At 32.9% G+C, this 72,089-nt stretch overlaps 5 protein-coding genes across 7 annotated transcripts in view; 4 read left to right on the forward strand and 1 right to left on the reverse strand.

Annotated features, from left to right (window-relative positions):
* The window catches only part of LOC111623746, an 18,930-nt gene extending 10,322 nt beyond the window's left edge, over positions 1–8,608 (forward strand). For both annotated transcript variants that reach the window (XM_023366444.1, XM_023366443.1), the window contains 4 exons: positions 1,201–1,340; positions 7,117–7,278; positions 7,908–8,126; positions 8,192–8,608. In XM_023366444.1, the coding sequence (XP_023222212.1) occupies positions 1,221–1,340; positions 7,117–7,278; positions 7,908–8,126; positions 8,192–8,374 (684 nt within the window). In that variant the 5' untranslated portion in view covers positions 1,201–1,220 and the 3' untranslated portion in view covers positions 8,375–8,608. The remainder of the gene's footprint in view (positions 1–1,200; positions 1,341–7,116; positions 7,279–7,907; positions 8,127–8,191) is intronic.
* A 2,929-nt stretch (positions 8,609–11,537) lies between these two features.
* LOC111623734 (stress-70 protein, mitochondrial-like) lies at positions 11,538–40,005 on the reverse strand. The gene is made up of 17 exons (XM_023366415.1): positions 39,824–40,005; positions 36,035–36,084; positions 26,972–27,241; positions 26,473–26,597; positions 26,323–26,396; positions 24,050–24,156; positions 21,598–21,760; positions 21,432–21,524; positions 21,150–21,359; positions 20,971–21,060; positions 20,762–20,899; positions 20,584–20,688; positions 20,390–20,507; positions 12,498–12,592; positions 12,169–12,261; positions 11,962–12,102; positions 11,538–11,893 (listed from the first exon to the last, which is right to left on the reverse strand). Exons 1-17 carry the CDS (start codon positions 39,911–39,913, stop codon positions 11,795–11,797), a joined length of 2,061 nt encoding a protein of 686 aa, XP_023222183.1. The 5' UTR covers positions 39,914–40,005; the 3' UTR covers positions 11,538–11,794.
* A 1,976-nt stretch (positions 40,006–41,981) lies between these two features.
* On the forward strand, positions 41,982–44,512 carry LOC111623754 (E3 ubiquitin-protein ligase MARCH3-like). The gene is made up of 5 exons (XM_023366451.1): positions 41,982–42,167; positions 42,234–42,340; positions 43,836–44,059; positions 44,130–44,246; positions 44,323–44,512. The coding sequence occupies exons 1-5, from the start codon at positions 42,011–42,013 to the stop codon at positions 44,468–44,470; spliced, it is 753 nt and encodes a 250-aa protein (XP_023222219.1). The 5' UTR covers positions 41,982–42,010; the 3' UTR covers positions 44,471–44,512.
* A 1,468-nt stretch (positions 44,513–45,980) lies between these two features.
* On the forward strand, positions 45,981–52,483 carry LOC111623747 (disintegrin and metalloproteinase domain-containing protein 10-like). The gene is made up of 5 exons (XM_023366445.1): positions 45,981–46,845; positions 49,118–49,467; positions 51,253–51,564; positions 51,646–52,207; positions 52,277–52,483. The coding sequence occupies exons 1-5, from the start codon at positions 46,226–46,228 to the stop codon at positions 52,458–52,460; spliced, it is 2,028 nt and encodes a 675-aa protein (XP_023222213.1). The 5' UTR covers positions 45,981–46,225; the 3' UTR covers positions 52,461–52,483.
* A 2,049-nt stretch (positions 52,484–54,532) lies between these two features.
* Positions 54,533–72,089, forward strand: part of LOC111623735 (centrosomal protein of 135 kDa-like) — a 46,625-nt gene continuing 29,068 nt past the window's right edge. For both annotated transcript variants that reach the window (XM_023366417.1, XM_023366418.1), the window contains exons 1-2: positions 54,533–55,048; positions 72,046–72,089. The exon at positions 72,046–72,089 is cut by the window's right edge and continues 106 nt beyond it. In XM_023366417.1, the coding sequence (XP_023222185.1) occupies positions 54,815–55,048; positions 72,046–72,089 (278 nt within the window). In that variant the 5' untranslated portion in view covers positions 54,533–54,814. The remainder of the gene's footprint in view (positions 55,049–72,045) is intronic.

Below are 72,089 nucleotides of genomic sequence, written 5' to 3' on the forward strand. Positions count from 1 at the left end.
ATCTTCTAACTCGATAAAGCATTTATATACTTCAATATTTAATTTTAATAAATTTATAGCATATAATTAAATGCTTAAACAAGTCAGCAAGACCTCAAAACGCATACTGTATAGGGAAGCGATTAAGGTTCTATTGTTATCAGTATCGTCCCATTAATTGTATTAATAACAATAGCAGTAAACCTTACAGTAAGGAGGTAGGAGTAATTGCGCATTTAATAGCTTCTCAAATCGATACATAAAAGTAATTCCATCTTTAAATATTCCTATAGGAACAAGCTAAAGAGATAACAATACCATTTTTTTAGTTATTTTTTTGTTAAGAGCAATAATATCTCTTGTTACCAACCTCCCGTCTCCTACTCATTGATCAAACTTTCAACACCAGCAGCAGCAGAGGGAACTAATTACCTACTTCAATTCTGAATTGTTTTAATAACTTGAAGGGTTCTCTATATCCGTTTAGGTTTATCGTTACACGCAATAGGATCAATTTATTCTGTCACCGTGCATTCTACTTATTAGAAATTAAATTAATGAACTCTGTTAACGGTTTTAACACTTCCTGGCCGTGTTTGAGATTATCAGAAATGGAACATTTCCTATTTCGGGTTGGAAAATTTCTATTACTTTCTTCTCTTTGATGTTTATTCCCCTTCGGGCTTTATATAAATCTGTTAAAAATAGAATTAATATTATAGAAAGTTACCACCACGTGACGACATTCACAAATCTCCTCAGTTTACATGCGAATGAAAGGTATTAAAATATAGAAGCAAGATGTTTTGCTTCTCTTATGATAAATAGAGATGTATAAGAGCTATTGTATCGTTACTTTATGTTTTATTTATCTTCTAAATCATTCCGGTAAGTGAATGGAGATTTAAGAGTTCTGCGAAAGGTAACGTTGTTTAGAATTTATCTATATTCAGATGCAATAAATAATTGAATGAAATTCCCCAGAGACATATTTCAACGCGAAGTTATGGTCGTTTTACACGATCGAATAAAATAATCCCTTTTTTGCGACTATTGTTTACATTGTTTCCGGTTGCACAACTAAAATGTCCTCATAAATTTCACTGTTTAAACTGACACCATATGAAAAACGTTATGAGATTACAACAAACTGTCCGCCTTCTTACTTTATTTTTAAGTTTAAAATGAAGAAATAACGATTCTATTTATTATGTTTTCCAGAATTACATTAGAGATCCATCATGTGTACAACTAATGGTGCGGTCACGTGTTCACCTAGTACTATCTTTTGGGTGTTGGCAATTGCTTTGACTTTTAGTTCCTCTGCGGCTAGAACAAGAGAAGGTGAAAGAGAATTTAAGGTAATTTTTTTTTCCTCGCTTTTTTATAATAATTTATGTTTAATATACAAGTTTACACATCAGAGCACATTCCAAATTTTAAATTATAAAACATTGTTGTTATACTTTAGAGAAAACTACCGTAACAGTTAGGCAACCGTGACAATACATTTTTTCTATTACGTGCTTCAGATTTGTGATGCAGTTTAACGAGTACCCGGGTTTTTCTTTAAAAAAAATGTATTCTCGCTTTCTACTTTTGTTACGACTAAAGAGTGCCAGCTGTTTGAATTTGTAAGAAGGATAGTTTTCGTAAATCTTATTTTTCCGCCTTCTGAGCTTGTCATATTGAGTACTAGTGCATCTGTTTTGTAGTCAATAACTGTAGACGTTCTGTTGCATGTTCGGAATAATGAAAACGAATACGAATTTAATTGCCGACTTTCGAATTTAGATAAATAATTGATAATATCGACTATTAAAATGTAATCAGCAAAAACTGCGTAGGACATTTACCAAACAAACTACACGTTAATCAGTCCCAGATGAGTAATTTGAATCTTACATGCTCGTGCAGTTTGTTTTGAAACTATTATAAGATATTCTCTGAGCAATACAGATGCTATTTATAAATTTAAAGACGAATCGCCATAAACGTGCACAAAAGACAATGAATAATATTTGTGAAAAAGAGAAATTAAATTATTCCGACCACACTCGAAATTGGAATTACCATCACGAATCGGTTGAGAAATGTTGGCAAAACAATCAAGAGAAAGATCATTTTACATTCTTGTAAACGGCATGACTTTTTCGTGCGACTTTTACACGAAATATTTCTGTTGGCCGAACATATTATCGTGACAGATTTATATTACGAATCATTAATTGTCCTCGTGTGGGAATTATACGAGTAATTATCGTAATTAATTGTCGTTAACAAGGATAATAAGGACCAGAGTGAGTTTTGAAAGAGTAGAAATTATTATAAATTGATTAATCATTAAATAGATAAGCTAAAGACACGTAATATGATATTTTGATGGGTTTGTCTCTGTATTTATTAAATTTCTAGCTATTTAGCGATAACAACACATTAAAACACGCACTCTCGAGTCGCTTTCCTTTAATAATTTGCCTTCTTTACAAAATTCCCATAAAGGTTAACGTTGTCTCTTCGTATGGTATTAATTAATAACTCATCAGATCTTTAAAAATTCAATTACTTTAAGCTTTTTTAAAAACGTCTCTCTTATTTTTTCTTTAAGATTTTATTAAACATCCCATATTTACCTCGTATTGCAGATTTAATTTCATGAAAAATTCAATAGTTAGTTTTAGCTCTGATAATCAAAGTTTAATGAGTTTAAATTTTTAAGCAATTTAATTTTTCTCTAATATAGAATCCTTTACAAAATTTTGGGATAACCGTTTGTATCGTTTTAAATTTTTCTTGTTGAAAATATATTATGCATTCTCATTTTCTTAAAACGTTTTTCTTCAGATCCCACAGCTGTTGAACTCTCTTCTTTAGCAAAAATTGTCAGAACTCCATGTTCTTCTTTCTTTCTGCTTATCTTTATAAGAATATTAAGCAATATCAAATTAATTAATGCACTTTTCTGACAGATATTTTTCATTTCTTATATATTCTAGGTTAAAAAAAATATATACATATATATAAATGGGGAATATCGTGCTTCTGACAATCGCTGCGAGTGTGTGGGCTAAATTTGGAGAATCCGTGCTTCTCGCGTGGACAACTGTAAGTGGCCGGCTCATGCGTCAGAAAACCTTCCAATTTATTCGTGTACGCACCAGACGGAGAAACAAAAAATATCGTATATCCACGAGCACTCCAATAAATAAATAGAATTGAAACAACACTTTGAAATGTTTTCCCGATGAAAACGAATAATAATAATAAGTTTCAATAAAAATGATAAAATGAAAATNTATTCTAGGTTAAAAAAAATATATACATATATAATTTTCTTGATTTGTATTGTATTGTTACAAGATATCGAACAGATATTTCTATTGCAGATACAAACTTCATATTATTTTTCTTCCGCTGGACCGCTGGAAATTGCAGTAGATATTTTTCATATATTTTTATGTAGTATAAGGAAAATTTATGTTTTCTTTCTAGCTTTCTTTTTGTTTTTCGCTTACATTTTTCTTTCGAACAATACGGAAAAAAATTGAAAACTATTTCTTTTGTAAATAGGGAACATTATATGATTGCAGGGCCATCCCTAGAAGGTCTATGTAATTCAATCTATGAGGGACATTTTATTATAATCATATACAAATATAATAAAGTTAATAAAAAACAAATTCTTAAGATGTCAATTTTTCAGATAGATTTACAGTTCTGTAGTACAACTAATAGGACATCGTCATTTTTTACGTATTATGTGTCAAGAAAAGAAACTTGTTTTAATAAAGAGACGCATTAAATAACTCCGGACCATTAAAATATCATTATTATCCATGAAAAATATTACATAAGGTTTATATAAAGTTCCGAGTCCAGTTGTTCTCACTTTATAAGGAGATAGACCTGATTATAAGTTTTGTAAGTTATCAGGCCTGTCCTTTACAAAATGCCTATAGGATTTATGTAAAAGATATTGCTAAGTCACTACATTATTTACGAACTTTTTAATTCTAGAAAGAAAATATAATATTCATTTATAAACCCGGGCGAAGACAAATTTCGTTTGAAGTTTTTCTATTTTTAATAATGAAAAACTTATGATTTTTGTACAGATGCATTTTTTCAACTGGTTAGAATTATAATTTGTTTTAAAATCGCCATTGTATAGTTTAATGATCAGAAATTTTTTCCTTCTTCTTGGATGTCTGACAAAGAAAAGAACAAGCTGCGGAAAAATTTATGTTTCAGTTAAGTGAATGGAACGAAAGAAGCCTTTTGATGAATATTATTCTTGATAAGATGAATGAAGTTTGTTCCTTTTGTGAGACACGTGAGAGTTAAAGATGCTTTTCAATTGTTGTCAAAAAAAGAAAAAGTTTGTTCTTTTTTTCTATTATCTTCATCTACGAATTGTGTAAATCTTTATTAACGACTTTCTGAATTTTAAGCAGCTATCACGTGATGGATATTAAACCTTATGCTCTAATTTACTTTAAGAGCCACTTCCCATTCCTGCCATGATAATGATTTATTATCCCTTTTTCTAACATTGTTTTTTCTCTTTTAGACTCGATAACTTCCATACAAATACATTGCGTTGAGGGAATTAAAAATTGGAAGGAATGAAATTATATATATTTAGAAATGCAATTTTTTTCTAAGTTATTAAATTATCGAAAGAATAAACGCGATACAACAAAGAAAAATTGTTAATTATGTTATAAAGTTTGTAATCTTCTATCGAAACAAGAATGAACTCTTCTTTATAAAGAAACGCTAGGGATTATCGAGCAATTTAGAATTAACAAAAGGATTAAAAGCGAATTCTTGTTTGTCCCTATTCTCTAAAGATAGTTTAATTGTCTTTTATAAATTGAAGTTAATAAAATAAAGAGATGATAAAAGGCAATCGAAGTTTCAAATATAGCAAAAGCTCTTAATTTACGTCAACCATTTTAAGAGGATTTAATATATTACGAATTTTTATACGAAATGGATGGATATTGATCACGTGTACGGTTTCCATTCGTACAAAAGTAGCTTTAAAACCGGTATTTTTCTATTTTCCTATTAAAATACTTTAACTTTCCTAGTATCAATAAAACTGGGGATCACGTCGCTGCCGGGTTTCTAACATAAAAACGACGATCGTCAGTCACAGTTTTTATGGTATTATCTGCTGTAATACAACATAAATTCAATATTTGCTCCGTAGTATTCACTCTATTCACTACCCGACCAACTCTAAACGATCGTTTCTACAGTTTTTGTGTGTAGTTCGGGATCTGTGATTCCGTGAATGAACTTTTTACGATGCATAATTCGCGCATTACTCCATCGACTGGAATCCGGCAGAGTCGTGTGTGATGCGCATGATGAGCTTTCACTATTCGTACATTTTCAATTGTTGATTAAACTAGCGAGTGACATTGTGTAGTTTGTCGAGTAAGATTTACACGAATTTATATTATGTAATTAACGGAACACATTAACAGTACCGAACGAGATGCGTAAATAATGCAGCTCGCTTCCCGAATACACTTTAATTTCGAAATAACATCTGCGCTGCAGCAACCGAAGATATGTAAACTGGAACTATTACAAACATTAATTAACCCCATTCAGAATACTTTGGTAATGTTTCGAATACTCTATTGATGTTTCGAGAGACCGTCAATTTGTACTGTCCAACGTATAATCTCGGATATCAGGAAATTTCATATCCTACTTTAATTACATTTGTAAGATTGTTTAGGTAATGACAGTTACACTTAAACGCGTTTTAACAAAGAAAAATCAAGCAGAAAGACTAAACTTCTTCGTTAAAGCGCACACTTTTTTCATTTAAGCTAGGATTTCACGGAGTGTTGGATATAATTGGTAGAAATTAAGTATAAATACGTGTTCTTTTCGGAAAATCTTATCAATTGTTACCTCTCGTTAAAGTCCAAAAACGTGATTTCGCTGTATTCCAGTTTTAAACGAACACAGCAAAACTTTTACTGCATAGATAAAGTTTTCCATTTTGGCTTTTACGATACTTTAACACAAAATGAAACTCGTTTTACGATCCATTTCGTCCACTTCTGTATAATTCTCAATTTAAAAATAAAAAAAAATTTAAACCAAAATTACATAAGTGAGCGCTCTAAATACGAAAACATCGAGAAAGAAAACACAATTTAAAGTAAATAAGAGCAAAAGTGCCACTCGTCTGCAGTGTAAATTAATTAAATAACAACTGTATAAGGAACGGTTTTGTTTTAATAAAATTCTATCCATTAAAAAATCGATACGAGGTTGCAAAAGTAAAGCGTTAACAGAAGCTGTTTTCTCGTACGTTTGTCACTTCTCATAAATGCTAACTCAAACTATATATAGACTATATATATACATACATATATATATATTTTCGTATAAAAAGGATTGTAGCAGTTGAGTGCAAAGTTCTCTGTGTATTTTTGACGCGATAAAAAGGAGCTGCGAGGGTATCGATCATAAATTCCCAGATGTTAGCCAAAGCACCGAACAAAATAAAATATTCGATCGATACCGAAAAAGCGAGTATAAACTTTTCTTTTTTAAAGAAAAACTTCACTTCGATCCCAAACGACAAAAGCCAAACGCGGAACCCCGAAATTAGAATATTAACATCGATACAGACAGACAAACTGCGATATCTTCAACTTTTTTTTTATATCTGTAAAATTGATTTTCGTATCCAGCAGAGGAGCGCCGTTTCATCATCTGTCGTAGATTTTTTTTATATTTTGGTAAAGAAGGATAACTTTATCAATTATCTTTATTACCCGTGTTATTCCTGCGTATAACTGGAGTTTGTTTTTCAGATATCAACAGAAACACACCAGGCAAAATGATAATTAATGGTTTATCGAGTAAAGAATATTTTAAGGTTGCGAAATAAACAACGTCTTCGGAACATTAATTTTTATTAAATCAATCATAATAATTAAAACGTAAAGGGTGGAGTGTGTTAATTAATGACGTTCCACTTCTCTATTCTACTCTTGGGATGATATTCATCCATTACGGTTACTTTTATCGCGATAATTATTCACCTCAATCTTCATTAAAAGTTTATACCCTCTCTTCTACATTTCTCTTCAATTTTAGGACCTTCCTCTGTGCGAACGTAACACAGTCTGCGGTTACGTGCAACTCAACAGAAGAGGGGTGAGTAGTATCGAGCTCTGTCGCTGTCCCGATGAAAGTTGCCCCCTCATCTGGGATCTAATGGACGGAAGGACAATAGCGCACGGTAACGATCAATATAAGGTAAGCACGGATTATAATTTGGCAAAACATTCGGCATAAGATCAACACTAGGTGTTTTCCTTCACTCGATTGATTAACTCTTCGAGTGCTCGATTAATCCATATTTCAATAAGATTACTCCTTAACGCCAGCGAATGGCAGAAATATAAGTGATTGAAGTGCAGCAACGCTTCATGGGGTTAGAATAATCGCTTTATTTTCATTCGAATCCGTAACTAGGAACTAACGCGATTATCTTCGTTAGAGAAGTACTGACCGCGAAAGTGCAAAATATTTCGCAGCTCACTCCAGGAAGATTTCTATAAAATTTTCCTTCTTTTAATTGATTTGTTTTTTCTTACTCCACTCTCGTTCACCGTTAATCAAATTGAATTTTTTATACAATACTTCGTCAGATGCTAACGAAAAGTACGTTTTATGAGATATAAAGAATTGGACACGATTCTTTACTCCCGTTTTAATGTCACAATGGAAAAAACACTAACAATCGTCGTTACTTTTAACAAATTGTGTGCAGAATTTTCTTCGTATTAATTCCTGAAAATTAAAAATTGTGCCGGATACCGTCATACGGGTGTTTCATTTTCGTTGTTTTTGACAACTTTAAAACAATCGTTTTTCTCTTTTAGTATTGCAGTAGTTCGCCTCAACTGGAATTATGTAACACACACGATACAGTTTACAGTTCGTACGTAGAAATGTCAGCTTTGACCGGACAGACTCTAATCAGCAACATCTACGTGCACTGCGTGTGCCCGCCTACTTACCTGTTCACTCCCAACAACACAGTCTTCCATCAGTACCAAAACGGAATTATGGCCATCAGGACGAGTTATCTCTGCAAGCCGGTAAGTCCGAATTACTCACTTCCATCTCTGCGGTTAACGAAGCTAAAATTTACTTAACATTGCAGCCTCCCCTATGCGGCCTGGGCGACACGTGCATGGCCATCACGGAAACTTACAGTGACGAGAACAGTTTCGTCACGCGCAAATGTGCTTGCCCACTCGGATATTTTTGTCCCAATGACATACGTTTATCTTGGCAGAGAGAAGTAATGGATAAGGGCGTGTTCTATAAGATGCAGTGTCTGTAACAGTGAACGTTTCAAATCCCCCCATCGACGTGACTGTAGAATAAAACTGGGATTCTTGTTTATCCAATTTACAGGCAACCACAGGTGAATGTTTATTCCAAAAGCACCTTACGTTTCCCTGGAAGAGTTGCGTTTATTATTATTAATATTATTAAAAGAAAATCCGATAAACATTTGTTTTTCAAGCCAAATTAACCATGTATTTTGTTTAGCCAAAATTCACCAGAAAATAAAAACATTAAAAAATATTCATTTGATTTTACTGTCGACAGAAATTTCTTTTTGCTATTCATTATATTTATGTAAACAAAGAGAAAAACCAATAGAAAAATATTACTTCTAATGTATTGTTTTTTCTTAATCGTGTTTAAATTTAATTATATTGTTATTTTAAACTTTTAGAAATTTCCAAGTTCAAACAGTACTGTTTCACAAAATCTGTCACACATGTTGATATATCGGGTTGTTTTTTTCTTTTACTCTTTCCGCCCTGTGGTTACTAAGAGGGCCTGTCTTTTGCAAGCCCATTATGGGTACAACCAGGCCCACAATGGGGCGGCCGGGTGGTGAGGGACGGGGCCCGACATATCCGGACGGAACAACCCCCGAAAAATTCCTGGGGATTATTCGACCCGACCGGTTTCGATCCCGGGTCCCCCAGAGCGGTAGGCTGTCACCTTGGCCGCTCGGCCATCCGGACGTCAAATATATCGGGTGGTTATAAAACAAGTATCCCTCTTTGGAGGTGTCGGTACCTTGAAGGAATAACCCAATGAAACCAAAATTGGTACACCTACTATTTAAGAAGGGAAAAGAAGAATGGAACAAGGGAAAAAATTGGTTAAAAATTGCCGATACAGGGCGCTGTAAAGTTTGAATATAATGTGTAATATAAGAAGAAAGAATTAAGTTGTAAAAACTGACGGCATACCGGTACTTATTGAAAAATGTTATGACATTGACGATCCAGTTCAGGTTCCATAATATTGTGGAATCTGAACTGGATCGTCAACGTCGTGCGACAGCGTAACCGCATTAACTGACATTTTCCAATACCGGTATGCCATCAGTTTTTGTACCTTAATTCTTTCTTGTATTACGCATTATGTTCAAACTTTACAGCGCCTTCTATCGGCAATTTTTCCCTTGTTCCATTTGCTTTCCCCTTCTTAAATACTATGTGTACCAAGTTTAGTTTCATTTGAGTTATTTCTTCAAGCTACGAACAGCTCCAAATAGATATACAGTCGACCCCCTATAACACGGTAGGTATATTAATATTCCGTTTTTTATGAAATTGATGTTTTAGGAGACCTTGCCAATCACAGCCCGATACGTGTGAAGTTTACGGACTACGGCTGTTTGAAAGGTTTTCTTCCATAAAATTAATCGATTCTAGACTAATTCCACTCAACATTTCCAAAACACGTATAATTTTTTGGGAATAATCGGTATAAACTATGCTATAAACAAAAAATTGTAGGATTACTTACCGAGTGTGCACCGTTCGACGTCGCCATTGCTTAAGCTTGTTTTCGTCGCGGAGCGGCGCACCAAACGTGCCGGAGCGATTTCTGATAAGTTATTTTTCTGCGAAAACTTCGTTGAACTTTGGAGACACCATTAATATAAATAATTTTTATGGCCGTTGAATAAGAAATGTTTCTTTCACAAGAAACGTATAAAATTAGTGCTGTATTAGACTTTCGGTACCTAATTTATATACTGTACAGACGATAGTAAACTCAACTTACTCGCCTAAACTCTCCGTAGCGTGGCGCTGGACGGCGGAAAGTATATATATAATTATAATAAAGTTACAATAAATTAAGTTAATATAAAATTATATATACAGTACCTAATTTATATATAATTTGTATATAATACTGTACAGACGATAGTAAAATCAATTTACCCGCCTAAACTTTCCGTAGCGTGGCGCTCGCCGTCATATAGGAATCCGAACTATAGGAACCCGTGTTATGGGGGGTCGACTGTACTTGTTTTATAACCATCTTCCTGATGAACCTGTTGAGTCATCATTACTTACGCGATACCTGTAGATACTACAGGTACCTAAAGGTATCGCGTAAGTACTTTGTTGATAATATCAGCATTACTTACGCGATACCTGTAGTATCTACAGGTATCGCGTAAGTAATGCTGATATTATCAACAAAGATAACGCCTATAAGATGTTGAGTGATGCCTAACACGTAATCTCCAGAGTTGTCTCGAGTAATTCAAACGCGTCTTGCACTTTGTATTGCAATTAAATACGTTATATCGAGAGGCAGTATCAGTCTACATCTTTATTATTCGTGTTTTTAAATTAAACTCAAAAGCACTTTCAGCTTTTGTTCTAAAGCGAATAAATCTTTCATTTTGCAGTTTAAGATTGTTGTTACAAAAATCACTACAGTACGTTCGCGCTAATCCCAACTAATTAAGACGGGAGTTCGAATTAACGGGAGTTATATTAATGACATACAAAGAATAAGCATTTTCAGTATATTTTACTAATGTGTGTTCTATGTTTAACGTTTAAGGAAATTTAAAGATACAGTACAAAAATGTCTCGACAACAGGGTTTATGCAGTACAATTAACTCAAAACTGAATTTACTGTTCGTAAAGCTTCAAAGATTTTTATTGTAAATGATGCAGCAAAAGTTCTGGGAGGGTACTACTATTGTTTTCGGTTTGTTATAAGTTACGGCAACGCAACACTTAGGCATCCCCTCATCAGATCGCCCGTTTAAGAGTAACTGGCCCCTTTTCAGATGTTACAGACGTGGAAAACTCGTGACCAGCCCGTCCTGGCGAGACTCGAACCACGATTGAACTCCCTGTGTCCGGGAACGGAACAGCTTGGCCTAGTTTTCGACCCATCGCAGTAGTTTTGTTGCACAACTAGCTGCGAAACAGAACTGTTATTAAGTCACATAGGGTCACAGAAGAAATGAGCATCCTCGCTTAAAACACGTAACATGTTTTATGTATGAGCTGCAAGTGTATACTTGACAAGTTTATTTTAGTTAAAGGAATGGTAGCTGTTCGGATAATCAGCGATTCGGATTAGGCGCGCGGCATCGTACTAATATTACCTGGCTCAATTTCAGTCTCGTATTATACCAAAAATAACTGGACGATGACTACGGAAATTTCAAATTTTCTCTTTATTTTATTAAATATAAATACAATGGCAATTGTGGAATGTGCTTCCATCGGAACAAACGAACTATAAACTGAAAACAAGAGAATAAAATTTTACATAACTACAAATGAGGAGGCATCCAATGATTATGTTTACAGCATGATAGGTCCTGAAAAGTAAAAGTCTGAACCGACAATAATGAAAGAATAAACAATTTATGACTCTAGTTTTTATTACTGTTACTCTACAATTTCATTTTTCTCTTTAATTCTTATCTTCCTTCTTGGCTTTTTCGGGTTCTTCTGTCGATTCGCTGGAAGATGTTTGTTCAGACGACGACGTCGATTCTCGTTCCGATGCCATCTGTAATTGATATCTCGTCATATAGTGCGGTATTTAAATTTCGTCATAAAAAAAGTTGAGGTGTTTACCTTTTTGTAGGCCATTTCGAAGAGTTTAAGTGACGCCTGTTGAAGTTCCTGTTTGGCATTTCTGATATCTTCCATACTTTCGTTTGCTTGATTAGCTATTTTCTCTCTCAATTTGGCTATTTGTTCCTTTAACTTCTCACACTTTTAAGAGAATATTTATATAAATTGAAGCATTCGTCATTTTAAATTTTTAATTTGTAAACTCACCTCTTCGGCAGGAAGCTGGCTCTTGAATTCTTCCATTTTGCTTTCCGTATCGTGGATGATGCTTTCTGCTTGGTTGATGATTTCGACCATTTCCTATTATAGATACAAATGAATAATGTACATTTTCTGAATTCTGCAACAATCCTCGCGCGTATTTAATGATGCAACTTCCGTTTTTTTTCAAATTTTACTTAAAAATTATAGATTCAGATCATTTTATCCGCACAAACATTAGGAGACGAAAAAAAGTCATCATTTTTTTTCACTTTAAAAGTGTAAGACAATAAAAAAACATTGCTTCTTAATTAATAACAAAACGTAACGTTTACCTTTTTCTTCTTATCCTGTTCTGCAAACATCTCCGCATTTTTAACCATATTTTCTATCTCGTCTTTACTTAATCCTCCCGATGATTGAATAACGACTATAAAAAAGGAGAAAATTAATTTTAATAATTAAATCAAAAATTTGTTTTAAATTTGATTAAATTAACGATTAATTTCTTACACTAAAAACAGTAAACTTTTAACACAATTATTTAAGAAAATTGAATTTATCGAAAAATTTTCCCCAGTCTCAAGCAGTGGGTGACTTTGAACACCAATTTTGTCGTTACGTTCTCATAAATTATATTACAAATAATGCAATTCATATTTTAAAAAATCATTTCCAATTTCTCTCTGATAAATTTCATTCACAAACTGAAACACGAACGTATTTATACAAGAAAATACGGGGACTATCTAACAGTTTCGAACAATGGTTTAAGTAGATTGAGTAGAGAATTTCGAAAGGAACCGTTAACGAAGTATTAGGATTCTAACATTTAAAGTATTAAAGGTTTCGTATTCAACAGCAATTTAAGGCTCACGTGACATCAGTCATACTAGGCGTTAGATTCAGTGGCGGCCTTAGGGGGTGGCGAGCAGGGCAATGGCCCGGGGCCTCGCGCAACAACCAAGTAGAAAAAAGTTGATATTTAAAACTTTTTATTTTATCCTTGGCTATTAGTTATAACAATAAAATAAATTTAATTTATAGTACAGTATATATTAATATTAATAAGTGCCTACTATTTCAATTCACATACTTTGCACAAAGGACAAGGGCCTCGCAAAGATCTGCCGCCCAGAGCCTCGCAATGGATAAGGCCGCCGCTGGTTAGATTCATCTCTCGAGCGTTTACGCGTGGTTCAACCATAAGCCTTCCATGGCTATTGGATACCAACCTTCAGTATTATCGAAAATAGTTACGACTCGGGTGTCCGATCACCACGGAGCGGTAGGTTAACGCCCGAACCAACATAATATGCAAATAAAACTGTCACATCTGACAAAGGACAAGAACGCAAACATCTGCTAACTAGACCAAATGGATCAATTTCATCGAATTTTAGTACAGACTTTCGGGTAAACATCGGAATCACACTCGAAAGCTCTAATCAATTTTCGAAGTTCCTTGTAAGACGTATTTAAAGAGCAGCTCGTGCCTCGATTACAGTTATTTGAACAGGGTTAGTTAAAATGAAATTTCTACGAGATTTTAAGATCAAATATTAAGAAATAATGCTCACGAACTACACACAACAAACGTGCGTGAGTTGTGTATAATCCAAACGCGGGTGACTAGTTTTTACGACGAAATGTCAAACAAGTACCAAGTACCGCAAATGGCGTAAGGCAGAAGACATTTCTCTGGCATCTGCGAAAGCCAGCGACGAGCTCAGAGATTGGGTGCGAAACGCGAAATGAAGGGAGTAACGCTTTTCGTTCACTTTCTTTGAAAATCTCAGAATAATAGCGGAATTCTCGACAGTTAACACTAAACACTTTTCTTTAAATATTCTCTAAATATACCTCATTTCAACTTTAAGGGAGGGCCTACATTCCTAGATATTGACTCATCGTCTTCCCCTCGATTTACATTTTATAAATTGCCACTCGCGCCCGTCCCTCGAGAACGGAGTTAGACGAAAGTCGAGACCAGATATGGAAACGATTAACTATATAATATCAATATATACTTCCGATGCAAACCGGAAGTCACGTTATTTCAGTTCATTTTCTCCCGAACTAAGTTAGATAGATGATCCGCACGACTCTTCTCGCTCTGGAGATAAAGTGGCTGTTTAGAAGCATCGTGCATAAATAAAATCGGCGTAGACAGAATTTGTTATATGCCTAATACATTTTGAAGGGAAATTACAAAAATACACACGTTTTAATATAAAAATCTAGTATCGCCACTCAATTTTGTTTAGTCTTAAAATTTCTTACGTTACTTTAAAGGTTTAGTACTCGCAATAACTGATAATTTAAGGGCCATCCTGTACATTATAAATGAACTTTAACATAAAATGTTACCGAATGACCCAAAAATCAGCCGTTTAATTGGAAGAAACAGAATCCGGATCGTCGTGTAGTGAACTGACTTTGGGTCATCCCCTATTAAAATTATTTTTTTAGTAAATGAAGTCTCGATCGACTCTTTTCCCGAAACAAATAATTGTCGTTATTTAAAAAATATATATTTTATATAATTTAAAATATACTCGTGTACGCGCTCGGTTAACAAATATAAAAATTAAAAAGGCAATTTACAGCGTAATTTAATGTTAAACGGATGGAATTCGAGTAGTTTCCATCCGAGTAGTGACTTAATTTGAATGTTAAAATAATGTCTATTCTCGTACGCGAGTATCAATTAGCCATGTTCATTAGTATTGTTATTACATAATCGCAATACGCACTTTTAATGACGTAAGAAGTTGGGAAATGGTATACAACGGGTAAATGATTCACACTATACTTACGGAAAAGTCATCTATCCGTCAAACACCTCGATATCACAAATTTTTTAAAACTAATTTACACAAAGGAAACAATAAGTTGAACTATCCAAGTGACAAAAAAGATGCACTTTTTCCTATTTTCTCTCTAGTAAAAATTTGTTTGAATATATACAAAAATATCAATTAAATTTCACTTGACACAATTCGGTGTTTTAATAAAATGGAAATCGTTACATCGCTTGTTTTTCGACACTTACTTTTTTTGTTTAGTTATGCCAACGCAACACATTCCCGGAGGCCGGAAGGCATTTACAGAATGCCTTCCCCTAGGCATATCGCCCAACAAATAGTTGGGCGATCTGCCTAGGGGGAATGCCTTCCGGGAGGTCTTTTTAAGGGAAACTGGCTCCTATTTAGGCGTTACAGACGTGGAGAAAACCCGGAGCACTCCACGTGGTCAGCCCGTCCGAGAGAGACGCGAACCCACGACCGAACTCCCAGTGTTCGGGGTACGAAGACCGCTTGGCTCGGCCACTGGTGGGCCTTTATTGAAACAAGTTTAGAAGTAAACGAAATAGTCCCGTATTTCAATATAACTTTCAAACCTTCAAGCGGCTGGTAACCTTCCACGAAAACAAAAACAATGCACTCGTAGCAGCGAGTAAGGGCTAACGGGCCATTTTCGGAATTCGTCTAAGGTTCTGTTATGTCTTCCCAAACCGTAACCCGCCATTACAGACGCATTGTTTCGTTTAATAAATTAACCGAATTGGCCAGTTCGACTTTCTCATCTTGGGATACGCATCAACAATCGTTCTACGGCAAGAGAATAATTATATTTTCGGAATTTAGTGTTTACTTTGAATATGTTGCCGACAAGGGGCCGAAAGTTTTCGATTTCTCAAGAAGTTTTAAGAATTGTTTCCGCCGTACGAAACAATTTTAATTTTCCTCTACACTATTTCGTAATAGTGCGGAGAAAAACTGCACTATTAACTAACCGCCCGGCCAGTGTAAGGATCGCCTCTTCCGTGGCTGGCAGGAGCAGATAACCTCTTTCGTAGTGGCGAGTCAAAGCTCGCCTGTCCGGCCCGTCAGATACAAGAATCGCTTGTTTCCGCTTCTAACTCAATCGTATCGCGATGTCCTAGTTTTAACTGGAAAACATCTTTGTAATACAATTTCAATAGCTTTACAATTTTCCAAAATTTAGGAATTCTTCTCCGTTATCTTTTTCCAAGCTTTGGAAAAAGATGTTTATAACATTCAATATTTATTTGTAATTTCAAACTTTCAAAAAATTGGAATGAAAATTTCAATCATTTATCGCTCCCAAATCCTTTTCATAAATTAATTAAAAACGTTGACACTGTTGCTTCAAACGTGATAAACGGATAATTATTATATTCGCTATATTGTAATAACTGTAATATTTCTTCCTTTGTCAAAACTAGAAAAGTCAGTGGTTCGTGCATGCACTATTTCTATAATTTTCATAATTGATTTTATTTCTAAATTCCAAATTTTATTATTATTTTTTTTAAAATATTTTTATCATTTATTTTTTTAAATTTTATCTATCAATATCTATCTAATCGAATAAGTTGTGCCGATCACAATTTTAAGTGGTTTTATTTACCGTGTTTTGATTTTTTTTTGAATTTTTAAAGTTTTTTTTTAACCCGTGGAATATTTTATAGTTTTTAGATAAAATCTATAACTGACTCCCTCCCAGGACCAGTTTTTTTAAAGAATTGTCGAGTGCCAAAGAGAAGTTTAGACCCGAAATGCATACAAGAACGACAGTTCAAAGTGATTAATCTTGCCCTAAACATATCATGTATGATAAGTCTTACATTTGTCAAGTTATGAGATTTAAGAAGTACAACAATTGAATAGGACGAGAAGCTTTGAACGCATTATATTTGAAATTATTAACAGAACGAAAAACAGTTTGTCAGAACAGAAATGGCATTACGGAGGCGAATCGACGTATTTCTACGCTGTATGTCAAAATCTGAGGTCTGTCTAGGAGCTGAGAATCATTCCAGGCATTTATAAATAAGGATTTCTATAATATTCGATTTTATAGTTTGATTAAAACCGTAATATATGAGTACGGATACACTAAACGTTAAGAGAGATACTCCTATAATTAGCATCTGTATGTTAAACACGGGGATAAGTCATCTATGCTTTAAAAGATTTTGACTAGAACATTTTAATAGTGTAAATCCCGTAATAGCAAACATCTGATAATGGACTAATATCAACGCTCGAGATGTCACGAATGTACAAATTAGTCTGAAAAAGGACCACCACCTTCTAAAGGCCGGCCAAGTAAATATTCAGCGTATCTTTACCTCTTCCTTACGAAAATAATCAGAAAATTTAAACAAGTTTCTTCGGTGACAAATACCCCAAAACTGTTCCTAGTTTGGCGGTAGTCAATTCCCACAAATATATAGCGAGGAAGGAGAATAAAAACTGGTTTTGCCAGATGCCTATAGAGATATGACGAGTGGGCTTTTCGTCACTCGAAATGTGTTTTTACATTGATTTTTACGTTTCGCATAGGAAGAGACGAAACCACGTCTCTATTATAATTCACAAAGTCAGTTGTAACGCGAGAATTCAAAGGCTCACCAGTGGCCCAGTGGATAAATCATCGAACACCGGTGGTCGGTCGTGGGTTCGCGCCCCTCCAACGGAGTTTTCGGGGTTTCTCCACGTTCGTAATACCTAAATAAGGCCCAGTTTCCCATAAAAGTTCCCTTGAAAGACATCCGTCTCGAAAGATCGCCCGCTTGTCGCAATCAAATAAACCAAATCGAACAGGGTAGATATGGTTAAGAAACTATTTTCACGGATTTGTAATCACGGATGTTATTGAAATTAGCCAGTCTTGAAACACACGTGTTATAGAAACGTCGATTATCTTTGGTAAACAGATCTTTTTTTATACACTTTATGCGCTAATAATCTCAACACACGACTATAAAAGTCCCACAGTGATTACGGTAAACAAGATCTACCGTACCAAATTAAAATTATTCGAATGAATAATATTTAAAATTTCGGAAAATAAAAATAGCTTTCAAATATGAACAGACTTTTGGGTCACCAAACTACTGTATCTCTAAATTTACCGAATTTTCGGTCGCTCCGTACATCCACCGTAAAAAATATACAGGTTACGACCTTTTATATATCCAATTGCCAAATATAATAAAGAATTTATTTAGAAAAACTCGCGAAAAACTTTTTTTTTTGAAAGACAAAACCAGACAAAGCATTCGAGGATGCGTTACACATCACGAGACCAGCGGAATTAAATTCAAAATAGAATTTCAACTTTCGACGGGTTTTTTTTTTAAATTATTATTTAATAGACCGCTTTGATATCTAAAAAAAAAGATCATTTTTAATATTTCCTTTCGTTACGTAAAAATATTTTCAAGAACTTTAATATATAATTTAAATTTAGTACTTTCAAAACACGTCCATTAAACTACTGGCATATTCATCAAACTAGTATATTTTTTCACTAAGGGAAAGTATAATCGTCCTTCGTCTTTAGGAAATTTGTTTATAGAAACAGCTGTTTTCAAGGTCGCCACCGGCTAGTGTGTTTTGATAGAAGATGATTAAAGCATTTCAAAATGTTTAATGGAATTTCTTTCGTGCCACGAAGTGAAAAAATTCGCAATTGGTTCGATTTTTCTACTTCCAATAATTACAATGTAAATTCTTGTTTTTGATTATCTATTATAAAGCAGTATTTAAAAAAAAAAGGCAAATTTCTTCAAAGGTTTTGGACTTTGAAACAATTATAACAGAGCAGAGACTTTATGGAAAGGATCGGAACAGCCAATAACTCTAAAACAAAATTTAATTATAAATTTGCATGACAATCTTTTGTTTAATAGGATCTGTATAATGAAAGGAGTTATTTATTTAATCTTCTGGTAAAAAATTTAACTAATATGCAATGCAGATTAAAATTTATTTGAATTATAATTTCGTAATACCGACATCTTAATTAAAACTGAAATATTAGATAAATTATTCCGAGTTTTTACCCAAAACTAAGAAATTAAAGATGGAATAGAGCTCTTAATGGTATTTTATAAATACTTTAAAGATGAGATTTCTGAAAGCTGATAAATGAGAGTGCAATTAAGACTGGTATATCCACAAAGCGATTTTGCTGTACCAAAGCAGGCATATAATCATAACCTTTTGTGTGATTTGCACTGTATATATCCTCTAATTCATTTGTATGCGATCTGGTGAAAAAAATCCAGCAACGAGAGTTGTGCAACTTTCTTCGCTGTTATGAGTTTTCATTAAAAAATTTTATATTAAACAATATAAATTTTGTAACGCCATCTATTATAAGATTTTGTTATGAAAAACTTTTTATATTTTTAATTACTATAAAATGGAAAAAAGCTTCATTTTGAGAGTATGGATAAGTTTTATAAAAAAAGAAGTATGTGTGTTAATAACAACTAAAATCGTCTAAGTCTGACTACTGGAGTTATACACGACCCACTATTTTCCCACCTCCACCACCTTTAACCAAATTCTAATAGCATCAATGCTCCTCATACACAAGCCACCGTGCCAAATTTCGTTACTTAATCTTTACCCCATCCTGAGATATTAAGCAAAGTAGACGCCACCTCACAGAAGGAACTGTCTTTTTTTTTTTAGTTTTTTGGATTCAGAAGGTTTCAAAATGTAGATTTGCAAAAAACTGAAGGTCAAATTTACAGGATTCTAATACTTTCCCTTTTATGTATACATAACAGCCAGAAAGTGAAAGGAGAATAAACTTAAGAGGGATGATCAACAGGCAATCATCTTAGCAACATATTTGTTCTTTGCGGAAAAAATAATCGTTTTTTTTTTCATTTTTATACTTTCCAATCCTTTTATTAAAAACTTCAAACTCCTATTAATTTCTCATTTGCCTCATTCAGTTGTCGTACAGAAAAAGTTCGTCCAGTGTCTAATTTGTACCCAAGATTTTTTTTCTATTTTTTCTAGATTGTGCATCTACAGCATTAAAAGCATTCAAACTGCATGGAAAAATTACTGGTATGGATATTCAGATTTAGGGAAGATCTAATTATACCTATTATGAATAGATCCGACATGCAAGGGATCAGTCATAATAGTTAAGAGATGGGGAATATTATTCCTAATCTGAACTACCCATGGTAAATTATGAGAATTCAATTGGGTTTCAGCTCATCTCTGTAAGTTGTTTTATGAAAGAATATTTAGTATAATTGAAGTCCAATACATCACCAAACTCAACAACAAGAGAGGGGGAAAATGGAGAATACATTCAATGAATTATGATAATTTAAATAATTAAAATCGAAACACAAAATAGTTTTTTTCTATAGTAAACTCACTTTGTTGTTCTTTTCCGGTTCCTCTATCTCTTGCAGACACGTGAACGATTCCGTTAGCATCGATGTCAAAGGAGACTTCAATCTGTGGAACTCCCCTGGGTGCGGGAGGTATGCCAACCTGAATGATATTTTTGTTCATTTAGTGATAATGCTAGAATGCTGTTTTTCTAAAGATATAGTGTAATGATACATACCAATGAAAACTGTCCCAGTAATTTATTATCGGCAGCCATCTCTCTTTCTCCTTGACAGACTTTAATTTCTACTTGGGTCTGGCCATCGGCTGCAGTGGAAAACACCTAGAAACAAATATTGCATAAGAAGAAATTTAAAGAAGAAAAATTTAAATTTATATTTGGAAGAGTCGTTTACCTGGCTCTTTTTAGTAGGAATAGTTGTGTTACGATTTATTAACTTTGTAAATACTCCTCCTAGTGTTTCTATACCTAAAGACAATGGTGTTACATCTAACAAGAGAACATCTGTAACATCTCCTGCTAAAACTCCTCCCTAAGCATTCAATTAATTTTTATATAAAACAATAATTATAAACTTAAATAAGAAAATAAAAAGAAAAATACCTGAATAGCTGCACCAACTGCTACTGCTTCATCAGGATTTACAGCTTTACTTGGCATTTTACCAAATATTTCTTGAACAACTTCCTGAACCTATACAGATAAACAATTTAAAATCATTTTTAATTATTAGTAAATAATTATAAATGCATAAACTATCAACAGTTCTAAAATCAATATACTTTTGGCATTCTTGTCATTCCACCAACAAGAATTACGTCTCCTATGTCACTCTGCTTAACTTCGGCATCACTCATGGCTTTTTTACAAGGCTCAACAGTCTTTTTAATGATGTCCTGTACCAGACTTTCAAACTTTGACCTGGAAAGTTTTATATTCATGTGTTTTGGTCCAGAAGAATCCATTGTGAGATATGGCAAATTTATATCAGTCTACAATGAAAGACATTTTAAGTTTTAACCTTGAAAGACAACACATACAACACCATTTATTTTTATACTTACTTGGAGAGAAGAAGACAATTCAATTTTTGCCTTTTCAGCAGCTTCTTTCAGACGTTGCATTGCCATATTGTCTTTTGTCAAATCAATACCTTGCTAAAAATATAAATGAATAAAATAATTAATATCATAAAAATTTAAGTTGTCTCACAGCAACACACAAACTTACATCTCTCTTGAATTCTTTAACTAAGAAGTTTACAAGATAATTATCAAAATCTTCACCACCCAAAAACGTATCTCCATTCGTAGACTTGACTTCAAAGACACCCTTCTGAATTTCAAGAACGGAGATATCAAAAGTTCCTCCACCAAGATCATATACTGCAATTCTGAAACCAGTTATTGAAAAAAACCCATCAAAAAACATAAATTTACAACTAAGAAAAAAGTATTTAATTTGAAATTTCAGATTGCATTCTATCTACACAGATATTAAGAGACGAAAAATATCAATCATCATTAACCCTTTAAAATGAGACAAGTACACTATATATTCTATAATTGAAGCTAGTTACCTTTATAGTACTTATGACTATGTTCATCATTGACACAACCTTTATATAATAAATATTTCCAATTTTATATTTTTGTTACATATCCAATAAATTATGTAAGCAATGGAAACTTTTATGTAACTGCGATACCAATGCAGAAATTAACAATAAATATGCAATTTAGAAAATGAGTGAGGGTGAGATCAAGAAGAAAGTCATTTATGTCACCAGGTATTAAATAAAAATGGATACTAGGACATTGTGTGACTTGTTGCATCATGATAGAATTGAGGTGGAGCAGGGGGAAAAAAAGGTGCAATCCCTGCATGATGGACATAGACAGGTAAACTTTACACTTTCCAGCACAAAAGAGGCAATCCTTGCACTTGCCGACACAGAGAGGATATCCAAGAACAAAGAAATAGCCATTGATTGCTTTGTTCTTATGTTTTATTTACTTTCTATTAGGTGCATGCAATCTGTCTTTAGTTTTGACCTCTAGGACTAAATTACATTACACACATTCAGTCACATCAGTGTGTGGACATTGTCATTTTAATACCTTTGTATATCAAAAATGAAGTCACAAACTTCTATTTTTTACATTTAAATGGTCAACACTACGTTTTTGGATTCCTCATTACACTTGATGGAAAATGGCACAGTTTTATCAAAATCAGCCCATTAAATTTTGAGAATGAACTCTATTCTGTAGCAAAGCCCATAGAAGACATGTTAGTGATGGCAAAACATTGCAAAACAAAGTTGTGTGATTCATGAGATACTGCTTTGTCATGCACTCGTGTATCAAACCTTATATCTTAAAAACAAAGTCATTGACCTCAGTTTTTAATTATATTTTTGGACTCCTCATCCTAATTAACAGAAAATAACAAAGTTTAATCAAAAATCAATCAAACAGATTTTGAAAATGAACACAATCCTGTAAGTCAAATAGAAGAGACTTCACCAATGCTCTGCCTCAAATATGAATTTTCCTAATACATTACTAATTAAGAGAAATTATCTAAAGTTAAACGTTAATTGTGCATGTTATTAAACACATGCACAATTTAGAAATCAAAGTTTGATTTAGTGTCATTTGTTACTTTTGAAACTGACAGATTAGCACTGATTTTAGTACGATACTAAACTAAAAGTTTGTTTATAAGTGTTCACTGCCAATATGCAAGGGATGGAACTATTTAGGAAAGTTCCTGTTGAGATTTGGCTCCCACACACAAACATCTTTGATAGCCATACCTATGAGTTTAAATTTGTACAATATTCAACAGAACACCAATTTGACCTGTGTCCTGTTAATGGTACAAATTCTGTATTATAAAGTTAATTTATGAATAAAAATAAATTAATGATCTAAATGACTTTCAAATCTAACAAAATGAGGAGGAGATAGTATTTACTGTTTAAGTGTGCAGCAGTGTATATCAGAGTGGTTAAACAAAACAAAGCTGAAAAGAAATCAGTGATGTTTTTCCTGTTGAAGATTGAAAAAGTGGAATATATTTCTGATGCCAAAGAGTAAAACAATCCAGCAACAAGTTGCATTACTTTCCCAGCTATTATGAGATCTTATTTAGAAAATAAGTTTTATTTTTAATTACTATAAAATGGAAAAAAGCTTAATTTTGAGAGTAGAGATGATTTTTATAAAAAAGTATAAATGTTAACGAGTAAAATCGTCATTATGAACCTACTAAAAGATACACAAGACTCACTATTTCTTCACCCCTTCAATCTTTAACCACCAAATTCCAAATTTTATCATCAATGCCCCTCATATACAAGCCAGTATGCCAAATTTTGTTACTTAATCTTTACCCCATCCTGAGATATTAAGTGAAATAGTGAAAAGTGATGGGGTAACACTTTTATACCTTAGGAACCAATATAAAGTTGTAAATTAATTTTATATATTTTAATCTATCATATAAATTACAGAAAATATGTACTGCTTAGTGTAACAGGAAATATACAAAGATATAGATGTAAGATGCAAGCATTGCCATTCACAAAACCTGTACTATATTTTTATGTAAGTAAACATAATTTAGGTTTTACTATCAGAATTTTTGACAATCAGAATTTTTCACAAGAACTTACACCTTATCATCTGTTTTGTCCATTCCGTAAGCAAGTGCTGCAGCCGTGGGCTCGTTGATCACTCTCAAGACATTTAATCCTGCAATCTGACCGGCATCTTTGGTGGCCTGTCATAAAATAAGATTATTAATAACTACAACAATATGTAATATTTATAAGCTTTATATCCAGTAAATAAAAAGTACTAAGATTTAACTGAGCCATCAAGCAATCTTACAAGAAATTTCAACACCTCAAAGCTCATGTCTAGTTGTATTGATAAAATAGAAAATACAGAAGATCCTTACATTTTAACCTGCATAGTTACCTGAAATATGTCATTAAGCAAATCATAAATTATGACATCATGATAATCTCTGGTAAGATTTGTCCATAAACTGAAGTATCCCCCCAAGTAAATTCTAAATTATACACTCTTCAAAAAAATTTGGAGTGTTGCTGAAATTGAGAATGTAGCAGCAATGAAGCATGTCTTTATTATGCAATATAATAAGATCTTACAAAATGAATACAAGGTGCCCGCCCATATTTCATACACATGACAAAACAAAAGTTTGCTGTTCAACCATGGTAAGAAAACACACCAAAACCTATTGGTTTGTCAAAAAAAGTCACTTTAGCCATCATGCAAATTCCTTTTATCTCTAAGTAGTTCACAATATGGGCAGGATGTGGAGAGGTATCATCCACAATAGTGAATCCTTCTCCGACAACTTCTGCAAATGCACTAATGGTGGGCTGCACAATGCTGGTCTGATACTTCCGTCTAGTCATGTGTCTTGAATGCAGACTGGGACCACGGGTGTTCAGTGACCTGACAATCCTACTGGAACAGCAATATCACCTTGCTGCTTGTGATGACAATAGCAGAGGAGGCACAGTAACACTGACTATATAATCTCCAAATGCTAGTAGTGTTGTCATTTGAATGCAAACCAACCTACACTTCATCTATGAACACAATTTCATGAAGTGGGGCACCTTGATTGATCATTGAAAAATGTAACATTATATCATGGAGTCGTTCCACACTATCTGATGAAGGGATGGCATGATGTTGGATCACTGGTTTTCATCAAACTTAGTGAGGTTATAGTGCACCTCCAATGATTGACATGTGCCAAGCAGTAATGTTCAATACTCAAAATTATATGAGAAAAGTAAAGATAAAAATTGCAAATTATTTAAATCTTTTAGAATTGCCATCATTTGTAGCATGGCTGATGGCTCAATGGGGGCACACTGGTTTCATACTGGTGAGGTTGGTGTTTCGAATTTCAATGGCAAATGTGATTTTTTCCCAAAACTATAAATTTCATTTATTCTTGGTACTTTTAAATTTATTATACTGTCAGAGAAAAACACCAATGCTACTTTTTAAAACTACAAATGTACAAAAACAGGGTAATAGAAAAATAAAATCCATCTGTTTCAAGTAACAAGTTAATGTCAAAAGCAATTAACAAATGCTACCTGACAATATTTATTTAAAAACAAAGCATTTTCTGTATATTCATGTACAGTGTGTGCTTACTCTGGCAACAGTCATTATTTAACCTATGTATATCTATACAGTAGAGCATCGATTATCTGACTCAATTGGGGACTCCGGTTGGTTGGATAACTGAAAAATCAGATAACCGAAAAAAATACATTATTAGTATAGTATATTAGTATATCTCATGTAATTAGTATATCGCTATTAACCAACTTCGCATGGAATTTTCATCGATGTTAAGCCTAACAAATTTTTTTTAAAAATAATAATCATCGCTATTGTATCGTTAAAAATGTTTTAAATTATTTTATTGCTCACGAAACAAACAACTACTCATAATTAGAAAATTAAGCCTCGTTTAAATATTGACCTCCCTTCAATGGTCAAGCCGTTGATGCCAGCTAAAACATGCAAAAATTTAACAAAAATAATATTAAAGTAGCCAAGACATAGCCAAATATTGTAATGTCACATCACTAGCAGACATTTGAAATTTTCCGAGTAAAACGGTCAGTTAACCGATGTGATGGTTAATCGGGGGTCGGATAATTGATGCTCTACTGTACTATCATAATAACAAATTGCACTTAAAATATTTTAAAATTTTATAATTTTCAATATTTTTTAAAATGTATTTTTAACATATTATAAAGGAATAGCTATCAAACAACTAAAAATTAAAGTATAAAATTACAAAGTTTAAAATTTCTATTCATCTAGCTTTCAATATTATTTCACTTTTTAACACAAATACAGTGGCTAAATACAAACTTACTTGTCTTTGAGAATCATTAAAATATGCAGGAACTGTAATTACGGCATTTTTTACAGGATGACCAATGTAAGCCTCTGAAATTTAAATGCACAATATTAAAATAATTTATATATAAACGAGCAATTTCTAAATAATAAAACTGTCATTCACCTGCAGTTTCTTTCATCTTCATTAAAATAAATGCTCCAATCTGACTGGGAGAATACATCTTTCCATGTGCTTCTATCCAAGCATCGCCATTTGAAGCTTTAACTACTTTATATGAAAAAGATTTTCTGAAAGAAATGCAAAATGCATATTTTTATATTGTATTTTTTAAAACAATGATTGCACTCACGACTTCTGCATCTCAGCTGTAAATAAGAAAATCATCTACATCTAGACAAAGCTATAAACTTTAATATCAATAATTTAGTGTAATTTATTCACTATTTCTGTTGTCAAGACTGTTAAACACCAACAACTTGCTTTAAATGACATGCATAGCAATCCAATAGCAATGAAAATCATCTAAAAATCACTCTAAACATAGACAATTTGCACCAATAATAATTTTGGCATTTACAACTGAAATTTCCATTGTTACAATTTTAATGGCTTAAAAGTCTGATAATGAAACTTACACTTAATTAAGCTTAAGTAAACTTACAAATCTTTCTGAAGTTGAGGATCGTCAAATCTTCTACCGATGAGTCGTTTTGTGGCAGAAAATGTATTGGAAGCATTGGTGATGGCCTGTCTTTTGGCAGGCATACCAACAAGTCTCTCATTGTCCTGTGTGAAGGCAACAACGGAGGGCGTCGTTCTAGATCCTTCTGTGTTCTCAATCACCTTGGCGGTCTTTCCCTCCATGACTGCAACACAAGAGTTTGTGGTGCCAAGATCGATTCCGATAACAGTTCCTTTAACTGTGTCAGATCTGGAAACAAATAATTTTATATTAAACATTTAAAATTAAGAATTTTTGAGGTGGTCATAAATTAAGACAATGTTTCAAAGGTGTTTTCTTTAAGATAATATTTTCAAACACGCATCTTTATTTCATATATCTAGTTTTAGAAATAAACAATAGTAAGACAAATATTAATAGTCATAACATAACAAAAAATTGTTTTTTACACACAAGAAATAATCTATTGAGAGACTAATATTGGTAAAACTCATGTTCTTGCATTGAAATTTTAAGCTCTTAATGATAAGCCTCTGTACAATTAACAAAATATCATCACGTAGATTTTAAGAGTAGTTTTTCTTAATAATCCAAAACTCAGTATTATAAAAAATTTATAATTTACTGAAAAGGATGTGTTAAACAAGGTACAAAACTCTAATACCATCTTACCCCACAATTTATTACAGTAAATAGTATTTGGAACTTACTTTCATATATATAATAATTGTGTGTACAATTGGATAAAATTAGAACTGTACCAAATCTATTTCAATGTAGACCATCCAACAACTTTGCTAAAACTAAACTCAAGTTGTTCACGAAACTTATGGGAAGACAACAAACCAGTCGTAAGTACACAGTAAACAAGAGCTATAACATATCAAAAGAAAGTTATGAGAGATTTTTTTTATACCTGTCTGGTATGTAACTAAAGAGCTTAAATGATATAAATCATTTAAAACAAACTGTAAAGATAACAGCAGTTTTTGTCTTATTTTAATTTATTGTCAAGCAGTACACCAAATCCAAATCACAGACACAAAATTACAAAATTTGCTCTCTGAACTGTGGGATGCTAGTTTTTAAATATCATTCTACAGTTTGACAAGACAGCTGATGAAATAGCTTTCAACCTGATGAGACGTTAGTCATCTGGAAAAATGTTTTATCTATGTTAAAAAAAGTCATTCTTTAAAGTTATAGAAAAGGTTGAATAAGTACATAAAATTTACATTTTAACATTTAATAGCATTGATAACACATACAACTACCTAGCACATACAACATACTCAATCACTTTCAAGCATCTAATTTATGCATTATGATAACAACAAACAAAAATTTACCTAATTTTAAAAGAACTGGTAAGAAATCCTGTGGAATAATGAAGTGAAGAGATTTTACACTCTACATAGCTATTAAAGGATGCTGATCTTTCCTTTGAAGATAAGAGATAATGTTGATCTTCTCATCAGGAAATGGAGAAAATACATGATCTTTCGTTGGAAAACAGATTCCTCAGCAGTTCTGACATACAAAGTGTTCATCTTTTTGGCAGAAAAAGACCCCTTGAGATGATGTAAGAAGTACCCTTTTGGTATAAGAAGACTAGACATTTTGGTAGAAAAGATTATCTCTTCTGTTCATTCAGCCAAAAAGTACAATAGTATATAAGACCTCATGTCATTGGGAACATGGGTTTTTATACTATTCTTCCACAAAATTCAGGTTCTGATTGGCCACAGTCCACCTCCTCTTCCTTCCTGATTGGTCCCCATCTTATTACTAGGGTCCAAGTTCAGTTGTGGCAAGATTGTATCTGGGTGGAAATGGGCTTCTAAGCTCAACACTCCTTAGAGTAATTCGTTCACTTCCTGGAGAATGATAAAATATAAACAGAGAGAATGTGCTTTCCTTTCCATCCCTAAGAATGCAGTTGTGCCTTAAGATTTAACTTCATCTACCTCTGAATCAGATGCATTGAAGCTCTCTTCCCTTTGTTTTCTCTGCATGTATTGGGGTGGGAGGTTGGAAAGACTCCATTTGTGTTCACATAATTATACATCTGGTTCTACCAAGAAAAAACTTTTTGGATCAGATCAATGTGGCAAACAGTTTTGTATCAATGTCAGTTTCTCTCCCGTCTGCAAACATCAAACAAGAGATGTGACAAACAAGCTCTAATAACACTGAATTTCTTCACTTCCATGAACCTTGGGTGAGAAACAGTAAACAAATTTCATCAACCTTCTCCCTTTCCATCAACAAATTCTCCCTTCTGTGATAGTGAGTGGGGTCTGGACCTCATATCCAAGTGGTGTGTCAAAGAGAAGATAGGGAACAGAGAAAAGATTGAAACAGTAATAGATTTGGGTAACAATGTTTGTTTGGTAGTTCAATATGGCAGGTCCACTAAATTGCCTGAGATATTATTGTCCACATAGTAATAAGAGAACTGCTGTTGACAGAGTGCCAAGTGTCATTCATGGTGAAGTGCAGAACAATTTATTCAGAGTTATCACGTGTAAATGGATCAGTTCTTGCTCTTTTTTTGCGTTACACAGTTTGACTTCACAGTTTTCCTTATTTTATTTGGATTACAGACCTATCAGTTCCTTTAACAAGTTCTGTTTTTAAACATTTCAGTACACTTACAAGTGAATACTTCATAGTCCACTTGTTCTAATTTCTGACCATAAAACATGCAAGTGAAATTGTAAATATGTTGAGTTTACTATTAAAAGAATTCACAAGGAATCATAGATAAATATAACTCAGATTTAAATTTCCCAAGAAGTTCAGAGAAAGAAAATCATTAAAAAACATAAGCTATCTTTGGATATTTCTGGTGCAGACATGATACAATAATTCACAAATGTTAATAAAACAAATAAATTACATTACTTAATTATGAAATAAGATTCCACTTAGACTTTTACAAGTTTATCCCTAAAATTATCATTATTCCCTTCTGGAAAAAGCAAAGGAAGAAGTCTCCCTCTCATTTGAAAACAAATTTTAGCCTCACTGTTCTAATGAAGCAGTCTATAAATTAGTCACAACTATCTACAGTACACTGATCTGCAATTATGAGCAAAAAAATAGAATTAGTTAATAAATTACAATACCAATTAATAAATAAACTTATATTTATCTGGATATGTAAATGTACAAGACTTGAATCTTTTATAATTTTATATAAATAACAGACAATTCAACAATAATTAATATCACTAAGTGTTATTTTGTCTAAAAAAAATCAAAATCAATACGCAGTTAGTTTTATCATATTTTATCATTATTTTTATCTTATAATCAATATATTGAATACTTACAGAAAGATTCCAGAAATATATGACAACTGTACATTTTTGTTTGAATAATTTTGTTTTTATCAGTGTTTCATAATCTATTTTAACTTATAGAACCATAAAATATCCTGTATAACCATACTGGGACACACCTATTGCCACCAAGTTAAGCTACAATTTCTGGCAACGAAACTAGAACAAAGCAGTAGAAATTACTTATAATTTAAAAAGCTTCTGAATTAAAGCAGCAATAGATTGTTCACATGCTATCAGTGATCAAATGTTAATGTCACTGATAGCATGTGAACAATCATGATAGGATTTTAAATCAAACAATTTGCATATTTATCTCATGAAACCCTTACATCACTTTGTAAATCCTCAAGGTTCCATGCAACCCAGTTTGAAAAATGTTAGTTTAGATCAAGGGTTTGCAACAATTTTTTACCCATGGACCCCTTTTCCTCTTAATTTTTTTGTGGACCCAACATTGCACAGGAAAAAAAAACCTTACATTTTTTTGTTACATTGTTTCAAATTGGAAAATATACATATTAATACTGACGCTCTGAATTTCAGAAAAAGTAACTACTGTATTTATGAACTAACACTTTTAATACATCTTACCTCGTCAAGATGGAGTTTTGTACAGAACTGAAGGTTAGGGATCCTAACAAACCCTGGCTTTATAATCTCTCTTTGACCTTTGTCAATGATATATATATGTTGTATATATACAAGGTCTGTTCAAAAAGTATCGGACCTTTGGTCGGCAAAAATAAATTTATTGATTTTGAGGTATGAAACCCTAATCCCCTTCAAAGTAGTCTCCTTGGTAATGTATACACTTCTCCCAGCGTTCCTGCCATTGCTGGAAACACTGCTGGAACGCATCTTTTGGAATGGCCATCAGCCGGTCCAACTGGCTGGATTTCACACAATGTCTTCTCTCGACTAAATTTGAATTCTTTTTAGTGGCATTTTCAGCTTGGGAAATAGCCAAAGGTCACACGGAGCCATGTGGGGAGAGTACGGAGCGTGACGAACCACAGGAGTATTGTGTTTGGCGACGAAAGCCCGAATTAGATGCGCAGAATGGGCGGATGCGTTATCACGATGGAGCTGCCAAGTTTTGATCGACCACAGATCCGGTCGTTTGCGTCGCACTGTATCGGAAAGACAACGAAGGACCTCCTGGTAGTACTCCTTCGCGATGGTTTGGCCTTGTGATGCGTACTCACGACACACCACCCCACGAGAGTTGAAAAAACTGTCAACATGACCTTTGATATTGCCGCGGACCTTCCGCGCTTTTTTTGGCCTCGAGGATCGTCCCCGAAAGCCTGCTAAATCTTGCGAATGGTTTACACTTGGGTATTGCCAAGGTTTTTGGCAAAATTTGATGTAATATCGCTGCTCACGTTGTTCAGTCATTTTCCAGCTTAGTGGAATCCGACAAGAGCACACTACATGACCTCACTCATAGGCCGATTGCCAACGACTGACGCTTCCTGCAGGCGGGAAAAAATTTAGGGCTGTGCATGACTGTCCCCTCCACAACTCCACCGAAGGAGGCCTCTCGCGCATCATTGGTTTACGCGGAAAAAAAAAGGTCCGATACTTTTTGAACAGACCTCGTATTCAATATTTTAAATAATTTATATTTTAACTCTTATGCAAGAAATGAGTAATAAAGAAATTAGAAGAGTAGTAGAATACACAGTAATGGAATACATGGCACCCTTAAGCAACATTTACAAAGAAATAGGAGCAGCTACTAATAAAAAGATAGGCTTTAAAAAGAATCCAACAGTATACCAGATGCTATATACAGACAAGAAAGCTATAGACCAGTACCTTATTTCTGGAATTTACAGAATACCCGTAGAAGCACTGTACTACATTGCAGCTACAAGGTCACTAAAAGAAAGAATAAAAGAGCACAAAAGAATGTACGGAAAGAGCAACCAGTCACTGCTCTAGTGACGTATGTTATAGCAGACCCGACAGAGGTTTCAGTGAAATGGGAAGAGCAAAAATAATACAAAAGATTCAAGTTAGGAGACATCTTAAATACACAGAAGCATGGCATATTCACAAGAGCAATCTAGCAGGACAGGATATAAACTTTAGAGAATCCTATAAAGTCTCCACAGCATGGAGAGCAGGTGCATTATGAATATATATCAGCAAGGGAAAAAAGGCATGGACAATTAAAAAATAGGCATTAGTCGGTACCCATCATGTCATCACTTGTTTATTTATTTATTGATTTAATCATTTTTATTATTAATTTTCATTTTTACTTTATTTTTATTTGTATATAGTTAGTGTATTTGTACATTATCAGTCTGTAGGTTTCGTTTATTGATTCATGGACGTGCACACTAGATGTTAAGAAAATTTTAAAGTTAAAAACGTTCCATAATCAGTTTCATTCCGTATAAATCAAAAATTTTTTCGATTCATTCTGGATGATGGTCAATTAATTGACTGAAAATGTTAGATGCTATAATTAAATAGACTGCATTTTAAAAGGTTAGTAAAATTTAGTTATTTTTCATAAGTGCAGTTAGAGAAGAGTGAATAAAGAAATTGACAATATATATACTGTAAAAATTTAATTCTCAGTAAAACAATTGTTCTTAAGTAGAATTACCCTAGAGACCACTAAAATATCACCGTAAACCCCCAATTTGGTTTTTTTCCTGTGGACCCCAGTTGTGAACCACTGATTTAGGTGAATGAGATTATCATTTTGTCAAGTTATTTTAATAATAATTTACAATGGCAGTTTTAGGTGTGAAAAACAGAGCAATTAATGAACTTATAAAGCCCTTTCACAGATCAGATGCCTATGGCAACCAAACTGCAGCTCCTACACAGTTATATCAATACATATATAATCTATATATTATATAAATGAGGACGTTTGCTTGCTATGTATGCCTAGTCTGTTTGACCAAATGCTACAAGACTTGGCAGTTATGTTCACATACTTCTAACTTAGATAATGTCATACATCTCATCCCAAAATATCTACTGGATTTCTACAAATCAATTAATTTCTAGTTACATTCAATTCGCTGGCTTTACACTTAGCACCATCTATGGGAAAAATTTAATAATAATAATAAAATATAAATATTTTTTTATTGAACAAGATAGTTTTTATCTTTTTTATATTTAATGTTAATTATGCAAAGCAATTCATATAAAAATAGGAAAAAAAATCAAAATTAATCAAGTTATTTGAAAATTTTTAGCATAATAACTGCACTTAAGACATTATAAATGTAAATTAGTAAATGGAAGCAGGTGCAACATATGTTTAAATAATTCTATAATCAATATTCATGAATATTTTGAAATTTTTTATACATTTTATAATGTAGCATTCCTTTCATTAATTGAATTCTATACATATACAAAATATCATTGTTCAAATTCATGTAATAAAAATTCTTTAATCCAGCAGTTTAAAAGAAAAAATATGCATGTTTGTGCAAATTATTAAGAAAAATCAAATCTATCGAAAGCAGCAAAAAACTCAATTTAAATTAGAAGAAATTTAAAATAAATAATTTAATTTTAACAGTCTTAGAATTTGACCAGATATGTTAGTATGTTTAGAATAGTGGAAAGCAACATTAAGATGATAAAGGACAACATTACTTCAAGAAACAATTAGAAAATATAAGTGAAATAAATAGAAGCATTAGTAATATCAACAGGCAGGACACTGTTACCAAAGCAGAACATTCATTGTGAAGTTGGAAATGAATTAGATTAATTGATGTAAGACACTAGTACATTCGTAAATTATGTGACCAACCAAAACTATTCCCACTGTGGGTGGACTGGATACCCATAAAGATCATAATATGGTCAATCAGCACTTATGAGGAGTAGAGTATAATGCCTTGGCCTGTACTATCGATGTTAAATGTATAATAAAGGTCAGGATATTTTGTGTTTTGAAAACCAACCCCAATAGCAGACACTGCACATTCATCTGGTTTAGATCAGAAATAACATTTGTCTATTTCTGATCTAAGCCAGATGATTAAAGATCTAAAGCACATAGTCTAAACACAAACACTGACCTACTTTGTTGTATCACAATAAAAATGAGCCAGAGCCAGGGAAAAAAAAGTGATCCCCGAACACTGTTAGGCACAGAAGATCCTTGTACCAGCCGACCATGGGGGAGACAATCTTTGCACTGGTTGGGTATGAAGAGACTTGCCCCACATTTCTTTATGCATTGCTCGAGAAGCGCTTTACAGTGAACACACTGAAACTGGTTTCTAATTGGCCAACACTGCTCGTGACGTCATTTTGCTACACTTTCGCTGCATAAAGAAATGCGGTGTTGCTGACACAAAGAGGAATTTGATAACAAAGCAATCTCCAATCTCAATTGCTTTGTTCATTTTTCTGCATATTTTCTGTTAGGCACACACAATGCTATTTTTATCTTTGACCTCTCTAGGCCTAATTCCATTAGGTGTACTTAGTTGCATCTGAGAACAGGGAAATTATCAATTTAATATCTCTGTATATCAAGTCATGGACTCCTATTTTTACTTTCCTGCCTGTTATATAGAACAGAAAGAGGCAATAAGTCAAGAAATGTCTCCCCCAAGATTTTTTCATTTTTGGACTCAAAACACCTGAAACATCAAGGTTAAAAAAACTCAGGTGTTTTTTCTGTATGTTTGAATGTTAGTGTGTGAAGGCACAATTTTGTTCTTTGAAGTTTAATAACTCCTGTGCTTTTTGTTGAAAATTTCTGAAATTTTGCAGAAAGGTTATTTTATTAGGGGACCAATGCTATTTAATTTTAGTGATTAAAAGTTAAGGAAGTGGGGAGATAAAGAGGGTCATGTGTATCTTCAGTGAGGGTAGACTTAATGATGATTTTACTTGTTATTAGCATTGACATTTTTTATAAAATCCATCCCTATCCTCAAAATTAAGACTTTTGCCATTTTATAATAGTCAAAAATATGTTTTTAATAAAATATAACAACAGATGGTGGCACCAAATGTTGCTGGGAAATTTAAGCAAGTCATTGTTGGATTTTATGTTTAAATCAACCCTCATTACACTTTGGATTTCTCATTGAAATTAGACCTAATGGAAAATGGTAAAGTTTATTAAAATCAACCCATTAAATTTTGAGAATGAACTCTATTCTGTAAGCCCATAGAAAATGTGCTGGTTACCGTGGAACACTGCACGACATAGTCACATAATTCGTGCAATGTCATTTTGTCGTCTGGTCATGCTACAACCTTATATCTGAAAAACAAAGTCATAAACCCCATCTTTTTATTACATTTTTGGATTCTTCATTGAAATTAATAGAAAATGGCAAAGTTTAATCAAAATCAATCAAACAGATTTTGAGAATGAACACAATTCTGTAAGCCACATAAAAGACTTCACTAATACTCCACCTCAAAAATGTTTTAAATTTCTGTTAAAAAGTTATATTGTTCAAATACATGAAAGTGAAAGTTAGAATTTATTTTAAATTAATTGGAATTCTAATTTAATTCTATGCAATTCTCTAAATTCCAAAGAAAAAAAAAGTAAAAATGAACTAAATAATATTTGTAGATGTTATTAAATAAATAAGATTTCATTGCCTGTAACTATTAAAAATTGATGGTAATATTGTTTCATTATTTGCAAAGAGAACAGAATAAAAAAGCTTACTTGTATCTTTTCTGTAATACATTCTTTCCATATTTTGCAAAACTGTTAGTCTGAAAAACAGGAAAAAAATTTAATTAAATCTATGTTTTAAATTTAATATTTTTAATTTAGTTTCAAAACTAGAAAATAACTAACAAAGTAACAATATAACTGCCATCTTTATAATTCAGCAGTTACAAATATACTACATGTAAGTAAATATGCTCAATAATTCCCATCAGTAAAATACACTCATTTACAAAAAACCAATTATACTCTAATTCCAATGAAGCAACTGAATAACAATATGCAGCTATCTCAAATACAGTACACATACATAAGATAGTGATATATTTTTAATACAATCATATTAATAATTCTAAACATTTAATAGCAAACAAACATTTGCTATTAAATGTTTATGAATTATATCACTATCAATCCATTGATATTTACAGAACACTTTCCAACATTTATATTAAGATCAATTTTGTTCAAATAAGAATTTTTGATGTCATAAAAGAAACATTTGTCTAAATCAGTAAAGTAGCAATTAATTTATATTATATAATTACAAAATAAGAATGTTCAATATTACCAAAGGACAATCTTAGGTCTAAATTACTACTTGGAAAATTCAATTAATTTATTAAATAGATATTTTTACTCCATTCAAAAATATTTAATTACTATATATTGTGACTCTATTTGTATTTTTATATTTGTTAAAAACAGTTGAGAAAAATAAAATTCATTAAAAATAAGCATACATATAATAACAATTTTAATCAACAACAGATTACACATGTATGTATAAGCAAACATTCATTAATTAACAAAACAAATCAAAATAGAATTTAAGGAACAAAGCAGCATCTTAGTCACTTTGTAATGATGCAACAAACAAGAATGTTACATTCAACTGTGCCTTCTTAATTCACAGAACTACAATTTAATTATAATAAATTGTAAAATCATAATGTAAAATCAAATATCTACATCCTACTTTTAATATTTCATGCAGTAATCAAAGAATAAATATATAAGAATAGCAAACGATTATTTATCGAGATTTCTTCACAATGCCGAGCTGCAATTTTTAATTTTTTTAAATTTATTTAATTTAAAATATATACTCTCCACTTCAAATTAGTACTATACCTGTACTTCATATTTTTGTGTTAGCAATGGAGTCATGCCGATCATATAACTCCTTTCGGGAAAAAATTTCTGAATTGAAATAATGTGACTTCTGGTTTTTGTTGGAAATTTATATAGTTAATTTGTGCCTCCTGCCTCTAAGCTTTCCATATTTGGTCTTGAATTTCATTTATCTAACAATACTCTTGACATTAAGGAAAGATAGACAGATGGATGACAGTGGGAATTTATAGGTCTACAATTTTTTCAAATTGCAGCCCAATCAGGTTTATTGTATCTCTAAGTAAATTTTATCAATAATCTTAAAAATAATATAAATTATAAAAGTAAAAATATCCAAAAATGTTTAATTCAAGAGCCAACAAAATTTTTTGAAGAATGTTTTCTTACAAGGAGGAAAGATCTTGACCTTCCATTTACATTAAAAAAATCCCCCATGTTGGCTTCCTGAATTACGCATTTTTGTATATATTGATAATATGACATCAGGGATAATATGATAATACTGTTACAATCAATAATGTAAGGTGACCACCTTAGATTATTGATTGTAACAGTATTGTGTCCAAATATTCCAGATATGAATCTGATTCAATATTATATATACTGAATGATGATATAATCAAATAAATAAGAATATCAGGCAATTCAGTGTTCTGAAATTTTTATAATCTCAGTAACATAAATCATTTTCAACAGTATAAAATACCATAATTTTTTGTTACTAATCATATCTAAGTATGTCTTATATAAAAATATTTAGATTTATTGTTAAAAGAAAATTATCAATAATATTACAGTATAAGTCAATTATAAACACTTCAAAAGCATTAAATTATATTCCAGTAACGTTGTTCTTCAGCTCTGTATATACAAATTTGGAAGATCTTCACTTGCAGATTAAAAACAGTAAAAAAAAAAGTAGTGTAGTAACTCTTATATCAGCCTTAATTATATTTCAAAGTTCAGATATTAGACACAAGTTACACAAGCCTTACAAACTTAAGTACAAAACTATTAACTTTAATGAAATTAAAGAAATCTTAATATTTTTGAACTTACATCCAGGTGTGCACTAATACACTGTCTTGCAAAGTTTAGATATTTTACAAGCACCTATTGCTGTCCCCTTATGTAAACTTTACCTAAGGGTATACAGAGCAGTCAGATCAGGGCCATGTTCAGTAACAAAGAATTCTTGATAAGTCTAGTTATGCTGCAATGTCAAACTCGTTTCTAGCTACTGCTCAACTCCTCCCACCACTAGAATTCTAGCTAGTTCAGTCAGCTTCTTTTATCTATGCTAACTTCTACTAGTGACGTCATTGTTTTTGTCTCGATTTGCAAGATGGCTGCTCCCGTTGGACTAAACATATTTTATTATAACAATCACAAAAGTTATTCTGTCATTCTAAATCATTAACTCATTCTAAAATGACTTCAAAATGTAAAATTATCATACATTGGTATAACAGATTCCGAATACATTTTAATGGAAGATAGTGGCCAATTTCGTCGATTACAATTAATAATTGCTTTATTAATTTCGTCACGATCCGACGCAGCTTCCATTTGAATAATTTATTGGTTTCTTCATCCTTTACGACCGGTTCGTTTGCAACAATTGTTGCAATCGTAATTTTAACTTCGTCCGCCATTTTGCCCAGTTGTCTAACTAAGAATAATCGTTCGACGATACTCGGAACATTCTTAGCTCCGCCCACTAAACCACTCGGAATTCTATCTTAAGTGTTCTGCATTACCAAACACGGCCCTGCCTTCCTACAAACCCTAAGATAAAGTTGGGGTGTTAATAAAAATCCAAACTTTTTTTAGTCTAACAATGTTCATTACTAATATTTTTCTTCTATATGCATATAACCTCTAAAGAAATTGAACAAGGAATGCCGGAAATGTTTAAAGAAGAAGCATAAAATGACTTAGTGGAGCTTAATTTAATTAAGTACCCCTACTTACATCCACGTAAGCGGGGCACCATTTAGCATTTTATTTTCCCGTAAGCATTCCTAATGATGAATCGAAGTACAAAAGACAACTAAAATTATGTTTAACATTCTATTTGGTCTTTAAGGCTTCATTCAAGCAAATATTTTTCTAAGGGACGCAAGATCGGTAATGAAATGAATAACCTTTGAATCAAAGTAAATAATGTGAAGTTTACTGTTTATAAAATAATCTATCAATGACTGTAACAACATTATTAAATGTGTTATAAATTCTTCATTCCCAATGCAATGTTTGATCTTACCTCCAATATCAGCAAATGGCTTAGTACCTTTCTAGAACATTCTATTTTGTCGGAAAGTTTTCCTCCAATTACAAAAATCGTATTTACTGTAATTCCTCGTAAATCCACGTGTATAAAAGTAGGTAAACGTATTAAATTGATTAATTAATTAGTAGTGTAATAAGAACACGAGATTTTAGGCTTAACTCTTAACGAAGGAAAAATGGCGTCAAGAGATTAAATGAATAAAAATCTTAAGGCAGAAACGTCGTTTCATTAAGATTTTAGTCGGAATGAGCACAATCGGCCAAATTTTTCGAGATTTCCCGACAACTTTGGCGTTTTTCTCTACTTTAACCCTAACTGGAGTTAATGTTATTTTAACGATTTATAATCATTACCTTTTCGTAAAGGGAGAGATTTCTGTTTAAATTGACGTTCCTGTGTGCATTTAACACGTTTAAACACGACTTCCTGACTAAACTCATCATTTCTTTTGTGTAAAGGTTACGATATCAGCACGTGCTACTCCTCTTACATACGACGGTAGAAAAAGATGATGAAATGAAAGGCAGGCAACGCCCTCTGCCATCAAACAAGCATTTTATACGTAAAATATTTTATTTTTAATAAAATAATAATAATTATTATTTTAAAGATATTTGAAAACTTTCATATTATTTACTTATAATTTTTTAAAATTTGAATTTATGAAGATTTTGTTGTTGACTTTTGTGAAATAAAATTAATTAATTTAAATTAAGATGTATGTTATGGCGGTGTATTCTTTCCATCAGAATTGTTTACGCGTTTACTTCAATTTAAATATCCATTTCAAAATTTCAGTAATACAGTAGACCCCTATAACACTGTAGATCATTCCGTGTTATATGAATTCCATGTTGTACGAGTCACTAAGATTTTACAAATAAGTGTGCCGGGCTGTGAACGGCTCACGTACTTGTAAAATCTAAGTGACTCGTACAACATGGAATTCATATAACACGGAATTATCTAAGTTTTATAGGGGGGTATACTGAAATCAGAATTTATTACTGACAGAACAGGAACAACTGATTGAACTATCAACAGATTCTACGTTAAAATGCTGATACGAACGAGAAGATCTTGATTTTTGGTTAAAAATTTACACGGAATATCCTCAAATTTCTGCAAAAGCTATAAAAACCTTAATGCCCTTCGTTTTTTGTACAAGATATTTGTGCAAAAAGTCGTTTTCAACATATGTGGGAACAAACACAAAATACAGAAATAAATTGGATGCTGAACATGAAATGCGTTTACAAATAACGACAATAAAACCTGACTTTAAAGTTTTGTGCAAAACAAAGCAAGCTCATCCCAGTCGTTAAAATTGAAGATTTTATTTGTACATATTAATTAACTGTATTTTGTAATACTTTTTTTACTTTTATCTATACTAATATTATAAAGAGGTAATGTTTGTATGTATGTATGTAAGTTTGTATGCAGCAGGTAATCTCCGAAAGTACTCATCCGATTTCAAAAATTCTTTCACCAATATTTAGAATGGAACCTCAGGGTGGACATAGGCTGTATATTATTCCGTTAAACATTCGTATAAATTAAATGATATCATATATAGTTAAGGCTTTTTTGTCCAACAGATGGCGCTACGAGTACGACGCCCTAAGTTTGCTTTTCTGCGAGGCATTACGCTTTTCTGTGAAAATGAACTAAAGTGGATCATCTTCTATCTATCTATATAAATAAAAATGTAATGTTCGTTTGTTCCTATCGATTCCTTTGAAATTTTGACACAACGCTGCATTCGAATACGCACGTGTTTTTGTATACTGTAATATACGTGTCGAAATTCACCCCACAGAAGGGAGATGGTTAGGATTAAGGCTTACCGTAAAGAATTCTGCTTCTATTTATACTATTTTAGATGCGGGTTTTTGCGTTTTTGATTGCGTTTTAATAGGGTACGTCAAGAGAATGTACACTAAGAAGAAATTTTTCGAAAAATTTCCCCCCCCACGAGGAAAGTGTTATACATTTATAATAGATACATTTTGAGCCACAACAACACGTGGCGGGGTCTGCTAGTTATAATATAATAAAAGAACATTAAAACGTTTTTTTTTTATATGTACTACCTAGATTGTGAATATATTCTATTGCTTATGATCCTGGGTTCCGCGAAATAATTTTATACTCATAAGGGTTCCTTAAATTGACAAAGTTTGAAGGCCTACGTCAATCGTCTCTTTTGACAATTAAAATGGGTGATCGGTCGTACATATATTCCTTAAATTACATTTTAATACGATACTCATTTGTTTCAGATAGTTTTGGATTATTATAATTGCAACAAATATTTTAATTTCACTATGAAAAGTGAAAGTTTGCTTTGTCTGTTTACTGTTAATAAAGGGAAATAATTAAATAAACACATTCACAATAATTCGAAATAAACCATTAAATTTAAAAATGGAAGATTCTTCGTATCAATAATCCAAAATGGTATAAAGAGAAATTCTGAATCTTGTAATTATTGCATAATGCAAAACTGCAATTGTTGTAAAGTAAATTATTGAAAAATGGATTTCGTAGAGACAAACATTGAAAATAAAACAATACCCGATAGTCATATATCAGGAATATTAAGTATTTCTTCTCAATTGAGACAACTAAAATGTGGCATCTGCAACTTAGGCAATGAAAGAGAAGAATTGATAGGAACGTGTCAATGCAAAGGTCTGAAAATTATTTGCTTTGTTTAATTAAATTTAAAAAATAATTAACTCTGTCTACTTTGCAAAGGAAAAGAGATGAAGCATAAATCCTGTTTTAAAGAATGGTTAGAGACTCACGACATTAATTCGTGCGAAAAATGTAAGACTCCTTACTCCATCATCCGCACTCCAACGGTGAGATAATATTGTGAGGCTCTAGACGGGTCCGAATCCTCCCTAAAATTCGCGTTAAAATATTTTTTGAAAGAAAAGTCAATGAAGCTAGAAATATTTTTTTGTATGAAAACGCAACTCAGAAGTATTAACAATAGAAGAATGAAGCCCTAAGATCGACCATCTCTAGTTGGGATCGAATTAAACTTCGATCTTGACCTCTCCCGCGATCTAACTTGAGATCTCGTTACACATAATAGTGTGGGCCCGCAGAATTTTGTGATTAGTCTCGTGTCTCCCTTCGACAATCTCGCGTTGTCACCACTCGTACTGTTACTTGTGACGTCGCTCTAAAGAATCAATAAACATTTTCTCTACCTCTTTACAAACTATCACTGGGAAGAGTTTGTTAACAAAATGACGAAAATACTCAATCTTATATGTATGATATCAGCATACATAGAAAACTTTTCCTCTAAAAATAGCCTCTAGCCGTAAGTATTTCGCTGCGCTTGAGCGTCTCACGATCGTTCCACGAAAATTTCACATGTTGAATCTGAGTCATCGAAGAGACCACATACTCTTGGTCGGAGCCCACACTATACTGTGGGGCTGCAGAAATTTTGCAAATCTTGCGTTTAAAATCGCACCTCTAGTATCAGTGTAAGGTTGCCGACGGCGTCGCGATTGTTAGGATTGACGAGGGATCGAGAGGGTCGCGTGTGGATGCGATCGGTACCGAGACAGCTCTACGGTTACAACTAATCGTTTATTTGACACGAAAGAAGCTTGCAAGACTTCCTCGATCTCGGAAGTTCAAAGTCGGCGGCGGCCTCTGGTGTTTCCTCTCCCTTCCAAGATAGTCGCAAAAAGAATGTCCCCGATTCGCAAATGAGAATTCCTTCGACGTCTCGACGGCTCCGCGACGATGCGATCGACTTCTGGTGATGGGAAGTTGCCGATCCGAATAAGGGAGACGTAGACGAAGATAGGCAGGAGACACATACACAACAATTGGTCCGACACTTGGAATTTTCGGCCAATTCCGATTTAGTCGCTTTTCCTCGCTTTCTAAATGGTTGATCTCAACTTACATCGTAAGAGAGGTGAAAATCGAAATTTAATTCGATCTCAACCGGAAATGGGCGAACTTAGGATTTACATTCTTCTATTGTCTATACTGTACTTTTGCATCGCGCTTTTTCATACAAAAAAATATTTTAACGCGAATTTTAGTGAGGGTTCGGACCTGTTCATAGCCTCACAATATTATAAAATTAAAGCAGTCTTTTTATAAGTTGTTCGAGAAGTTACTCCGCACTACAATACTTTCTACTACAGATGTTAATTCTACAGCAAATATCTCCATGGACCTGAAGATCTGTTGTGAGATTTATAAACAAACTCGTTTATATATATATATTATAAATTAACATTGCTTTAGAAAGATCTGTAGTGTAGCTTAGAGTAACTTTTCGGATACCCTGTAGCAAATTATATTTACATATTTACATAGACTTTTAAAGACTGGTATGGAAACAAAAGATACGAAGACAACATAAACAATATTAAGAAGGACATCATTTTATTACTTTTTTTGATTTCTTTGATACTAATTACTAACGTTCTTTGTATCGAAACAATTGTCTTTCGGAAGAATCGATTTTCTTCGATTTATCTAATTATCTTGCCTATATTTCTGAATATCGCTTACATCTACCATTTATTCATGACAATGAGGTAAGTAATGTGTAGTGTAACGACTGATAAATATGTAAAAGTTTTTAATGATTTGTGGCTTTTTAAACAGATATCATTGGTTAAAATATAAAACCTGGAAGGAAACTCACTGGACGATTAAGTTTCTAGAACCTTTCATATCAGGAAATCAAGAAGATCTGCAATATGATTCAACTTTTCAGTCAAAGTAAGTTACCAACTTACAATACGGCATTACGCTGCATTCCTTCTTCGTGAATTTTAATAATGTAAAGTATTTTTAGTGATACCAACGTCGTAAAAGTTACGGTGATTCCGGTCGAAGATAATCAGGAGAATTTTTATCGAATTATCATTCAAGAAGGTGAAGAAACTACTGATATATATCGCGTTTATTACGAAAGAAACTTTACAGATAATTCGGCTCGATAGGAGTATCTTGAAAAAATTGGTGCGCTATTTTTATGAAATAAAGTTTTCATTAAAGGAAACTCTTTTCTGTGAAATTTTTGAAATTATTTCCACTGGCTAATTTTCTTACATCAACGTTTTTACATCTTTTTACACTTTTAATTATTTATTCGGATTTACAACTAGGTATATAGTATTTTTATTTATTTCGTTTCGTTGACATGCCGTACACTATGATTTTCAGGTGAATTCACAAATAGTAAATATGTTTAGGTCAAAAACGTTATATTGTGAGCATGCCTTACTAAAAGAAATTTGAAACGTTTAAGAACTTACTAAAAACCTGCGAAATTTTATCATCTTCTGCTGAAACACAGAAGTTTTACTGCAAATAATTTTTTTGTTGATGTTACAACAGTATTTTTTTTATTTTACGCATAGTTTGTGTGTAAAATGTACTATTTACTTTTACACTGGAGACAATTACTTCTTTTTCACTATCTTCAATCACAGCTTGGCGGAGGAAAACTGAAATCGAGTATTAAAGTTCTCGGCTTTTAAAGAAAAAGTTAATTTTCATAAATAAACAATACACAATTTAAAAAAAAATCTAGCAACGAGTTGTTTAACTTTTCCGGCAACATTTAAAACTGCGTATGTGGCGCTATCTGTTACGATATTTCGTAACAAAAAACTGTTTACATGTTTTGATTATTATAAAATGGCAAAAAAATTAATTAGCAAAGTACAGATGGATTTTATAAAAATTGTAAATGCTAATCTATGCGATTTTATTGCTGTAAGTAGAAAATTAAGTAAAATAGCTCTATGGAAAACCAGCGTAAACGTTGATCTCTCGACCTGGAAGTCACGCCGATTTAAGTAGTTTTTTTTCTCTTGGAGCGTCTGCAATGCTGGATAAGGAAGAAAATGCAGCTTTTTTTGGTGATTTTTGCACTTTTCGATTGTTTATATTTCGGCTACCCATTTACTGAAAAAAGCTTAAATTCTGCAACTCAACTTAAGAAAGCAATTATCTTTCGAACGAGAAAGAGAAAGTGGCCCCCGAAAGTCGGAAACTCTGATTTCTGTACATATATAATCAGTCGGGGATTTTTTTTTTTGGTTGCCGCGGAGTCACTGCGTGATTCTCGGTAGAAATACCGAAGTTTAAAAGATATTGGAAAATTGTTTTTTTTCCGAATAAAATAATCTCTTAATCTGTATATCCACTGAACATTGGTGGTTGGTGTCGCCAGGTTCGCGCCTCGCCAACGTGGAGATTTCTGTTTTCTACACGTGTCTAACGCCTAAATACAGTCCAACTACGTAAAGAAAAGCAACGGACGTTATTGCTCGTGGGAGAAAAAGACCAAGCCCATTAGGAAAATGGGATAGTTTGTTTACATCAGTAAAGAAATTCGCAAATAAAATTAGAATTTAATTAATTGTTACCGTATTAACAAATTTTTTTCAGAGTCTATATCTATTAATTAATTTGGAGAAATTATGTTTATTTGTCAGTGGTATGCGTTCCTTCCACTCTTCAATTTTTCCATTCTTCTAAGCTTCATCTTTATTAATAAACATTTTTTTGGTTTTAACATTTCTATTTCTAAATTTTTATTAAATTTTCAAAATTTACCTATAATAATCGTATCTCGTGATACTGTTTAGCAATTCAATTACAATTTAGTGTTTATAAATTTTGAAATTTCAAATATATTTAAAGTTCGAAAATGTATTAAGAAATCGGATTCGAATTGAATTTGAAACATGGATTTTATACTACGCCTTTGGATTTCTATATTTTTCGTATGTGAATCATTTTCTTTTAATCAAAATTTGGAGTTCCTTCAGAATTACGAAATTATCGACATAAATACAAACCTTCACACTAGAGATGGAGTGGATCCTTTGAGAAGAAAAACTCCAATTTCTGTAGAGTTCGAAGCCTTTGGAAGACATTTTCGAATTTTCTTGCAAGTCGATCATTCCATTTCTTCAAGCACAAAGATATTCATTCACGATGACAACACAGAAGAACTAGACATGTTGAATATACCACAAGCCTTTATCTACACAGGAATTGTAGAAGAAGAAACGTATTCTTCTGTATGTGGATACTTTGATGGTAACGTGTTCGTCGGAAGAGTGCAATCAGTTAAGGAAGTTTATTACGTAGAAACGGCTTTTTTTTATTTAAAGAAAGAGCAATATAAAGACAAAGCCCTTATCTATAGAGAGAGAGACGTAACTTTTATCAATAAAAATATAATATACGAAAGTTTATTTAATGAATATACACGTTTTTATAATAATAGTAATGACGATTTGATCGATTATGACGTCGTTAGACAGGAGGCATTGCAAGAACGTGGTATGCCAAAAAAATCGTAAGTTAGACATTTTTGTTATTTCGAAATCTCTCCAAATTCTTTTCTTCTTTTTTGATATGAGTTTTCTTGTTACATATAATGTTTGATTTTATGATAAGAAATGCAATGTTAGATTTTAGTCTTTCACTTACAATTTAAATAGGAATTATTGACATTCAAAAGATTCCTTCAAGACTTTGTTTTGTTAGATATTGTTACTTTAGATGAGTCTGGCGTTGCTCGGGCAAAAGAAAGAAAGATTAAGATTATTAAATTATTTCGTACTTCTAAACCCCCTTCTACTATATTATATTATAATAGTTGATTTACATTTATAAAGTTTATCTTAAGTAAGGTTTATCACACCGAGTGCCCAACCTAACACATTTTAAAAATTCTCTAAATTGTGCACAGTACAGGAATAAAGAATTTTTAAAATGTGTTAGATTGGCCATTCGGTGTGATAAACCCGTTTGTAAGATAACCTGTATAGTTATATATTCTGTAAAATATTGACTTTTTAGCAGAGTGGGAACAAAAGAGGCGCGACCTTGTCAATTGGACCCACGTGCGGTCAGGTAATATCACTTGTAAGATATTGACTTGTAAACAAGGGAAAACAGAAGAAGCGCCGGCTTTGTCAATTGGACCCACCCGTAGTCAGACGTTAGACCATTTGCCATATGGTAAACAACTGAATGTAAACAAGTGGCGGACGTAAGCTTCACTCTCGTCGGATGACGGCGGACCCGAGTGTAAGCTATTCGGGCAAGAAGGGGTTGTGATTGGTCGGAAGTCCCCGTCCAAAAAACCCTTAAATTGCTGGGTCGAACGAGAGAGGAGAGAAGGGCAAGAGACTGGTACACGGTAGTCTCGGGCACTTGGAAGGCCCGCTGAGCGTAGAGAGAGTGTGTTCTCCTCTGGTAAACATTTCAGGGACGGGTTAGTGCGGAGACTGGACGGACCGTACAGTTGAGTCAACTCCACGAGCTGACCGAGGCCGCTTCAAAGTTTAAAAGTTCCCAGAAACCAAGATGGTACGTGAGTCACCACGCATTGTTACCCTATATATATAATAGAGAAGTTGAGGCACAAGTTCAAACGTTAAACGTGTACGGGTAGCAGAAGTACACGTTACACGTTTCAAGTCCAAGTAAAAATCGTTGAGGCACACGTTCATAACATCACGTGACTCAGTGAACATCGCGCATTGACTCACGGGAAATAAGTTGAAAAAATGGCGGAAGCAAAATAAATCATAATTTTAACCCCAAACACAAAAAATGAAGACGTTTAAGCCGATCGTGTACTCACCAAGCTACACGTAGCAAACGCCATTATCGACGGTCCAGAACTGCCAGATGGCGGCGCTCACCCGTTACCCGTACACGTTTTGGGCTAAATACGTGCGCCTCAACCTCTCTATTATGTTTTCGAACTTGTACCTTCTACATATAGAATCTGTAAATAAACTGTAAATATTATCAATTTGAGTGTGGAGGTGTGCTTTCCATCGAACATGGATCACAACATCGAATCGTGATAAACACGGAAACCAACTCAACGAGACGGATTTGGGAAGAACATCACTCAGATCTTTACTTATTCTATCTTACCCCTTTTAACCAGGTGCAAAAATTAGTTTTCCCCTCTTCCGAGGCTAATTAGAGAATTTTTACATGGGTCTAAAAATATGTTCCATTTCTTGCAAAATCGTAAAAAACGCATCTAAAATAGTAAAATAGAAGCCGAGCTCTTCAGGATAATCCTTAAACCTCTCCCTCTCCCTGCGGGGGGATTTCCAAAAATCCCTTTCTAGTATGCATTTTTATGGCGTATTCTATGTACCAAATTTATACTTTCAACTCCTAACCATTTGGGCTTTGTGCTTATTAGTATTATTATTATTATTAACTCATCTCGATTATATTATAAGATTAGATTTTCTCTTCTCTAGAAGTGAATATTCTCACAATTTGCAAATTAACATTAAGTGAATTTTACAAATTAATTTTACTTTCTACAGATTGCTTGCTTATGTGGTTGTTTTGCCTAGAATATCTTAATGTTATACAATATTATTTAATTATATTAAAAACAAGAATACTTATTTATTTACCACGCTATTGTGGTTGAAGAGGGAAGAACAATTACTCGACACGACTTTTAATTATTACGTTAATTAAACTTTAAAATTAAATTATATTTAGTTTAATTAAACTAAATATAATTTTGAATATACAGCATTTCTTTGTAATGATCATTATTTGAAAACTTTATTTTATTTCAGGGATAAATTGATTTGCGAATTAGAATTGATCGCTGACCATACATTTGCAAAACTAATGAATGGGAGTCGAACAAAAGCAGTTGCGGAAATGCTTTATCATGCAAAAATAGCGGACGAAATCTTTAAACGTATCGATCTGAACAGAGATCATATTCCGGAAGGTCTTGGATTTAGAGTCACAAAGATTACTGTGTTCAAAAATAAAAAGAGTCCCAAGTATTTTCTGAAAGAACGTTTTTATTCCGCTACTTTTTATTTACAGAAAATTAGCAGAAGTTATCGTAATCGTTGGTGCATGGTCGCAGTCTTCTGCAACAGAGATTTTCATGTTTTGGGCATAAGTTATAGTGGTAAGATACGTTTATAAATAAAATTAATATGGTAACCAATTGAAAGTTTTGTCGATAGTTATTTTTCGATTTTTGTTATTTACGAGTGACCGTAAAGTAGTACCGTAACTAGGCAAGTGCAACGGGTGCATGGGTACCGTACATGGGTACCCTGAAATGAGATATCGAAAAATGATCGATATTATATTTTTATTTTCAAATTTTAAATTTTACAGCGGTGAGGTCGATTCTGCAACATTTTTGTTTAAGTTAAATTTTAACTTTCCATTTCTATCGTATTTGCAGTGGTGTAGCTTGGGTGTCAGCCGCCCGGGCAAAGGAAAATTTCGCCCCCCTTATTTAGGTATTTCAATTTAAAAGACTAAAATTCAGTTTTGTCACAGAACAAGCAATGAAAAATTCCGTGCTAGTACAGCGACCTGTTTAAAATAGCTCTATTGGATAGTGGTGGTGTATATGAATGCGAATGAATCGTACAAGCAAAAGAAAAAAAAGGTCAACAGGTTGCGCAGGATATACTCGGATGAAATTACTAGTTCACCCGGACGGTGACCCGATTCCTGGACTGTCCGGACGATAGCGCTATCGTAGGCGCGACGCAAATATAGATTACAATGGTTCAAATTTTTACAACCTATTATTATTATTTATTGTGAAATTTTGCCGCCCGGGGCGCGCCGCCCCCAATACGCTACGCCACTGCGTATTTGATTTTTTATATTTATTCAAAAAGTCTGGGAAGCCAAAAGTAAAATTTTTGGCAGGTCAAACGAAAAGCTAGTTGCGGTTATGCATAAAAGTACGTTAAGTTACGTACAGAACACGAGGTAATGTAAGAAACAGGGTGTCTCAGAACAACTTCCGCGACTTGACGCTGACTTAACCATTAACCATGGCGAGACCATAAGCCTGATCGAAAATAAACCACTGAAGAAAGTGCGTACGTCATGGGTGCTAAAACAAGGTAAACATCAACACGTTTCCAAGTAGATTAACTACCCGGCCTCCAGCGAGAGAGTAAAGAACTCCCATTTTGTCATGAAGTCTCCACGTGTCACGCATGTCAACGCATTCAATTCCCACTACAGTTTGATATCAAAAAAACTCTCTTCTGACTTTGTGAAGGGAGTAATGTACCAATGACCGGGAAGTAATTTTGAGGCACCCTGTAGTTTCTAGTACTTCATGGAAATTCCCATACATTGTTATATACAGTATATATAAATTGTTATATGTGTTAACTTTTACTAAAGGTATCTCATGCACTATGTAGCAGAGATATCAGAAACTGATCACACCCACTGAGGACATCAAAATGACACTTCTATCACTAGAATGCAACTTTATTTCCGGTAAGCATTTCGCTTCTTAAGACTTTCTTCGGCTATTCATGAACAAATAGATATCTGTTTTAAATCTACATATTAGCATAATATTCATACATTAAAGACATAGTTACATTGTTGAGTTGTAAATTGGTTCAGGGCAGGTACAATCCTGAGATTGTACCTGCTCTTAACCAATTAATCAGAATTATTCCTATTTGTTCAGGCATAGCTGAAGAGAGACTTAAGGACCGAAATGCATGCCAGAAATAAATGCATTCTCGTGATAGAAGTGCCATTTTGATGCCCCCAATAACAGTGTGATAAGTCTCTGATGTCTCCACTAAATAGTGTATGAGATACTTTTAGTGAAAATTAATTGAGACAAGAAGCTTTAATACATACAACTTGAAAACATTTTAATATTTTAAAGTTTTTGTTTGTGTTTTTTAATTATTAGATGGATACTGTAGAGGTTTACAACGTTTTTCTGCTGTCAACATTGCGGTGGTAAATATCTTAAATATAAGAGGACAGACAATATATTCCAGACTTCAGGCAAGTTATACATTAACTCATGAAATTGGTCACGCATTTGGAAGCGACGACGATCCTTTTAATCATTCCGTATGCTCTCCTGGCGATTTAAATCGAACACAAAGAAACTACATTATGTATCCTTACGGTGCAACAGAGAGTACTTTTCATTTATTTAACTGGAAGTTTTCTTTGTGCAGCCTATATAACTTTCGGAGGAACACGGCCTCGGGAGGTAATGTTAATTTAATTAATAAAGGGCGCTTAGAATTTACGATTTGATGGAACTTAATAATTTACTTAATGTTTATAACAGGGCGCTGTCTTAAAGGAAAGAGTAAACCGAGGTGTGGCAATAGAATGAAGGAAATAGGAGAAGAATGCGATTGTGGCCGAGAAAAAATATGCAAAATAATCGATCCTTGTTGCAATCCTAAAGGCTCACCCAACGAATGCAAACTTAAAAATAAATCAAGAGAATTTTGCAGTTTTCGTGAGTCGGACTGTTGCACGGAAGAATGCGAAATTCTGCCAAAATCAAAAAATCGTATATGTTTCGTTTATAAACATTGTCGACAGGTTATTGCCACTTGTGATGGCGTTTCTCCGCAATGTCCCGAAATCGTTTCTCCTGATGGAACACCATGCATTAAACCGACTCATTTCTGTTATTTTGGACAGTGCATGAGAAATATATGCAAAGAAAAGAATTTAAATCCTTGCAAATGTCCACCTAGTAAAGAATGTCACGTGTGCTGCATGAATGCTAATGGAACGTGTCAGTCCAGTCAAGACCTTGACCTTTTACAGAGATATACGCAATCGTACTTTGTTATCCCTGGCACTCCGTGTAACGACAGTACAGGAATATGTACTAGGTAATATTTAATAATGATGCAATTTATGTATTTCAAATATATTAATTTTTAATTAATTGATTTAAACAGAAACGGAATCTGCAGTTCTAATTTGGAAGGCGTGTTTACAAGTTCTGGTGGTGCCATATTGGTCGATGCGTTACAGATAAGTTTTGCATCAATTTCCGTTATTTTTATTGTTTTGGGAATCGTTTTATATTACTTTAAGAAAATTAAAAAATTCAAGAAGCCAGAACATTCCATGCAAAAATAATAATTCAACTTGTTTGAACATAAAAAGAAAATTATTTATATTTAAAAAATNATTTATTACAAATCGAAATTGCCCAGAACCACTGTTAATAGAAATGTACTCAATATTACATTTCACATATGTAGTAATTATTATCTACAATGCATAATTTTATTTCGTTATATAATATACAGTGACTTCACTTTACAAGGTGTTTTAAACATTTTATATTAAAAATATTTGGGTGGCAGAATCATTACAAATGCATTGAGTAGCGTGAGTAAAAAGTTTGAGAAAAACTCCTCTACTATGAGTTCTGCAACAGTTTAATCGAAATAGCGCTAATTTTTTATACCGTAGTTACAACCTTCATCCTAATATTCTTAATATATATCTCTAAGTATTTGTGCTAATTTTCTATATTAGTTTTATATCAGTTTTGTATAACTATAATAAATCCTAGCTAAAAAAGAGTATCTGTAAAACGAAAAGTTACCGGAACGGAAATTTTCCTAAGTAAAATACAGTTATAAGTTGAAATTTGTCTAATGTGGGAACGGAAGATTTTGAATACCAATTTCATAGTGTAACCTGAATACAATAGAATTTTTTCGGAATAAAAACAATTAAATTTTAAATAATAAATGTTTGGGTTATGAAATGGATTATGGAACGGATTAGGGATTCGGATATTAAATTCTATTGCATTTATCATTTTGCTATCTATAATTTTGTATACCTTGGAAGAGATGCGGTTATATTGGTAAGAATATTGTAATTCAATCCAAGATCAAGAGATTATTTTGTTCATTAGATCAAAAATGTGCTGTTTCTAATTGTGAAAATTTGGGATTTATTCTTTGCTCATATTATTCGCTTCCAATCATCTATGTAAATTTATTTGGTAATTTTGAAACCTTTGTCAATGGTCTCCATTTCCATTTTGACCAATAATATCTTCTAAAAACTATCCTATTTCTCGTGTATTTTACCCTAAATTTAGTCTCTTTTACTTATTTCTTGGGAATAATTTTGCTACCATTGTTTTCCTTGTTTACTTTTGTGTCTAATGAACTGTATTTTATAGGGGATAAGGGCAAGACGTTTTAAAATGCCTGTTCTAATAACAAGCTGCTACGTGAGTTAGTTTCATATCGAATGGGTTATGCTATAAGTTTACTTAGTTGTTTCCACATAAAAGTACCCATACGTCCATTGTCTTGAAAGAAGCTATATTGAAATATCGTGCTTCTCTCCAACTCTGTAGAAAAGTTAACTCGTCTCTCACTTGTTTCTCTCCTTTTCTCATTTCTGTGTTCAAAATAGATTTTTCTAAATCTTTACATTAGGTAGCTCTAAATAATTTTGGATATGCGGACATACAGAAACGAATAATTTCAGTTTTTCACATTGGCAACACTACATATCTGGCCAAGAGATATTCGTGCAAACTAATGCTCGCCAGATTCAAATCACTGCCTTAACTTGTGTCCTGAAGAATCCAAGCTGCCAAATTAGTGAATCCCGGATTAGTATTTAATCAAAAGTTACATGAAATTGAAATTGATAAATTAATTTATTAAAAATAATAAATTCCTCACGGGAGGAACTCTCCTTGGCATCCCTTAACCCTCATTTCATATTTTTAATCATTTGTTTGTTTAAAGTAGGGATAATTAAGGGCCAGTGGTCTTTAATTATCCCTACTTTAGCACAACCCTTAATGAGTAACAGAATTATACATTAGCAATAACTAACAACAATAACTTTTATGAATATGTTCAAAGGTTAGATAAAAATATTAATTCTCAACTTCAAAGTATTATTTATTTAATGTAGATGATAGAAACATATTTTGCAAAGTTCAGTAAAATAATAAATTGACAAAATTTCTAACATTAACTAAAGGAATTAATTTAAATTTAGCATTCTTTTCGATTAATATCTGCTAAATTTTCAAACTAAGACGTAATTTGCTATTTAATATCTTATGATAGAAACATATTTTGCAAAGTTCAGTAAAATAATAAATTGACAAAATTTCTAACATTAACGAAAGGAATTAATTTAAATTTAATATTTGCTGTAATTTATATAACATTTATTCCGAATAAATATAAGTAAAGCGATGATAAATTATCGTCTGCTATCGATCAGACGTCCGATAGAGTGCGTTAGTTTCTACGGTGTTTAATATGAGGGTCAAAGTGTTGACGTGTTGAAATATCTGTTGACGATAAGTCTCATCATTCGAGGAATTTCTCAGATATTTATTGCTTTTTTTAAGAGTTTAGGACATTAAATTTTTATTAACTGTTTATAAGTAATCTATAGGAGGAAGCATTAGCAGACTTTCTTGTATAAATCTATTTAAGATGGATCTGAGAGATTTCATCAATTCTAACATCAATTACCTTGATGAGAACAGAAATAATTCAGTAAAATCTTGTAATGGTTGTTTAATTGAAGAAAATCATCTTGGTTCCAGCTTGCAGTCTACATTGGGTGATGTTAATGATGTATCTTACTTATTGAAAGCTCTAAGTTCATCTTACAAGAGATTGTTTCAAATGGATGAAGATGACTTTCAAGATAAGAGGAAGTTTGAGGTACATTTTTTGTATACTAGTACATAAAAAATGTATGTACTGTAATTCAATATATAATCTATTTTTCCAGCCAGGAATAAGCCAATTTTTTATTAGGAAACATCCTAAATAGCTAGCAAAAACCAAGACCTTGTTTTTGGCTGAAAAAACAGGCTTCTTCACTGTGTTGTTGTTTTTCTGATACTAGCTATACACTATAATATAAGCTGGTTTACTGACTAGGAAACAGGCTACATAGCCAGGAAGAGACTGGTTTTTGGCTGAGAAACAAGCCTCTTCTGTACTTGGTTGTTTCCTATACACAAGTTACGTACACACCACAAACAAGCTGGTTTCTTGACTGAGAAACAGGCTATGTAGCTGGGGAAGAGACTGGTTTTGGCAAAGAAACAGACCTCTTTCTTCACTGGATTGTTTCCCAGACACACACTACAAACAAGTTAACTCCTAATATATTTTTTTTTGTCTAGGAAGCTGGCAAGTTTATCTATGGAAGTTATTAATTAAATCCTAAAGAATAGTTTATATATTTTTAGTTGTTCTTCAGATACTATCTCTATGGTTAATTAATAATCATATTTTTGATGGCACTTTCCACTTAGCAGGGTGCCAGTCAATTGATGCAATCCAACTCGTGTGTGTTAGGTTGATAATTGGTTCAGAGAGGATTTCCCAAATGGGTAGGTTAGGTTTAGGTTAGAGTTAGATCGCATCAATTGACTGGCACCCTGCTAACCAATAAGTATCGTTTTGATTTTTGGTGGTTTCTTTTAAATATTCTTAGCTTTTACCTTCTGTAGATGGATATTTTAATTGACAGATGATAATTTTTAATGCTTTAAACCTGTTTTACATGTAAATTGATAATGACCCATTTTGTTATCTACCTTTCACTTTTATGCTTTTTACATTCATATATTTATTTATGTTATTGTTACTCTATATATTATTTTATTCAGATAATCTTTTTGTAAAAAAGTATTAAAGAAAATCAATGATTTACTTTGGATTATTTACTTTTTTACACTGTTTATTTATTCAGGTCATGCCTTTCAGTAATACAAAGTATAATACTGATTATAGATAGGTAGCATATTTTACATGTAAAGAATGTTTTAATTTATCTCTGTTGAAGTAGTTCCATGTCATCCTTTCTGATTTGCTGTTACAATAGATACAATTTATCACATTTAGCTCCTTGAATGAAGAAACTAATTAATTGCTTAAAGTTATGTGTAAACCAATGAATGAACACTGCAATTTTCATGAAACATAAACCGGAAGTGATGTATGCTAATGATATCTGATTATCTATGCAAAACAACACCTTTATTCTTTATTCAGTCATGTTTTTGGATTATATTCTCATTTTATTGATCAGAAGTGATCCTTAATCAATATATTCTCTTCTGTATTAAACTATATTAAAAAAGTTTTATCACTAAACTATGGATTATTTTTGTTTTTTTAATATATTGACTGTATAATTAATGATTTTACAGGTAATTTTTTAATTTAATTTAGAGTACTAAAGGTATTGTGTTTTTACAATTACTAGATTTAATGTATAAATTTTGTTTTCTAGTAGTTAAACAAACTTAAAAAAAAACAGATCATTCAGTAAATATTCTCCAGACAATACACAATTTCATCTAAAATAAAACAAAAAGATATATTTGTACTAGGAAAAGAGATGTGTATATATATATATATAACATATTTTAAATTTTTGTAAACTTTGTATATATTTTTCTGTAATTTACTTTGTTAATCTCGTTCCTTTTGGAATGAGATTAACAACACCAATAAAGAATAAATAGAGTTTGAGTGAGGACCCTAAAGTGAACGACGTGTTATTTTATGGTCTCCAATTTTCAATTTTCTTTGTCTTGTTGTCTTGTTCATCCTACACGCGACCCCATGACTACGACTGTGAAATAATACATATACATATATATGTATGTATGTATTTTTGCAAGCTTCTGATGATGAGGACAAATTACACATTAACTTTTCTGAATAGATATAACACATTGATGTATCATTCTTTACTTTTCTGAAATTGAGTGTCATTTGAATGCAAGCATCAGCTTTTGTATTTGTATATTAACATAGGCTGACTGATGCTGTTTCTTATAAAGGGAATAGCCAAGTTTGGCTATATTTTATGATGAGATTTCCCCCCTTTTTTCTTGTTTTTTGCCAAACCTCTCTTTTTATCTGGACTTTGGACAGATGTTTATACTATCAACAGCCATTAAGCTCTTGGTGGGCGTAAATAACAGTGCCTAATATTACATTCATTTCCAATCAAATTACTATCTGCAGGACCATTGAGAGGTAAGGAGCAAAGACTTTCCTGGGTTCATAATGGTCCCTACCCCTATAAACTTATTGTTATTCTTATCAGAAAATTAAATTTTTAAGACTGGTTTTTATGAATAAAGAAACATTCTCTGTATTTCATTTATTCAAAAGAACAATGGCTAGAAGGGCTTGTCTATTCACTGGCTCTGTATAAGCTCTTCACAGCTCTGGAACTCATGCTGTTTAACTCTTGTGATCTGATGAGGACCAAAGCATTCAACAAGAGCTAGCCATTCTTTAAAGTAAGAATGGATAATTTATATATATTTATAACATTTCTTATTAAAGGTAGAAAGACACAAAGAATATATTAACCTATATTTCCAGATATATTCTGAATTTATATTGATGAATGCATCAAGATATCATCAAGTGTTTAACATGTAAATATGACAATTGATTTTATAAAGTAGGCCATAATAGATCTATAATGTATAATGCTTGGTAAACTTTCAATATTTAATAGTAATTTTATATGTTTCTTAAAGACAATTTCCTGAATTATCTAAGAATTTTAAAAGCCAAAGAAATTTTTCTGTTTAAGCAAAATTAAAAGAGAAAGTACAAAAATAAACATTTTATAAAAGCAATATCATTAACTTAAATAGATATTACAATTTTATTCAGGTCAATACTACTACTGGTGAAATGTAACAAACTGTACTGTACTTAGAAAACAGACAGTTTAGGTTTTTTCCACCTTGTGGGCAATGAGAAGACTGTTTTAACAATTACAGTGGATGATCGGTTAATGAACATAATTCATTCCAAGACTTTGTTCACTATCCGAATTGTTTAACTGATTATCAATTTACCATATGTTTTTATGGGAATTTGATTAATTCTAAGTAAAAAACTAATACGAGTACATGGCCGGTGTTATTCACATTTAATAAAAATAAAAAATATAAATTCGACTTTACAAAGATAAAACTTTGCATTTTGTTCTTTCTTTTCACTGTTCACACCATCAGCAGCCCTTAAATAATCCACAAAACTTTGGAGATGACCTTTCTTTTGAAGCTACTGCCTCTGCAAAAGAATGTAAAACTGGTAAAGCATCCTCTGGTGTTAATGACACAATCATAATAAATTATGTGAATTATTTAAGGACTGCTGATGGTGTGAACGGCAAAAAGGAAGGACAAAATGCAAAGTTTTATCTTTGTAAAGTCGAATTTATATTTTTTATTTTTATTAAATGACTGCTTCACAATTGTAATTATGATAAAAATTAAAATTCTTTATTTAGTCTATACATATTATTTCATAAATCCATTAACATCACTATTATTCTTTTTTTATTAGTCATGTTTTTTCCATTTGTGTGGTTAAAGAAGCTGTCTAATGTCGATTGCTTTTCTCTCTTCTTCAGGATTTTTTAGAAGTAATTAATAGCATTGTAATTGTAGAGATCCCTAAGCCTATTAACCTCAACCTGGTTTGAATACCATTCTAAGACCGTTGTTCTGATATCCTCCTACTTCTTCAAAAGATCTTTAATAGCAGATATTGGCATTAATTCTCTTTTTCATAAGAAAACATATTTTGCTGAGTTTCTTGGCATTCTTCTGTCATCAGATCAGTTTCAGTTTCCATTATGAGCTCTTCAATGTTCTTTATTTCTCTAATGTGATTTTTGTTACTCTTTAAGCTGCTTGGGTCTTCTTGATTATACAGTATCTTTCTTCAATAAGATTGAACTGTGGCCTACTGTAGACCTGTTCAAGCCATACTGCCCAGCAACATCGGACATCTTCTGCCCACTCTCTACCTTTGCTATTATAATCTCACCTTTCGAAAATAAAAACCAATACAAAAATTTAATGAATGCCTGTCTGACAGTCTCGCAAATACTATAAAAGAATTGTTTCTATCAGAAATATAAAAGGCTGGAATTACAAGGGAGAGTTTCAAAGTTTGGAGGAATGCTATCCAATCACTTTAAACTGGGTTGAGAGTTGATGTTGATGTCTCCTGCGCTTCGAAAAGTTTCAAATTGTTGCCTGAAGATAAGGGAAGACCAATCGGTATTCATTATTTTACATTGTTTCTTCTTGTATTTGTTCTGTGAGGTGTTTGTTATTTGAACATAAAAATCTTTTGCAAAAGTGTTCATTATCCAATTTGTTTGTTAACCAATCAACTACTTTATAGGTTTTACCAGAACCACACTAGGTTGATTAGGTTGGAAATAAGTAGCTTGACCCAACATATCTGGGTCAAGACACCTATGACAACCTGGGTCAAGACACCTAAAACTTTTAAGATTTTAACAACCTTGATCTGAACCCAAGTCTCTAAGAGTAGCAAGCAGATATCTGTACACTCTTGGTTGCATGTTTCTTAGAATGTTGCCAATAAATATAGAATTTGATTCCAGGATTTTAAATTTTCATCTGTTACAAAATGAATTTCTGTTTATCTTTTGCCTCTAATTCTATTGTTTCCTGTTTAAAGTTAATCAAATTTGGTACTTATGAGTTAGCCTCTCACACATCATGTGTCTCATTTAATCTTGCACATCCTCATGCTCTGTCAAATCACTTACAAAATGATACAGACAAGATTACAAAATAAAAGAATTAAGTTTCTCATGGATCAAAGATACAACTAAGATTATTTTGCTTTCTATAAGATTAAAAAAAATTTTTTTTTCATTTATAAAGTCAAAATAACTAGTTTTTAAGAAAATATTTACTAATGTGCAAATTAGTCTTTGATTTGAGAATGTGTTGATGGAATATTAAACAATGAATGTAGGTGTGGTATTAGTAGATGGACAAGTACAGTACCTGGAAAAGGCATAAAATCAACATGCATAATAGTACAAAAATCAGCATAAATTTTATGTGAAACATCTAATTGGTATATTGCTGAATTTGGGAAGAAAAGACATTTCAAATGGAAAATAAGTTTCATGAACTACTGAAAAGTATTGGATAAAAAAATATTATTAAACCAGAACTTACAGAAATAGTGTAAGTTGAATATATATTTTAATATCATAGACATACAAATTCTTTTAATTCTTAATTAATATGTTGCAATAATAATAAAAAAATAAAATATATAAATATTTGTTTGTAATTTTGGTAAATAAATTATTTGAATGATTGATTGATTTAATATGTGAAAGAATGAACTCTTTAAACAGATAAATTTAAATTTCTATTTTTGGATTACACACTGTTTCAACTACAATGTGATGCAACCTGTGACATGATATGTAAGAGGATAACCCAAAAGTACTACAAATTTGTATTGTGAGAATTAAATTTTTTTAATTTTATTAAATAATTTAGAACAATTTGGAATAAAAGAACTAGCTTGGAGCAGGATTTGAACTTGCAACTCCTCTTACTGTGCTGTGCACTGCCAGTTATGCCACCTGCACTTCCAAGCAATTCTTCACTTTCATTGTATTTAAATCTAGATATAATTATTCACAGTTACTCAAAGCGACTGCTGGGGACAACTTCTACATGCACTGAATACTTTTCCTCTATGGTACTTAGCCGGCTATTGCTTTACCCAGCATGATACACTGGTGTGCAAAACTTAAGCAACAATTGTTTTTTTGCCATAACTTCAGAAGAAATCACCTGGAAGACATGAATTTTAGAATACAGAGACAGTATTTTGTACTTAAAGGATGAACAAAGCATACTAGTGCAAAAATGAGTAGAACATATAAATATATATAATCAAACAAAAAAAAAAAGGCTTTATTGAAAGAGTAGCATTGGTACAAATGATTTTCTGCTCAAGAGGGAGAAGAACAAACAGATGTCTCATAGTAAGGGATATGACTTCCTTTAACTGCAATGGTTGCTTGTCACCGTCTCTTCGTACTCAACATTAGATTATCAAACAGTTGTTGAGGTAAGAGTGCCCATTCCTCAATGAGCGTCTGTTTCAGTTGTTGGTATTCTCCAGCAGATATAATCATGCCGAAAGGTGTCTCCCTGAAGCATCCCACACATGTTCTATGGTATTTAAATCAGGGGAATCATTGGCCAATTCATTCTAGTGATATCTTCACGTTCTGGAAGCTCTTCAACACCATCGGCTGATTGCAGAGACAGAGTTTACATTAAACGACGTTTATCAACGAACGGCCTATAGCCGTTGGCTGGCTGAACCGCAGTTTAAAATGCATTGCAAAGACAACGATCGTCTATTTCTGACCGTTCTCTAAATGAACTTCGGCAAAACATTGGCTCTTACTTACTTCGCTATTACTCCCCTGTTTTAGGAGTCGTTCGGCCAATTGGATTATTTCTTCGTGACGTCAGAAATGGTCGTCAGCTATATTCCGAAAGCTTAAGGCCGTCAAAATCATTGTTCGGCAATTAACGACAATCCTTTTCCATTTCGATATTTAATTTCGTCGCCGATACGGTTTAAAATAAGAACAAATCCATATTTAGAAAATTTATACCGAATTCGAAATTCGTCTTCGGAATAGATTTTTAAGGAATTATTTTGACATCTTATTACTGTCGAAATGAATAATTTTAAATATTTTATTATTAATATTGCATTTTTTTAAATATCTATAAACAGATTTCTGTAATTATTAAAATTGTCTCTTTTGTTTAACAGTACAATGACTTGGAAATGCATTAACGTTTTATAACAGACACGATACTCGAATTAAACTGATTTAATTCGAGTATCGTGTCGAGTATTAATGAGCATCTGATTTAAATTAAATTGAAGTTTTAAGTCTTCACTCATTTGAATGTCGAAATTGGAACATTTAAAACAAATTTAAAGTATTTAATTTTGTTGTTTTTGTGCCGAGCAATTAATTAATGAATAATTTTGTCGATTCTTACCGTTTACAACATTTATCAAAGGAACGATATCTGTTTTTATCTAAACTTTTCCACGAACAAAGCTACCATTCGAATTGAAAAGCCCTCTAAACCTGCTGTCCAGTGAGTCTAGAAAGTAGGTCAAATAACTTGTTTCTCTCTGCAATGAAATTTTTCTGAACAGCGGTCTACCCAATCTGTAAACCGCCGTCGGCCTCTAAACTTTGTCTCTGCAATTGGCCCCATGAGTCTGATGTATCCTGGAGTTATCATCCATAAAAAGAAAGTCTGCACCAACGGCACCTTGGACAGATGCATGTGGAGAAGGATCACTTGCTGACAATAGCAATCTCCAGTAAAAGTACTTCTGTCAAAAATTTGGAACTCAGTTTACCTGTTCATCATAATGCCTTCCCAAATGAACCCACCAGGACCACCATAATCTTTCCATGACATTAGTGGGATAAAACCATGTCCCTACCTCTCTCTATATCAACTGGCATTGAGAATCGCTTGTGATACTGAAACGACTCTCATCTGTAAAGAAGTTTCAGTGTTTAATGGTTTTATTTATTTGGCCACTGGTAAGCTTGATTTGTGTCACTGTATGGAGACTTTTGGGACACCTTGTAGACAGAAGTTTAAATTTAGTGAGCAAGCATCTATTACAGTTTAAATCAAACTAGAATTTAGAACTGTAAAATTCTTTGGTTATTAATAGCATTTATAATTTTATATTTTACTTACAAAAAGTTGAAATTTAGGATCTATGGAAAACCTCTATCATTGTCTAAAATCAGCTTGAGCTGCCAAAAGGTTTACATAAAATTCTCAGATGATAAAGTGTAAAATCCAGTGCTGATTATAACTAAAATTGAAGTCTAAAATAACCTTTTATAATATAAATTACTCTCAATTCTAAAATTAAAAAGTAAATTTGTTTCAATGATTTTTGGTATTCAAAGCACTTTAACAACATTCCTTAAAGTATATTAACATCCTTTCTCAGTAAATCCCGACCCTGATCTCACATAAGTTTATAAGTCAATAGTCTGATATGGATCTAATGGGAATCTAAAGAAATGGCTTAGCTCTCCAGAGCTAAGCCATTTCTTTAGATTCCCATTAGATCCATATCAGACTTCAGCTTCCTCTATAATAGATTACTCTAGTATCTGCAGGATGGATTGACAATCTTATTTATTATGATTTTTATATTTTGTATAAAGTAACTGCCTTTAATCTTTTTAATGAAGGTATATTTTTTATTTAAATATTAATATTTTAGCTTTTTTATTATTTATATTAAAATTTTCTCCAGGAAAGCTAAATCACTTTATTATGTTTCAGATCGTTTACATGCTCTTGAATTCATTCGTATAGTTTCCTTTTGATTTCACCTATATAAATTGATTTGTCTTAGCATGTACAGGATATTTAATATACTATTCTTGCCTTATTTTCTATCTGATTCTGTTTATTGCTATTCTCTTTGTTTCGTTAACTGTATTATTTAATTATTGTTGTTTATCTGGTTATATCTTATCTTTAAATATGATCTAGAGATAAAGTGTATTATCTCTGTCAATGTGTTATCTCATCAAGATAATTTATCATTTACATAATAACTTTTAGACATTGTCATAATTCTTATCCTAAAAATTATTTCTCCTTTTAGAATGTTTAAGTTATTTGTTTTGTATTTAAATATTTAATTTTGTGTATTAAGTTTGAACTAGACATAAACTTATGCTTAATTTCGTAATTATTTTCCAATAAAGTTATGTGAGATTGGAGTCAGCTTCAGTATACCTTCTGTCTTGCTAAGGATGACCGTTTAAATATTGTTGAAAGTTGATAAGTATACAAATACCTCTCAGCTCTCTTCAATTTTCATCAAGATTCCTGACACCACTTAGTCTGGTTTGCGGACTAAGGCACAAAAGTAAACTTGTGTTACCAGGATTTAAGGAGGGTTTAAATTAATATGTAAATTAGGTGGGTTACAGGAAATTTGTGAATTACGTGGGCCAACAATGGAGTTAAGCAGAAACCAAACATATTGGAATATAACTACATTTATTAACTATATACAATACAAGAATAACATGATTGCATTCAACAATTATACAACGATGGATCTTTAATCCTAATCCATTAAATCTATCCTGATGAGAGAGAGTTTACATAACATAATTATATTACCTGTTATGGAGAGTCCTTGTATTGTGCAGAGGTGATGAATCGGGAGAAGGATGAGAACATTGACTAGTGTATTAAGCGCCAAGCAGGAGTACCAACAAAAGAGTGCTAAACCAAGAGTGCCAATACCAGAGTAGGTTGGAACATTACCTCTCACCTTGTATATTCTGTATTTCATCCAATAGAATTATTGGAAAATCACTCCATGCTTCCAATGTGTGACGGAAGTTGGGCAGTCTTGCAGATAGAAGAATCAGACATCACACTCAAACTATTACTTTCGGAGGAATTAAATTGTTTTCTCTACGTGACTAAACGGAAGGTCCCCTTTCAGGTTAGATAATTTTTTTATCAAAATAATGTTAAAATAAATTCCTTAACTTCAGAATCTCACACTTACTACAGACTAATTTAATAATTTTAATAATAAATAAATTAATTAATTTAATTTTTTAAGTTGCTGATGTGATAACTAAGTTTGTTAAGATTACTGATTACTTTTAACAAGTGTAAGTTTTAAAGACTGTTTTGGGCTAATAAATAGGCACTTTTCTGTGCCTATTGTCCAGTTATCTAGCACACACTAGACAGGGATGGGCAGCCCTTGACCCTTGGGCCACATGCGGCACAGTAATGTTTTTTGTGGCCCACCTAAAATATGAATAAAAATATCAATTTCCCAGCTTAAAGAAGTATGCAGCAAAAATTCAAGTGTTATTTTCTACAACTTATGTATATGAATAGTTTTTCCACAATGAATTTAGTAAAAATTAAAACAAAAAATTGGCTAACAGACACATTGAAACTAATTTAAAGCCAGCAGTGACTAAAATTTAACTAAATATTTCCAATATATTACATTTACATCAGTTTCAGAAGCTAAATTAAGTATACCTATGCTAATTTATAATTATATATGAATAAATAATTNTGACTAAAATTTAACTAAATATTTCCAATATATTACATTTACATCAGTTTCAGAAGCTAAATTAAGTATACCTATGCTAATTTATAATTATATATGAATAAATAATTGTGATTTACTGACAGTTTTCCCCCTCTTTTCTCTTGTATGCAGCCCGTGTCAGTTCAAAAGTTTTGAAATGCAGCCCTTACATAGAAAAAGGTTGCCCACTCCTGCACTAGACAGTATGGACCTGGATATCTAGAGTATGAGATGGGGCCCAGTATAATAAGATCAACTCATGCAAGATAATGAGTCAACCTATCTCTGTATAGTTATTCTCTCAATGCTGTTCGTCAAATGACAAACACCAAATGTGAGACTTAATTTTGAGAAATTTATTATATTTCACATCAAAAATTAATAGTTATGTCCATTCAAGTATGAAAGTTTTGCAGAATTTATTTTAAATATTTACTAGTTTAATAAGAGACAGTGCAAATAATTAACATTTATATATCACAGCTGCACAGTTTAATTTTGATTGGAAATGAGGTAGTGTCGTCAATAAAGCATTAAAATCACATTAAGTAGGGAATAAATTTATATGATAGATATTGTTTGAGAAGATGGTAAACATTTTATAATTTAATTTAGTTGTCTTGTACATAATTTACAATTCAAAAAGAATAACTCTTGTTAAAAATTTTATAAATATGAATAGCCATCACTGTTGTATGTTTAAATTAGCAAACAAGCAAAATTACCTGTAGACAGGTTCAAAGTTTAATATTGAATCTGTAAAATTTGTGATCTGCTGCTTCTGTCTTAGAAAATAATTACAAAACTACACTTATCCTTATCTCTTTGATAAGTTAATATTGATACATCAGTGCATCATTATGATATTGAGATAGATGTGCTTGGTATTAAGGCAAAGTTCACAAACTTCAAAGGAAAGATGCAGGAGGCTAGATTAGTGATTCAAGTTTTCTATGAGAAAAGAAGAAACCTGTTGGTACAGTGATTTTACAAATTTTTTGTCAGGTTGCGTGATGCATAGTAGTAAGGATGACTTTATTAGTATGTGACGGGCACAGATTACATAAATTTAACAGGATCTGAAGCATGTTTCAAGTTGCCAGCATATACGGTAGAGCCACATTCAGGTGATGCATAGCTCTTGGCCAAGTGAGGTAGGGAGACAGGTTAATGTCAGACGAGCGTGATTTTATGTCGTTTTTTCATGGATGGCACAGAATTGCATAAAACCTATGGGAGCAGTTAGATGGTTGCAAACACAAAAAATCACATTGCACAGCACAGACAGGTTGTTGGATCGTCTGTGATAATCTCAAGACATTGCATGACTGTTGCATGCTGGGATATACACTCCAAACCTACTGTCGTCAGATGAGCATGAAAAACGATGGACATGATAACGTTGTTTCTGGGAAGTGATGGGTCAGTGTCATTCCTGTTGATGGATGTACAGTACTTGCGTATTCTAAAAAATCAACATGGATATTAGTAAAATGATCGTACAAATTATTGAGGGGCCAGAATTGAGAAAAACTTTATTTGAACTTTTTAAAAACAAAAATAAGAAAAGGAAGGCTAGTTATGAATGAAAGGACATGCCCAATATTGCCTATGTAGTATTTTTTTTTTGTTTTTAAATACTTCTGTACATAATAATAATAATAATAATAATAATAATAACTCTCCCGTGGTCACCACCTGGTCGTGGTGGGAGAGCCCAGTAATTTTACAGATCCATAGGGCAATGCAGGCTGGAGCACAAGCTCCTGGTAGGGACACCCATGCCAGTAAGGTCTATGGGGAGAAATGAAGCTAAGAGTGACCACACACCCACATTCTGTGGAGATAATAATTATGGTAGTAACCAGATCAAAGTGTGATACCGGCTCGGACGTCGCCCGGGTTAACAAGGTCCGCGTTCGTGAGTTAGGCAGAGGCTCACGTTCGAAAAATAGGCTCCAGTCTCCCTTGGCTACCGGTGGCGAAAGCAGCGCCGGCCCAAGCATGGCTACTGCAATGCCCTCAACAGATGTGAGGAACCAACCTAGCCCTGGTGTTTCTGTGGCAATGCATCCACAGACCACAAAGGCTGGAAAACCACGCCAACGGATGAAATGGACAACAGAAATGAACGAGTTTATCATCCGTACGTACTACACCATCACAAAACTCGAAACAAACATGACAGCATACAGACAACAACTACACCATAGATTCACACAACAATATCCTCACCTCACTGTCACCGAACAAAGGGTTGTTGATCAGAAAAGAACAATTATACACAACAACCTGATCCCACAAACAACACTTGAACATATCAAACAACAGGTTGCTGATCAAATACATCAACAGACAGAAACATTTAACATTAATGAAGATCACGTAACCTGTCAGGATAATCCAGCAACAAGCATTGATAATAGTACACATACAACAACTACCATTAATGATACTCCAGACACTTCCTCATCCATCACTGATAACATAGACATACATTTAGTTAATACACTATCACTTATATTTCAGGAAACACTCACTAAATATACAGGTACAGATCCCACACAAAGACCACGAATACCGAAAATCAACACGTCAAGGGCAGTAGGAAAAACATTACATTATGTAAACACTCACTTACTACCAAACTACATTCATTCAATTTCTACACTCTCAGACATTCATACATTAGTTTATGCTGGGGCAGTCACAGTAGTAACACACCATGGACTGAAAATACACTCACAGACAGACACACACAAAACACAATCCTATCACAAGCCTGCCTGGCAGAGAAGAATAGAAACACAAATAAATGACATTAGACAGCAATTAGGCAGGCTGACACAATACACTAAAAACAACATAACACCCAAATTAAAGAAACAACTCAAAAACATTTTCAAGAAAATCAAAACACACACAAAACACGAACATCACAACACACACATTACAGAATACATCGATACACTAAAACAAAAACTCGCAGCCAAAGCACGTAGACTCAAACGATACAAAACATGTACACTACGAAAACAACAAAATAAATTATTCACAAACAATGAAAAACTTTTCTACAGACAAATCAGTACCAAAACAAACACTGATACACAGCACAGTGGCACACCAACAGAAGAAGAACTCACAACTTATTGGTCATCTCTTTGGTCCACTGCTGTTATGCACAATGCTGATGCAGGCTGGATCGAGGAGGAGAACAGAAACTTGCACAACATAACAACTATGCCCTGTGCTGAAATAAACGTACACGACATTCGCTACGCCGTTAACAGAACACACAACTGGAAGACACCTGGTGTAGACAACATTCACAATTTCTGGTACAAAAAGTTTACATCACTGCACCAGGAACTAGCTAAACATCTAACACACATCATCATCAACCCACAAGACATGCCAAAATTTCTTACACAGGGCATCACCTACATGAAGCCTAAAAACAACAAAACCACAGATCCCACACAATACAGACCAATTACATGTCTTCCAACACTCTACAAATTATTGACATCCTGTATCACAAACAAAATATACAAACATGTTGAAGAACACGACATTCTTACAGAACAACAGAAAGGTTGTCGTAGAAATCACAGGGGATGCAAAGAACAGTTACTCATAGATTCAGTCATTCTACGGCAAGCACACAAACAACACAGAAACATACACATGGCATACATAGACTACAGAAAAGCATTTGACAGTGTTCCACACAGTTGGCTGCTACATATTCTACACATGTACAAAATACATCCATCACTGATTGCATTCTTCCAAAACACTATGCAGCATTGGAGAACAACACTACATCTCAGGGTTAGTAACACTTCGATACAAACAAACGAAATATTCATTAGGCGAGGAATTTTTCAAGGAGATTCCTTGAGTCCTCTCTGGTTCTGCCTAGCCTTGAACCCATTATCCAACATGTTAAACAACACGCAATATGGCTACAATATCAGACATGAAAAAACAACACAGTTTACACTCTCACATCTCATGTACATGGACGACATAAAACTTTATGCATCCACACAAAAACAACTACAGCAGTTCCTACAAATCACACATTCATACACCAAGGATATACAAATGGAGTTTGGCTTAGACAAATGCAAAACACTTCACATAGAAAAAGGAGTCCTGAAGAAAGAAGATTTTGCACTTGGAAATGGAGACGTTATTGAATCCATGGAAGAGGACGAGTTCTACAAGTATTTAGGATTCCAACAGGCCAAACTAACAGAACATACACAAATAAAGCAAAGATTAAGTAAAGAATACCAAAGTAGGTTAAACGGTATACTCAGAACACAGTTAAATGCAAAACACACAGTTAAAGCAATAAACACATATGTCATTCCAGTACTCACATACTCTTTTGGAGTTATACATTGGACTCACACAGATCTCGAGCAACTCCAAAGGAAAACAAGAACAACACTTACTAAGCATAAACAACATCATCCTAAATCCACCATAGAAAGATTAACCCTCCCACGTAAAGATGGCGGACGTGGCCTGATCGACATAGTTAACCTTCACTACAAACAAATACAGTCACTGCGAGAGTTTTTCTACAGGAAACAAGAAACATCACAATTACATAAAGCAGTAACTCTAGCAGACTCAAATAACACACCATTAAACTTACACTCACATCATACAGACATGACACAACATATAAAAAGCATAGACACCATCAAGCAATCGTGGGCTCGTAAGGCACTCCATGGCAGGCATCCTTATGACCTTGCCCAGGATTTTGTTGACAAAACTGCGTCAAACAGCTGGTTAGATCGGGGATGCCTCTTTGGGGAGACGGAAGGATTCATGATTGCCATACAGGATCAGGTCATAAATACTAAAAACTACAGAAAACACATACTCAAAGATACAACACTCACAAATGACACGTGCAGAAAATGTCACATCATGCCAGAAACTATACAACACATCACTTCTGGGTGCAAGCTCTTGGCACAGACAGATTATTTACACAGACACAATCAAGTAGCAAATATAATACACCAAGAGCTTGCAAAGAAACACAAACTGGTAGATATTCACAAACCATACTACAAGTATATTCCACAGACAGTATTAGAAAACAACACGCACAAAATGTACTACGACAGAGCCATAATCACAGATAAAACAATTTACCACAACAGACCAGACATCACACTCATTGACAAGCACAATAAAATCACATACATTATAGACATAGCCATTCCAAACACTCACAATGTACAAAACACATGCACAGAAAAAATTAGCAAGTACACAGAACTCGCCCAGGAAGTAAGGCATCTGTGGAGGATGGAAAGGGTGCTTATTGTACCTGTTGTTCTCTCCTGTACAGGTGTGATACCACACACACTACACAAAAGCCTGGGAACATTACAATTGAATAGAAATACATACATCACACTACAGAAGGCCACTATATTGAATACATGCCACATTGTTAGGAAATTCCTGAATACTGACACTGACACTGACACACTTATTTAATTTTAGTTTTGTTTTGGTTGCTATGCCTTGACTCTGGTCCGGCATAGTACACAGCCACCGGTTTAACCGAGTATTACCCACTGAACCCAACATAATAATAATAATAATAATAATAATAATAATAAAAAACAGCACATTGCAATCTATGAGATCCATGTTGACATATATGCATCTGAAATGAAACTTATTACCAACACATTCCTTGAAAAATAGCACTCATCTGACAACCACCTTTCTATCTGTGAATTGAAAAAACAGCATCCATACAGTTTTCACGCTCATCTGATATTAGCCTAAAGCAGAGGTGGTATGGTTTGTTTATGGCAGTGCAACATATGGATGATCTGCAAAGGGGGATGCCTTTTAGGAAGACATTCTGTCGTTTCAAACATGAAGAAAACCTGAAAAATTCCTTGTGGCCAGCCTATTGATGAGGCACTAACCCATAACCAATTACCAGTGTTCAGTTGTTTTATTCACTTGGCCACTGGTGGGCAATGTGGAGGGAACTGAAAGAAGACATTGGAGGAAAAATTGGTGAGAGGACAACCTGTAGGAGGCTTGCTTACAATAGCAATTTCATATAAAAATTGATAATGTGATAGGAAATGATTTATGATTTCATTATATTCTGTTTCTGACTGTAATGTTGTTCACTTCTTAATTACAGGTTATATGCATGAAAACCAGGGTTGTCAAGAGTAGTAGCAAGGACTTTTTCCTATGGCTTTGAGAAAACTTTGGGGCTTTAGTAGTTGCTACTCTTATAATGTTATTGTTACTAACAAAAATTCAAATTTTAAGAATGCTTTTTGTTCATAAGGAAGCAAACATTCTATGTACTCTATTTATTCACAAAATGGCAAAACAGCCCATTCTACCTCCATACAAGCTCTTGACAACCCTGATGAAAACAAATTAAAAATAGATAAAAATGACAAAAAGTTCTGAAACAAAGGTTTAAATTTACTATTTTTATGTGTAATTGTATATAATTATATTTCATATAAAACAAAAGAAAAAAAGAAACACAATAGATCAAAAGAGAATAATTTTTTGTTCGAATTTTGTTTTTTGGTCACTTTAAATGTATTTTTAATTCAAATTTTTTTTTCCAGATAAAGCTGAAAACTATCCAGAAATGTTTTGAATATTTAATAGA

This window comes from Centruroides sculpturatus, unplaced genomic scaffold (assembly GCF_000671375.1).
Source record: "Centruroides sculpturatus isolate CEXI.00-Female unplaced genomic scaffold, Cexi_2.0 scaffold372, whole genome shotgun sequence".
Lineage (NCBI taxonomy): Eukaryota > Metazoa > Arthropoda > Arachnida > Scorpiones > Buthidae > Centruroides > Centruroides sculpturatus.

What these genes read in the sequence shown, in the direction of transcription:
- LOC111623734 (XM_023366415.1), bottom strand. Translation starts at nt 39,913, where the DNA reads ATGATGAGTTTAGTCAGGAAGTCGTGTTTAAACGTGTTAAATGCACAC. An exon ending in TTAAAGAATTCAAGAGAGAT is followed by an intron (nt 21,525 to 21,597) that starts GTAAGTTTGTGT and finishes TTATATTTTTAG; the next exon opens with CAAGGTATTGATTTGACAAA. An exon ending in AATTGTCTTCTTCTCTCCAA is followed by an intron (nt 21,360 to 21,431) that starts GTAAGTATAAAA and finishes CTTTCATTGTAG; the next exon opens with ACTGATATAAATTTGCCATA.
- LOC111623754 (XM_023366451.1), top strand. Translation starts at nt 42,011, where the DNA reads ATGGATTTCGTAGAGACAAACATTGAAAATAAAACAATACCCGATAGT. An exon ending in CCATCATCCGCACTCCAACG is followed by an intron (nt 42,341 to 43,835) that starts GTGAGATAATAT and finishes ATATTTACATAG; the next exon opens with ACTTTTAAAGACTGGTATGG. An exon ending in CATTTATTCATGACAATGAG is followed by an intron (nt 44,060 to 44,129) that starts GTAAGTAATGTG and finishes CTTTTTAAACAG; the next exon opens with ATATCATTGGTTAAAATATA.
- LOC111623747 (XM_023366445.1), top strand. Translation starts at nt 46,226, where the DNA reads ATGGATTTTATACTACGCCTTTGGATTTCTATATTTTTCGTATGTGAA. An exon ending in CGTGGTATGCCAAAAAAATC is followed by an intron (nt 46,846 to 49,117) that starts GTAAGTTAGACA and finishes ATTTTATTTCAG; the next exon opens with GGATAAATTGATTTGCGAAT. An exon ending in TTTGGGCATAAGTTATAGTG is followed by an intron (nt 49,468 to 51,252) that starts GTAAGATACGTT and finishes TTTAATTATTAG; the next exon opens with ATGGATACTGTAGAGGTTTA.